General features: G+C 42.5%; 1 protein-coding gene across 3 annotated transcripts; it reads right to left on the bottom strand.

Moving 5' to 3' along the window:
• Window positions 1-37,061: 37,061 nt before the first annotated feature.
• On the bottom strand, window positions 37,062-69,567 carry C2H1orf185 (chromosome 2 C1orf185 homolog). Of its 3 annotated transcripts, none has more exons than XM_072649402.1 (6): window positions 69,353-69,567; window positions 61,813-63,753; window positions 42,791-42,896; window positions 41,895-42,024; window positions 39,345-39,381; window positions 37,062-38,153 (listed from the first exon to the last, which is right to left on the bottom strand). In XM_072649402.1, the coding sequence occupies exons 1-6, from the start codon at window positions 69,462-69,464 to the stop codon at window positions 37,237-37,239; spliced, it is 3,243 nt and encodes a 1,080-aa protein (XP_072505503.1). In that variant the 5' UTR covers window positions 69,465-69,567; the 3' UTR covers window positions 37,062-37,236. The 3 variants fall into 3 exon arrangements, with proteins under 3 accessions (XP_072505503.1, XP_072505504.1, XP_072505505.1); XM_072649403.1 differs by having other exon boundaries at window positions 39,345-39,378; XM_072649404.1 differs by lacking the exon at window positions 69,353-69,567 and adding an exon at window positions 69,157-69,274.
• Between the last annotated feature and the right edge of the window lie 2,522 nt (window positions 69,568-72,089).

The raw sequence follows: 72,089 nt of genomic DNA, 5'->3' as shown, positions 1-72,089 counted from the left end.
ACAGCTCAAGTTGGGGACCCACAAGCTTTCACTGCACTTAATGTGGGAGGGCATAGTGATCCAGAGCAAAATCTGATAACTGGCTCCCTGATCTGAGCCCTGCAAGTTCCTGACCTGGGTTTGTATCTGACCAGCATGTTTGTGAGCTTGCCCTGTTTGGAGTGTCAGTAGACTGCTGTTGAATTCATCTAATAATCAGCCAGCTGGAAAGTTCTGCTGTTTCAGAAGGACAGAAATGCAGTCTTCCCTTTGGCCTGGAATTCCTGCCCTGGTCATTTTTTCCTACCATATCATACTGTTGTCGCTGCATATATGTTGTTTGCATTCCATTCAACTCCCCATATTCTTTTTGGATGAACTGCGTCTAGTTATGTATAGCAATGTCTGTTACTCATGTGTTCAGGAACCATATCAATAAACACTTTTGCATAGCTAGAAATTCATGTATGTCCTAAACTTCTTTAAAAAGACCACCTTGGAAACATGACTGGTCCAGGGAATTAGGGTTTGAACAACCAATCAAACTTCCAGGCCTCCTAAGGCATAAAATCTCAGCCTGTAAGTAATTAGGTTCCTCAGTCTTAGCTAACTTCCACCTCCATACAAGTCAAAACAATTCTTCTGATTGTGTCCCCTTGGTGAATTGGGAGGAGTGCAGGGGCAAGGGGAGTGCCAAGGTGAACTGCAGTCAACTGAACCAACAGTGTATCACTGTTGAGTAGCCTTTCCATGATACTGTTGAGTAAACTTTTATTAGAGGTTATGTGGTCCACAAGTGTCTCATTTTATTTGAGGCCTGATCCTGGGCCACTAGATTGACGTGAGTAAGACCTGGCCCTGAATGTCATGTTTTGTACTGGTAAAGTTGATTTTTTTTAACTTAAGTGGAAAACTTTGCATTTTTCACTATTAAATTTCATGTTTTTCAGTTCAATCTGATGACCTCTTGAGCCTTTCAGGGTATTTTAGAATCCTTTCTCTCTACAAAAAACAGACACATATGCTTGGACACTCTAAACAGCATTTTTACTCAACATGGAGTCAATAAACAAGTAATCAATGCATGATAACAAGAGAACAATGCATAAAAACATCTAATAAGTAGCTGCAAGTTCTGTTGCTCTTCTAGTACCTGGAAGCCCCCCAGACACGGGCTCTATCTGAAGTTCTAAAAAATACACAATTTGAATCCTCCATTGAGTGACCAAAGAAGTACAAACAATACGTCATAACTCAAAATTCATTGTAGGATATTCATGCATCAAGTAGGACTGGTGAAGATGGTGGTGAAGAAGGCAGGTAAAGAAATACTGGAGCAATGGGGAACAAACTCATAGTCTGATTGGACTTGAGAACAAACAGTTTTTTTGGTCTGGGTTTTTCTGTACTGCTCAGTGATCTAGAACCTCCTTTGGCTCCAACTCACTCATGACTGGTAGAGCAGTATAGGCAGACCCAATAGTTTGCCCCAACAAAAAAAAAAAAAAGAAAAAAAAGAAAAAGAAAAAGCTGTCCACTATATGTTCTAATGTCTTCCTCCCTGACCTTCAGCATGGTACTCCCCTGCCAGAGCTGTATCATTCATTTCCTGTGACCACCTCCTCCCTTGCTCTCTAGACTGAAGCCCAGATGTTCAGAAGGACATAGGGAGAGAGGGGCAGCTATAAACTAAGGGATGCCACATTCCAGTTTGGTAATCCTATCAAAAAAGGAAATAAGATTAGTCTGGTATGACCTATTCTTGATGAAGCTAGGTTGGCTCTTTGTGGTCTACTTGTTTACTATGTCTTCTAGAATTTTCTCAGGAATTGAAGTAGTATAGTTTGCAGAATCCCTTTGTAAAACCAAGTAAGTATATGCCTTCTCCAGTTCTGCAGTTAGGGTTGTGTTGGTAAATATTGAATAAACACCCCCCCCCCCAAGGAATATTTTAAGTTTAATTGGAATTATTAAAATTTTCTTAATCACTTCCTTAAGTCTAAAAATCAACCAGACAATAAATCAAGCCCTAATCTATAGCAATTTCTGGGGTATAAATGCTCACATTGAAACTGGTTCTAGTACAACCCTATCACTGATAGTTGACCATGGCTGAGCAATGACATCTGCCAGTTCTTTCAGCACCAGAGGACACAGTTCATTGAGCTCAGGGGACTTGAGTTCCTCAAGGACGTCTGTCTACTTTTTCTTTGTAAGCCATAGAATTTCTGCCTTTTCTAATCCAAAGATTGTTTTTCTTCAAAGAGCAAAGCCAAATAAACTTTGGATAGTGCTGTCTCCTTCCCATCTACCATGGTAAACCTGTCCTTTATCTGATGCTCCTCTTTTCACCAAAATAATCAACTTCAGTTGTTTCTTTCCTAGCCAGGCCCAACTCAAAATAAAAGCTTCCTCTCTCCATTCTAGTGGGAGAAGACAACCCACAAAGATAACTAAAACACAGGGTGGGTCAGAGGGGAAGGTACGTACAAGAAGGCATGATTTTGACCAAGTAACCTCATTTTATAAGAACCTTTAAGGTACCATTTTGCTCTATCAAATCAAAGACTTTGTTCTTTTTTTTTTTTTTTTATTGCAAGCAATAAGCTTAGAAGGATCTTGGATCCACTGTGCCTTTCAGACAATTGTGTGACTATAAAGATGTGGTCTGCTGAGAAAGTTTGCTTTTCATCAAGGATGCCTTATATACATATGTAGATCATTCTCACAAAATTTTGTAGATATGGGAATGTAGGCATATAGGTCAGTAGTTCACCACTATTCTCTTGGTAAGATTTTTCTAGGTTGACAAGTTAACAAGTATTTATTAAGCACCAGTTATGGGCCAGGCATTATACTAAGTATTGGGAACCCAAAGAAGCCCAAAGATGGTCCCTACCTCAAGAAGCACATATTCTAATGGGAGAGATAACATGTAAATATATTTATGTGAGTTGATCTAGCTATCAATAAATCAATAGAGTGTCTAGATATATAGATACAGAGAAGGTAAACTGCAGGTAATCTCAGAGGGAAAGCACAGGGCTTTGATATCCTCTCCTCTTTCATATATCTTGGAGTTAGATCCCTCAGTGCCCACAAAATCGTGTCTCCTCCTCTGTGAATAAGTTGGCCTATTTCAGCTTTATTTCAGTCTATAATTGTGGCTTTCCTAATGAATGATAAAGCTGGGGTTGGAATTCAGGCATGCTAGGACTGGGTTCAGACCAAATAACATACAAATCTGTTGATAAGAATTCAGATCAACCACATTGGCCTGGCACCAAGTATCACAATGAAATCTAACAAATGGGTCCAAATGACTGAAAGTTTCTAACTAATCCAACTTTTGCCCCTGAATTAAGTAAGTCTCAAAGTGCTCAAATGAGACTGAGAGTCACTGAATCCATTTTTCCAGAGGAGGAAATTGAGGTCCAGAGATGGGAGAAGTCTTGCTTAAGGTCACAAGGTAACAGAACATCAAAAGGTCCTGGTGAAATTTCTTGTCATGGGACATTTGTTATTCTATAAATGCTGCTGAAGGCAGAAGTCATTGAGAAGGCCAGTAATCTGGAGACTTGCCCTAGAAAGCTCTTCAAGCTTGATGGCTTCATGGGAAGAGCCCAGGATGAATGGAGACTTTCCAGGTCTTACAGCCCTGTCTTGCAATTTGCCATGGCTTTCAGTGAATAAATGAGGGAAATAAAAGCATTTATTAAGTACTGTTTATATACCAAGCATAGCGCTAAGCACTGAGAATACTGCCTCAAAAATGTACTAGCTATGCAGTGCTGGCCAAGTCACATAGCCCCTCCAGGCTCAATTTCCCCATCTGTAATGGCACCCATCTCCTGGGGTTGTTACAAAGATCAAGTCTCTCTGTGTCTCTCTCTTCATACATATACACCTACATCCATGCTATATATCTAAGTATATCCCACCTTGTAAACCTTAAGACACTTTAAATGTTAGCCATTATCATTATAAGGTTAGATTCTGGAATCACACCTGCCTAGGGAATTTAGAGAAAAAAAAACAACCAAACTCTTTCCTCCATGATTTTGGAATTCACCAACATTGTCTGTGACCTCCCATCTCAAGTAAAATGGGTACAAACATGTCTGCCCCTGCCACGGGCTTCTTCAGGGCTTGGTTATTGTCATCTTGGGCTCCCTCTTCTCAGGTCTTCTGCAGCACATGCTGCTCTTACACACAGGTTCCCTTTCCCTCAGGACCAGGTCTGCCCTGCTATATACCAGGACAAGGCAAAAAAAAAAAAAAAAAAAAAAAAAAAAAAAGGTCTAAGAGCCCGAACGGGGTTGATTTTTTTTATAGATCACAGAGAGGAGGCTACTCCAGTCAGAGTCCCACCTCCTGAGTCTCAGTCGGCCAATCCTCTTGGAGACATCCCTAGTCACTAGAGCCTCACCAATCAAGAGTTTGGTGTCCTTTTAACAGAACATGAGCATACCCACACTTTCCATGAGGAGGTAACTCTTAGATGCCTCCAGACAAAGACCCATGCCTTGTAATTTAATCAAGATGATTGAAAACTCATCCAATTGATCAAAGGTTCCTGAGAGCATCCTTTCCCCCTAACCATCCCTCACTCCCACCCCTTAGAGATCCATTATAGGCCAGAAATTCCCCAACTCTAGGGTCAAACCCCCCATCAATCAAAGTAAGCCTATGGTCAGAGTTGTGTCAAGGGTCCAGCAAAGCAAATAGCTGCCTAGGATCTATGCCAAAAAGAACAAACTGCCCAATGACTCACAGCAACAGGGAGAGGAATCTATATTACTACAGTGGGATACAATTCAGCATGTAAATTGATCTCAGTTTCTTTATCTGTAGAAGGAGGGAATTGGACTAGATATGCTCCAGGGTTCCTTCCAGGCCCTTTTGGGACCTGACAATCTATAAGCCTACTGTCCCCTCCTTCTGACTACCATGGTGACAAATCTCTAGCCTTCAAGAGACTACTATCCCTACCCCCAAGCCCCCATTAAAAACCATAGGGCCATAGAATTATGGAGCTAGAAGGCATGTCAGATAATGTGAGCACCTCATTTTTAACATTTCTCCATCTGTTAAAAGTGGAGATAATAATACCCTCCATACCTTATAGGGCTGTTGTGAGGAACACCCTTTGTAAACCTTAAAGCATTTGAGAAATGATAGCTATTTTATGGATGAGTAAAATAAGGCCAAGAGACAGGAAGTGATTTGCCCAAGGTCATATACCCAATTAGTGATCCGACAGAGAATGGAACCCAGATCTCCTGATTCATAGTTCAGACTTTTTTTTTCTTTTTCAATCATTTCATGTTCCCTCCTTATATTTACAGTATAAATGGAGAGGAGTTTCTCACATGTTATAATTCACCCTGTACCTTGTATCACTCTAAACATGACCTTGTATGTACTTTCAGATAAAAGCTGGTTTTCTAGACCTTGACTGAATACAAAATTATGAAGTAAGATACATATAATTTTTCTCTAAATTGACATATTTTGGGGGTGGGAGAATCCTTTGAATAGAGTGCTAGATTTGGAGTCAGAAAGAAATGACTTCAGATTTTGTCTAAGTCACTTACTAGCTATGTGACCATGGGCAAATTTCTTACTGTCTACAAGCTTCAGTTTCCTTTTCTGTAAAATAGGGATGATCATAGCATCTTCCCCAAGGGTTGTTATGAGGCAGTTGCAAAGAGGCAGATTTAGGCATGGTATAAGTATGGCATGGATGTAAAAGGCATAGAAGGATTGTGATGTACATTATAGGAGGCAATTCTCATCTTGAGGAGATTATTGATCTGGTAGAATATTGTAGCAGAAATATAATACCCAGACTCCCTCCTGATAAAACCTCCAGAAGGCACCACCATTTTTTGAGGTAAATGTGTGTTAGAGTTCACTTGAACATTTGCTTTCAAGTCTCTACTGATCTGCAAAAAGAACAAGCTAGCTCAGAATCTAACAGTCCATTGGCAAAACTGCGTAGTATTGGAGAAGCTCCAGTTAAGCCCCTGAGAAGGAATCACTTTGGGGAAGAGGAGAGCACTTCTGTCTCTATCCCCTCTTGACCAGAGGATAACCTTGTGAATTTGGAAAGGTAGGAAGAGCAGGACTTCCCATCAGTCCCCTAGCAGTGTCTCCAGAACAGTAGTAGCTGATGGTAACGTCTGCAGTGAGACCTGAAGACAAAGCAGACACACAAATAAAGGCAGCTTCTGAACTCCATGGGGAGCCCAACATACCCATCCCTGAGGAAAACATAATAAGGACTCCCTAAAAAGAGAAAAGGACTTCTGTCTGATGAGGAGCTGTGAGCTACCCCTTTGCCCCATGTGCTCTAGGCCTGGGCACAGTTTCTCTTGGATTCTGTGCAGCCATTTTGAGGAGATGTTTTCAAACCGATTTTTCTTACTATACCACCTTAGCAAATACACTTAACTAAAAGCTAATTAGGCCTGCTATTTGACATTAATATCCACTGATAATGGAGGGAGCACACTAGTGGGGGCTCATGCCCTATAGTATCCCTTGAACCCTGAGGTGAAAAGGTATCTTCTGCTGGTGCAAGTGGCGACTGGAGGAGAGTCCCTAGAACTCTCACTAGTTCATAAAAGAAGGTTTAGAAGAGCCAAAGGGGACAGGACTTTTACTGGAGTATCAGCAATGGCATCCTGGAGAGTACACTTAGGCTAAGTATAAAAGGATGGGTAGGGTTGATGATGGAGGGGGTATGCCAGGTATAAGCAACAGTATTGAGCAAAGGCCATAGGGCTGAAAAAAGCACAAATGAGACATAGGAGATAGTGAATAATCCAATCTAGCAGGAGTTCAATATGTGCAAAAGAAAGTAGTGGGAGATAAGGCTGGAAAGATGAGATGTTTCCAGACCATCAAGAGTTCTTGGTGAGAGCTTTGCTTTACTTACTAGATAGTAGGGAGTCACCAAGAGGGACTGAGTGGAGTTTAAGACCACTTCTAGGCCTAAGGAAGATGTATCAGGCCATGGTGGGAAGGATGGATTGGAAAAGTAAAAAAGGAAGAGAACGGGATGCTATAGGGAGTAAGAAGAGAGGGGAAGATGTGTTAGGAGGAATTATAATGCATTATATTTTGCAGGTAGAAATGAGAGCCTGACCTAGAGTGGGGGGGGTAAGAGAACAAAGGGGAACACCCCCCCAAATGGGTAGAAGTGGAGGGAGCTTTTGAGAGGCAAAGGAAAGAGTGGAAAATAACACCAGAACATCAGAGCTGGAAAAGGTAAATAGCTGAACTAGGAATATGAGTTTAAAGATCATCAGCTCAGCTGGAAGGGATCTCTAAGGTGTGTGTGTGTGTGTGTGTGTGTGTGTGTGTGTGTGTGTGTGTGTGTGTGTGTGTGTGTGTGTGTGTGCGTGTGTTGGGACCTCCAGCTAGAAATATCCCATGGGAACTGTGGGTTTGAAACACAGGAGAAAAATCAGGGGTAGAGGTAGAGATTAAGAAACTGTCAGTATTGAGATCTTTGAAATTATGAGAATGAACAGGACTGGCCAAAGGGAGAGAACACAGAAGGGGAAGAGGAGAGGGCTAGGATAGAATCCTGGAGAATTAATCAACCAATCAATCAACAAACATTTATTAAGTGCTTACTAATGTGCCAGGTACTGTGCTAAGCCATGTAATTAGAGACTAGAAGGGGTTGGAAAGAGGAAGGGGAGTCAGAAGGAGTGGTGAGGCAGAGAGGAGGAGACATTCCAGGTTTAGGTATGTCCCAGGCTCTGAACCCAGAAGACATTTCATAAAATGCAAATTGTATCATAGTATACTGTAACTGGAAGATGGCATCCCAGGGAGAAGAGAGTATCTATAGGAGGAGGGGGTTAGCTGTGTTAATTACCATAACTGACATTATACATGTGTATGTACATATCTATATGTATGCCCACACACATACTCTACTTCTGATCCTCTAAATTTTCCATGGATGTTACTGGTCCATGCTGTGGTGGACAGGGGGCCTCTATGAACTGTATAGAGTTAATTCTGGCCCAGAGAAACTGTTTATCCCAGAAAACCAGTGCTTTCCTGCTTAGAGTTGAAATAATTAGTAAGCTAGCACTTTGATTTGGACCAGTCCTGTAGACCAAGCCTCTTCAGGTCTGATCTGAACAGGAAGATATTTATTACCCCTGTAATAAATAATAAATAAATAATAATAGGTACTCAGCCTAAAAATAACACACTCTGTTTACTTCCCTGTTGTTCTGTGGATGGTTTGACCAGCATTGACTAATCTAGAAACCATCAGTTTCTGGTGGCCCATCTATACATTCCCCCATACTCCACCTAGGGGAGGTTCCACTGGGTGAACTCCATCTACCCCAAGGGCCTGGCCCTACAGCAGGCCACTAATAGAAGTTCAAGGCCTTGCCTCACACCTGGTCATTATAGAATTGGTGACTCAACTCAGACCCAACCCTGGCCAGCCTCCCCAAGTGTGCATAGCATGGGAGAGGGTGAGTGGGCAGAATATAAGAGCCATCAGGAAGGTGACAAGATTTGGCTGCTGATTCAGTGGTAAGAGTAATGGAGAGGGACAGGGGACTCTAAGGTTTCAAGTCTGGGAAAGAGGCTGTGTTTTTTTCCAACATGGTCTGAACTAATCTTGATATAGAAAGTACAATAGCAAAGAAATTTGCAAGTGTGGAGGCCTGTGTAAATGCTTATTAAAAATAAGTGATAATAAAGTAATTTACATGAATGTAGTTTAGAAGAGGAACCGGATGCCTAGGTAATTCTGTTATGAAATTCAAATAGCTGGGAAGCATGATGAATATTAAACAATTCTTTTTTTATATTCTTTGTTTTAACGGTTTTTAAAAACATTTATTTATTTTAGTTGTCAACATTCATTTCCACAAGATTTTGAGTTTCAAATTTTCTCCCCATCTCTCTCCCCCCCAAGACACCATGCATCCTGATTACCCTTCCCCTAATCTGCCCTCCCTTCTTTCACACCCCTCCCTTTCCTTATCCCCATCTTCACTCTTTTCTTGTAGGGAAAGATAGATTTATATACCCCATTACCTATATTTCTTATTTCCCGTTGCATGCAAAAACAATTGTCAACACTCATTCCTTAAACTTTGAGTTCCAACTTCTCTCCCTTCCTCCCTCCCCACCCATCCCTACTGAGAAGGTAAGCAATTCAATATAGACTATACATGTATAATTATACAAAAGACTTCCATAAAAGTCACGTTGTGAAAGACTAGCTATATTTCCCTCCATCTTATCCTGCCCCCAATTTACTCTATTCTCTCTTTTGACCTTGATCCTCCCCAAAAGTGTTTACTTCTAATAACTCCCTCCTCCCATTTGCCCTACGTTCTATCATCCCCCCATACCCCACTTATCTCCTTCTCCCCTACTTTCCTGTAGTGTGTTATATTTTCATATCAAATTGAATGTGCATATTATTCTCTCCTTAAGCCAAATGTGATGAGAGTAAGCTTCACTTTTCCCCTCTCAGCTCCCCCCTTTTCCCCTCACTGAAAAAGTTTTTTCTTGCCTCGTTTGTGAGAGATAATTTTCCCCATTTCATTTCTCCCTTTCTCCTCCCGATACATTCCTCTCTCACCCCTTAATTTTATTTTCTTTAGATATAATCCCTTCTTATTCAACTCACCCAGTGCCCTCTGTCTATATGTATATAATCCCTCCAATTACCCAAATACTGAAAAAAGTCTCAAGAGTTACAAATATTATCTTTCCATGCAGGAATGTAAATAGTTCAACTTTAGTAAGTCCCTTATGATTTCTCTTTCCTGTTTGCCTTTTCATGCTTCTCCTGATTCTTGTGTTTGAAAGTCAAATTTTCTATCCAGTTCTGGTCTTTTCATCCAGAATGTTTGAAAGTTCTCTATTTCATTGAGTGACAATTTTTACCCCTGAAGTATTATACTCAGTTTTGCTGGGTAGGTGATTCTTGGTTTTAATCCTAGTTCCACTGACTTTTGGAATATCATATTTCAAGCCCTTCAGTCCCTTAATGTAGAAGCTGCTAGATCTTGTGTTATTCTGATTGTATTTCCACAATACTTGAATTGTTTCTTTCTGGCTGCTTGCAATATTTTCTCCTTGACCTGGGAACTCTGGAATTTCATTACAATATTCTTAGGAGTTTTTCTTTTCAGATCTCTTTCAGGATGGGATCAGTGGATTCTTTCAATATTTACCCTCTGGTTCTAGAAGATCAGGACAGTTTTCCTTGATAATTTCATGAAAGATGATGTCTAGGTTCTTTTTTTGATCATGGCTTTCAGGTAGTCCCATAATTTTAAAATTTTCTCTCCTGGATCTATTTTCCAGGTCAGTTGTTTTTCCAATGAGATATTTCACATTGTCTTCAATTTTTTCATTCTTTTGGTTTTGTTTTGTAATTTCTTGGTTTCTCATAAAGTCATTAGCTTCCATCTGCTCCATTCTAATTTTTAAAGAACTATTTTCTTCAGTGAGCTTTTGAACCTCCTTTTCCATTTGGTTAATTCTGCTTGTTAAAGCATTCTTCTCCTCTTTGGATTTTGGCCCTCTTTTGCCATTTGGATTAGTCTGTTTTTAAAGGTGTTATTTTCTTCAGCATTTTTTTGGATCTCTTTTAGCAAACTGTTGACTCACTTTTCATGAGTTTCTTGCATTGCTCTCAATTCTCTTCCAAATTTTTCCTCCACCTCTCTTACTGGATTTTCAAAAATTTTTTTGAACTCTTCCATGACCTGAGACCATTGCATATTTATTTTGGAGGTTTTGGATGCAGAAGCCTTGACTTTTATGTCTTCCTTTGATGGTATACCTTGTTCTTCCTCACCCAAAAGGATGGAGGAAAATACCTGTTCACCAAAAAAGTAACCTCCTCTAGTCTTATTTTTTTTTCCTTTTTTGGGCATTTTCCCAGACAGTTACTTGAATTTTGAGTCCTTTGGACAGCATACTCTAGGGACCTGTAAGTCCTCAGCTCCTCCAAGGTGGCACAATCAAGGGAGAAGAGTTTACTCCTCTCCTGGCCTGTGCTATGGTCTGTGAACAACCACAAGTTTTTCTGCCCAGAATCTGTGAGTAGGGGTTCCCTCTCCACAACTGCCTCCAGCTCCACCATGCCAGTGCTCCTCCTTCTCATCCCAGAAGAGCCATTCAAGGCTGAGATTCAGATCAGCTGCATGATTCCCCCAGGGTCTTAAGACCGGGGGCTCCCAAAATGGAGGCTGTGCCTAAGTGACTTCTGCCTGCCCTGGGCCTGAGGCTAGGGCCAGACCCTGCTCCCTTCTCACCCAGAGGAAAAAGCTTTCTCACCATTGATGTCGTCTTTGCCATTTGTGGGTTGAGTAAACTGGGAACCGCAGCCAGGCAGCCAAGGCTGGGCTACCCTCTGTTCTGAGCCCAGTACAATAGACCTTTCCTGTTGGCCTTCCAGGCTATCTTAGGCTGGAAATCTCTTTCTCTCTGTTGTTTTGTGGTCCCTGCTACTCTATACTTTGTTTAGAGTCATTTTTCATAAGTATTTTATGGGCTTTGGGTGTAGAGCTAGAGGAGGTCTGCCCTTCTACTCCACCATCTTGGTTTCACCCCTAAACAACTCTTTTAAAGGAGAATTGGATCTAATTCAGTGAAGACAAACTTTGCTTATTGAAACCTCCTATCTGAATTGGTCAACTCAGGACCAATAGAAGAGAACGTGGGCCCAAGAGTTGGGAGTCCTAGGTTCAAGTCTGGGTTTTGCTATTTTTTAGCTTCATGACCTTAGGTGAACTTTCCTCCTCTCTAAACCACAGCAGCATTCTCTGCAGAATGAGGATAATAATACCATCGCAGCCTAACTCATTGGTTTGTTTTTTTTTATGGATCTCACAGTCACTGTGGACAGAGAATTCTTCTTCTAGTGGCCATCCTGTGGATCCTTGGAAAGCATCATGGTTTGTCCTGCCTTGCCCAAGTCCTTGCTGACTTGGGAGAACCAACCAGAACTGGAGCTCCATCCTTGAATGAGCCTAGCACCTGTTAATATCTTTTGCAATATAGCAGAGTAAATTGTTTTCTGAATTTCTTAATGACAAAATTCTAATATGTGTGTGATATTTATGTATGCCTAGCATATGTAATATATATACAGATTATCCATAGGTATATGTGTAACATAGGTTTGCTCTGGCTCTGCTAGGAGAGCCAGGTCTGTCCCATTTTACCACCTCCTCCCTTTCTCTGGTTCCCTGAGGGTGTTGAGGGGAGTCTCTTCCCCTGCTTGAGTCTCTACCTAGTGTGCACCTGCCTGTTTGACTAGGGCTATCACCCAGTTCCACTTAACCATTAAACATTGGACTAACTTTTACGTAGGGATATTTACTTCGAAGATCATGCAAAAACAAACCTAGAAACAATCCTTTCAGCTCTTCATGGCATAATCCCGTCTACACTGAAGGTCTCTGGGGAGAAGGGAAAATTAGACCTATAGTTTAGCTCACTTTATATATAGCATTAATGCCACCAAGTTCAAGTCCATAGTCCCAAGCCTGGGTTTGCATCCTGGACCCTTGCTCTTCAGGCATCACTACTAGGCTGAATTCCTGGGGTCCTGGATCCTTGTGGCTTGAGTTCCTGGGTCAGGGACTCTACTCCTTGTACCTAGAACTGAAAAGAACAAATGAATTAAAACCAAAACTCCAAGCCCATGTCTCGGGGCCACTTGGTCTAAGTGAGACACGGTGTCATCTACTATGAGGGAAGGAATCCAAATGCTGGAAAAGGGTAGGCTTAAGTAGCTTTAGTAATATCAACAGTTCCATCTCTGGAGTCAATGCTGGATCCCAGCCTCACTGTAGGCCAACACAACATCTGTCCATGCACCAATTCTCTTGTCTCTTAGAAGCATGTATCCCCCAGCATCTCTCATGTGGGTGACTCCATTTTAGGCTATCTGGGTATGTACCAAACTACCATTACATAAGTATATAATCAAATTAAGTGAGCACTGATGTGCTTACTATGTGCCAAGCACTATGCTAAGTGCTGAAGATAAAAGAAAGGCAGAAATAGTCCCTGCCCACAAGGAGCTCTTAGTCTGGTGGGGGAAACACCATGCAAACAACTATGTACAAACAAGATCCAAAGAGGATAGATAGGAAGAAAGATGCTATCGTTAAGAGGCTCAGGAAAGGCTTTTTGCAGAAAATGAGATTTTATCTGAAACTTGAAGGAAACCAGGGGATCCAGGAGGCAGAGAGGAGACAGGAGAAGATATGTTATCTTTCTATTTATCTACCTTTCTATCATCTATCAATCTGTCTTTCTATGTCTTTTTATCTCTTCCTATGTCTGTCTGTCTATTTTTTGATCTCTTCCTCTCTTCTTTTTTTATCCTGTCTTTCTATCTATATATCCATCTCTCCACCTTTCTACCAATCTAACTACTTATATATCTGCATACCTATCTATCTGTATATCTAACATCTATCTGTCTTTCCTCATATCTCTTCCTGTTTGTCTTTCTATTTATATATCCATCTCTCCATCTTTCTATTACTCTAACTACTTATCTATCTGTATATCTATCTATCATCTACCTGTTTTCTATATATCTATGTATCCATCTCTCCAATTTTATCAATCTACTCATCTAGGTATATATATACATATATATCATCTATCTATCTGTCTGTCTGTCTATCTATCTATCTATCTATCTATCTATCTATCTATCTATCTATCTATCTATCTATCTTTCTATGCCAATCTAGTGCCTCTGCTTGACACAGACTACTTACTGTCTTGACCCCACAGGTCCAACAGAGGGGGCTCATGTTACAACAACTCGGCAGGACCTTGCATTTGGTACAGAGATCAAAGACTTAATTTGTTGGATGCAGTTTAATTTTCAACGTATTCAGTAAACAAGGGATATTCTTACAGAACTTAAAACAACAAGGACTCTTACTGGTTTTCTTTGTTTATTTGCATTCTATGCTTCTGATTGATCTGGACTCCAACCACTGGACCATGCTGGATTTCCCCATGCCTCTGGAGGAGGAGGATAACCATGGCTATGTCAATAGCAATAATTCTGGGAAAGGTTTAAGGAAGACACCAGGGGCTGTATCTGTAGGACTGTCATAGTAAAAAGAAAAAAGGACTTTTGGGTTGACTCATAGGACAGGAGTACAACCAGTAGACAGAAATTAGGGGAAGTCAGGCAAAGGCCCAGCCTAAGTGTAGAAAGACCAACACCTTTGTTCTGGACAGAATGCAGAAAAAAAGGCCATAATTTGGGGCTTTTGGTGGGGAGGGGATGTGGAGGGCATCATGGGTGAAAAGGAATAAGGGTGACTTATCCTGTTCAGTCTTTTCCACCCAGCTCAGTCCCATGTAATTTGCATGAGCAATAGAGGTGATGTGAGGTCGAAAGCAATCCACCCACCAGCAGCCCTCTTTTCAGTTTACTTACTAGAAACAATAATAATCAATAAACAAATGAACCAATTTATTAAGTGTTTTCTATATGCCAAGCACCGTCCTAGGTGCTGGGGAGTACGGAGACAAAAGTGAAATCATTATGGCCCTTCCTAGCTTACGTTCTATCAGGGAAGACAACATGGACAGACATGTCATATACATGCATGCATACATACATACATACATACATACATATATACATGTATATATAAATAAACAAATAAATATGAGATTTGGTGGTGGGGAAAGGGTACCAATAGCTGGAGAGGGATCAGGGAAGAGTTCCTAGGGAGGGTGGCATTCGAGCTATGTTTTGTTTTTTTTTTAAATTTTTTCCTTATTTATTTATTTAACTTTTAACATTCATTTTAACAAAATTTTGGGTTCCCAATTTTCTCCCCTTTTGTCCCCTCCCCCCACCCCAAAACACTGAGCATTCTGATTTCCCCTATCACCAATCCGCTGTCTCTTCTATCATCCCTCTCTGCCCTTGTCTCCATCTTCTCTTTTTGAGCTATGTTTTGAAGGAAACAAGGAATTCTGTGAGGCAGAGGAGAGGAAAGGAAGTATTCTAAGAATGGGAGACCAACAGCAAAGGAACAAGCTATAGAATATCGTGTGTGAAGAATATTAAGACCACTATGGTGAGATAACAGAGGGTAGTCAAGGCAAGGATATACGTGAGATAGTCAGAAAGGTAGATTGGTTTGGGTTGGATCTGTTGAAAAGTCAAATGGAGCAGTTTATATTTGATTTTGGAGGTAATAGGGAGTCCCTGCTGTTTGCTGAGTAGGGAAGTGACTTGGTTAGACTTGAGCTTTGTGCAAATCACTTTGTCAGTTGTGTGAGAGACATGAGGCAAGGACTCTAATTAGGAGACTGCTATTATAGTTCAAATGAGAGGTAGTCAGACCAGTGACCACGTGAATAGAGAGAATGGGACACATGTGAAAGATATTAAGGTAGAATTAATAAGACTTAATACCTGCTTGATTATGGGGGCTGAGTGATAGTGATAAGTCAAGAATGACATCCAGATTATAAATCTGGGTGCCTGGAGTTGTAACATTAAAAATAGCATAAGTGACTGTTTTGTTTTTTAACTACCATTTAGTGAGGCTAAGTTTCAGGCTCTTCTAAGTCCCCTGATTTTAAGTCACAAGTTTATTCCCCCTCCCCACTGTCACTCTATCGCCTGACTGTCTGCATATATCCTCCACCACTAAGAAACTTGGTATCATAATCACTTCATCATGTTTTTTCCTATTTTCACTCCCTCAAAATGGTATATTAACTAGGTAGAAACCAATGATCAACATGTACAAAAATATTTATAACAGCTCTTTTTGTGGTGGCCAAGAACTGGAAATCAAGGGAATATCCATCAATTGAGGAATGGTTGAACAAGTTGTGGTATGTGGTATGAATGTAATGAAATACTATTGCTCTATAAGAAATGACAAACGGGTGGACTTCAGAAAAACATGAAAGACTTATATGAACTGATGCTGAGTGAAATGGGCAAAACCAGGAGAACACTGTACACAGTAAGAGCCACAGTGTGCAGGGACTGTTTCTGATAGACTTAGCCCTTCACAGCAATGCAAAGACCTAAAACATTTACAAAGGACTCTTTGATGCAAAATGCCATCCACATCCAGAGGAAGAACTATAGAGCCAGAATGTGGAATGAAGCAGACTATTTTCTCTTTTGTTGTGTTTTGTTTTTTTCTCATGGTTTCTCTCATTCATTTTAATTTTTCCATGCAACATGACTAATGTAAAAATGTGTTTAATAAGAATGTAAGTGTAGAACGCATGTAAGAGTACATGCTGTCTTGGGGAAGGAGGGGGAGAAAATGTAAAACTTATGGAAGTGATTGTTGAAAACTGAAAACAAATAAATTAATTTAAAAATTAAAAAAAAAAAAAAGAAACCAGTGGTCAATGTCCTTGGTCCCAGTTGTTGTGCAACTGGCATGCATTGCTTAGTAAATGTTGTCTGGATGTAATTACTTGGTATCTTCACTGTAACAGAGTCCTAGGCAATGATTTTCTGGAACAAGAAATATTGTAGAACTAAAAGGAATGCTCTGAAAATAACTCATACTTGTGTAAGAGTTAAACAAATTGACAGCAAACAAAAAATTGTGAATACAAAAGAGAGACGTAAAATGTCTTGGAGCTTTCCTGAGCTAGATAGTTAGGTCTAAACTGACCCAAGTTTAATTCTGGTTGTGGGACATCCTAAGATCCTGGCAACTGTCATTTAGCCAGAACAATATATCTTGGACAAGAACAGCAGCTAGTAGCCCAAAACAACAAGGGCATGCAACATAGACATTACCGATCATAGGTTTTTAGAGTTCTAGCCCAGGGCTTCTTAGACTTTTCCACATTAGTCATGTTGTGAAAGAAGAATCAGAACAAAAGGGAAAACCATGAGAAAGAAAGATAAAAGAGAGAAAATAGTATGCTTTGATCTATATTCAGATTCCACAATTCTTTCTCTGGATGTGGACAGTATTTTCTATCATGAGCCTTTTGAAGTTATCTTAGATCCTTGCCTTGCTGAGAAGAGCTAAATTTATCAAAGCTGATCGTCACACAGTGTTGCTGGTATATATACAATGTTCTCCTGGTTCAGCTCACTTCACTCAGCATCAGTTCATGTAAGTCTTTCCAAGTTTTTCTGAAGCCCACCTGCTCGTCATTTCTTATGGAACAATAGTATTCCGTTACATTCATATACCACAACCTGCCCAATTGATGGCCATTCCCTCAGTTTTCAATTCTTTGCCACCACAAAAAAAGCTACTAAAATATTTTTGTATATGTAGGTCTTCTTCCATGTTTTATGATCTCCTGAGGATACAGACCTAGCAGTGGTATTGCTAGGCCAAAGGGTGTGCACAGTTTGACAGCCCTTTGAGCTGAGTCCCAAATTGCTCTCTAGAATGGCTGGATCAATTCACAACTCCAACTGGTGATCATTTTAAAGATGATACGGCCAAACAGATCCCTGGGATTCTCCATGAGGGACTTTCTGACAAGTTGACAATGAACCATTAGTAATTACTCTTTGAATTCAGTCATTCAACAAGTTAGATAACTACATCTTATTATAAGCTTATTTAATCCATCTTTCTTCATCTTTTCCACAAGAAGAGCATGAAATTCTTTATCGGGGCTTCACTAAAAATCTGAGCACACGCTGTCTGCACCATATCTTGACCTACTAGTTTAGTAATCCTGCCATAAAAGCAAATAAGGCTAGTGTGGCACGACCTATTTTTGATAAAGCCAAACTGATGCTCTGTAGTTACATCTTCCTTTTGAACACGTTAATTAACCATTTCTTTTATGATTCATTTGTAGAATTTCCCAAGGAATTCAATTCTAGATCAAAGCCTCATAACTTGTAGACTTCTTCCCCTCTTGGTTTTTTTGTTTTTTTTGTAGATCAGGACTACCTAGCGAAGAGCAGTATGGTGAAAGGACCAGAGCAGTAAAGGACCCCAACTCATCAGAGAAGACCACCTAAATTAAATCAACACAAATTCTGACACTTGGTGACCTTATGTATCAGTAATGAAAAGGAAAAGATGGAAAGAAAACATGGGAAATCAATGTTTGGGAAGAAAGATTGAGAGTTCTCAAAGACATTGGTTTTATACAGAAGACTTAGATCTCTATATTATCATCAACTAGAACTTAATAAAGGCTTATTTAAAAAAAGAATTAGTAGGTGCCGGACATAGTGAGCACCAAATAACATTAAAAAAACCAAAATAGATTAAATTTTGACAGACAGGAAAAGGCATTATTGATGTGGGAGTTATCCCTTAGTCAGCTGACTATCAATGAGACCATTGATTTACTGAAATAAGAGCAGAACCAGCAGAAAGAAGGAAAGAAAGATGAGAATGATGAGAATGACTGAAGTAACTTAACCTCAATCTAATTATGCCAGTAACTGAAAATTAAAAACAAGAAATAGGCAGCAGGAATGACATAGACATAAACATCGATTATATTTTTTTATCCAGGAGTTTAACTAATGTACCTTAATCACCACAAGAAGAAGACCAAAAAGCACCTTCGTCAAAAAACACTGACTAAGTGGGAAAAGTGGCTGCCAAAGGCAACACTGGCTTAGAATCTAAACTCATCTGTAAAATCTTACAGAGAAGTGGGAGGGAAAATTATGAACCAATAACTGTTAGTGTCTCATAAAACAGAGAAAAGCAGTAGAGGGGAAAACCAGTCTGACAATGGCTTGGCAACATCCAAGCAATGACATCCCAAGTGCACTCAAGGATGAAAATGGAAAGAAGACAATAAATGCAAAAATAAAATGGAAAGAATTCACAAAAAAAAATCATTTTAGGAAACTGTTTTCTGTATCAAGGATAGTGGAAACACCTGGATGTGTTTATAGAGGAGGCAGAAAATGACATCAACAGGACCAAAGATGGGGAAAGCAGTTGTATTGGACCAAGTGCCCTTCGAGTAAGAATCTGTACTGGAAGCCATACAATTGTGAGCGTGTGGAGGGACCAGTACGCAAGATATCTGAAAACCATCTTGGACTTTATTAATGCTGAAAAAAGGTGACTGAGAAAACATTAGTAAGCACTGACCTAGATGCTTCTTTTCCCATCTATAATTAAAATCCATATGAGGCATCTCTAGACAACTCAAGGGCACCCTCAGTAAGGGTATTGGTAATAATAGTAACCTTAGCTCACATTTATCTAACATTTTAAGGGTTGCGAAACACTTCACATATATTACTACATTTAATCTAAACAACAGACCTGTGAGATCCATGCTATGACCCCCATTTTACAGATAAGGAAACTGAAATTGACAGGGGCTAAGTGATGTGCCCACACAATTCAGTAGGTGTCTGAGACAGGGTTCAAACGCAGATTTTCTAGATGCCAGGGCCTTTATCCATTAGGCCAGCTAGCTGACTCTAAGAAAGTTTTTATAAGCCCACCTCAACAATGGCCCACATCTTCATTGTTTTACAATTAACTAAAAGAGGTAGATAGGTGGAGCAGCAGGCCTGGAATCAGGAAGACTCATTTTCATGAGTTCAAATCTGGCCTCAGATACTTCCTAGCTGCGTGACCCTACGCAAGTGGATTGGCCCTGTTTGCCTCAATGTTCTCATTTGTAAAATGAGTTGGAGAAGCAAATGTTGCAAACCACTCCAGTATCTTTGCCAAGAAGACCCCAAATGGGATCATGGAGAGTCAGATATGACTGAATAAGAAAGAGGCAGAGAATGTAGGATTTCGTTGTGTTTATTGTTTAATGATTTGAAAAAAAAATTTGACTAAGTACAACAAAATGCCATCTTAAGGACTCTTTTCCAATAAGCTGTTTCTTATCCATATATCAAAATTCTGCAAGATTCCTTGGAAGGCATAATAGCAGGAATAATCTTGTTCGATGACCCTCTCATGATGAACCTGAGCTGAGACATAAAATGAGGACCTTGCTAAAGTTAGTCCCTGCTGAGATGGAGGGGTGACAGGTGGATGGCTGGAGGGCTCCACTGGACTCTCTGAATGTCAGGAGAAATCAAGAAAAGTCTCTGGCATGCTGAGGCATATGGGGTAAATATATGGGAGGAGGGTCCCACTGAATGAACAAATATGGATGAGTTGGGATCTGTCACACTGGAAAGACCTAAGGAACTGAGGAAGTCAAAGAACTATTAGATTATATCTGAGGATATACAAGACACTGTGTATACAATGGTAAGAATGAAACAGATGCTAATCTTCCCTTCAAGATATTTACATTCTGGGGAAGGAGGTGGGGGCAAGCAGACGTGACATACAAAGGCAAGTCTAAGGTTATATGAAGAGGAGGAGAGATCACAATTAGGGAGAGGGGGATCAGGGAAAGCTTCATGGAGGAAGTGACATACCTGAGCTGAGCCTTGAAGGAAGAGAAGGATTTTGAGAGGTAGAGGTGAGGAGGGAGAGCCTCTTAGTCATGGGGAATGACTTGTGGGAAAGCAGTACCACAGCTAGGCTTTTCAGAGAACACTGATAAGACTTCTACAGTGTAGGAAAAAACTGACCTTAGTGAGTTAGCAAGAATATTTGGACTGGACCTGTGATTTTATTGATAAGGAGAACTGATACAGTTTGGGGTTTTTGGGAACTCTGATGATGAGGTTTGGGGTTGTTGGGAACACTGAAATGTCAGGGTACAGGGGGCTCTGCCAGGAAAGAATTCAAGCACTCAGACTTTCTTCCAGTCAAAGTGGCAAGGTTTGTTGTAACCAATGGCCAGACTCTTAGTGAATCTGCATGTTATTGGGGTGAGACTGATACTTGTATACAAAAAAAGGACAGTGTGAAGATCTGGATGAGATTAAGGAGTGGTCAATAGCTTGGGACGGTCTGAGGCTGGTCGAGAGCCACTGTGAAAGGGCTGTTGAGTATCTGAGTGTGCTGGAGTGTGTCACATGACTCGGGGAGAGACTCTGGATTGTTGAAATGTGTGGGAAAATTAAGGGTCCATTCTCATCAGCCTATCAGAACTTCCAGAGATAATGCAGTTGGCACCTTCAATACAATGGCTAACTTTTAGTCCCCTGGGATTCTGAGAGGTTAAGTAATTTGTCTGAGACATACTTAATACTTAGATAAAATAGAAAGCACTAGATGGCTTCGAAGGTGAATTGTACGTTGGGTTGCCCTACTCCTCAACATGAGCCTCCCTTGAAGAAGCATTGTGATGTCTTGAGGGCTCTGCTCACTGACCAACCCAAACTGCTATTTATTTCTTCCCAAACTGCCTTGCTAATCATGGTTCATTGTAAACGCAGAGACAAGAGGCAGGTCAGCTTCAGGAAACAGCTGACGTTTATGATCCCATCACCTCTAAGAACACTTCCAGCTCTGAAAGTCCATGTTTTGGTTATTTCTATAAGAGCCTAATTAATGTAACTATAGAAAGTCCAGATAGCTGAATTCAGTCATTCTGAGGAATAAACAAGCAACCGGCATCGGAGAACTGCAGATGCCTGGGTCATAGATGAAAGCTGATGATAATGCAGGAAATATGATTGATCGAAAGAGAATCAGTCATATCTTATAACACTGTGGACAAAACAACAGGCTAGGACAAAATAACAAATTCCAGCTGCCAGTTATTTTAACGGTGGAGCAACTCCAGGCAAGCCCCTGCAGGGCATCAGTTGAAGTTTGCTCTCTCTCCCACCCTGGGAAACTGGTGTGAGCTTGGGAGATCCTTTAAAGCATCCCAGCCAGTAGAGATCTGACTGGCACCTGAAGGTCACTAGTAATGTCACTAACGCAGAACACAGCAGCAGCTGTCAGTCATATATGTGTATCGGGAGCTGAAGAAATCCCAGCAGAAAACAAAGCAGACATATCAAGGAAAGGAATCTTCACTATTCGGCCACAGCACCATTTCTCAGAGCCCAAAAAGAACTACAAGTTCCCTAAGAAGAATTTCCTGGGGACCACACAAAGGGAGATAAGTACTTTCAGTAAGCACCACATGTGCTCTCTAAGCTTAAGTCACACAGGGACCTTGTGAGCAGAAGGGATGAGCACACCTTTCCCATTTAAGAGGATATTTATATAGCAGTTGTCCTTGTTATAGCTGCTTAGTAAACATTTTCCTTAAAAGGTAGTTAACTCTGGCCAATAATCAGTGGGGAGCACACTTGATGGGGGCTCATGACTGACAGTACTAAAATCCCTTATCCATCTCAAATACTTTCTGAGAAGTAGTAATCTGCTGCCCCCTGGGGTCTTGGACTGACAAATCAAGTGGGAGATAGAGAAGTAGTCCAGGAAAGGGTGCTACATCTATATTGCCTCAGCTGGCATAGTAGGAGGAATTCTAGACTTGGATTCAGATAGATAGATGAATAGATAAAGCATTTATGAAGCCCTTGCTATGTGCCAAGTATTGTGCTGAGTGCTAGAGAAGGCTCAGAAGTGAGATAAAGACCTGGATGCAAATAAGATATGACTGCCAGAGACCAGGGTGCTTCCAGAGTTGAGTTCAAGTTTCTGGTGGAGAAGTGGAGATGAAGGTGTTAGCGTGGGCTAGAGATGACCAGAAAGTGGGATACTTGGATCAAATACTGGTTCAGACACTTATACTGTACAAGACATTTAATCTTTCAAAAGCTCTGTTTCTTCATCTGTAAAAATGGACATAATTATATTCTCATTCTCCATCTTGCAGGGTGATTGTGAGGAAAAATTCCACTAAACCTGGATGCATATGAAAATAGAAGCTGTTTTATTATTAAAATGCTGGTAGATTCTAAGATTGCCTCCTAACTCTGTATCTTTCCATCCTCCAACTAAATAATGAGTGTTTTTTTGACTGGTTCCAGCCACCCTTCATTTCACTGCCTAGTTATCTTCTCTCCCTGGTTGTCTGGAATAGAAACCATCCCTTGGGGAAATTAACCCCTTTCGCTACCACCCCTCATCTCTTATCCCAGGGCCCCACTGTCCTAACTGGTCATTACCTCCTCTCACCCACCACATCCCAGTAAGTCTTTAGCCAAGCTTCAGCCTGGCCATCTTTCTGCTTGTCAATTTCCTTGCAGCCTCTCCCCGAATTTCCCTTCCAGTTCTGGAAAAATAATGCAAACCAATACCACCACTTCCACTCAAAAGGCTACCAATCTATTTCCTTAGGAACCCACTTGACATCTTTCTAACTTTCCCAACCCTAGCACCCTTCTCTGCCCATCACTCAACTCTCTCCCTTACTAGAATGCAAGTTCTTCTATTTCCAGAACACAGGACAGTACTTGAAACATATTACATTCTTAACGAATACTTTTTTTTAATTTGTTCATTCACTCATTTATTCATTCATTTTTTCCTCTCCTTAAGGGAAATCTTTGCAAACTTTTCAAAAGAGCACCACACTCACAATGAAAAAACAAGTCATTTTTAAAGAAGCATTCAGTTTGAAAAACCATCTAATCCCAGGATTCTTCTAATCAAAGAAACTGTCTATTTTCCTACGGGGGAGAAAATAAAGAGCCAAGATGAAGGGCCCTTTGATTTTCCAGGGACAACTCCAGACTCAGGCATCTTCCCGGCTGTCCTTCCATGTGTTTTTATAACCTTTGGGCTTATCAAGGCAGAGGGGTTTCTTTGAATAATTGAAACGTTCTTAGACACTCTTTCTAAGTGGCATAGAAATATCATCTGGCTGGATAAAGAGCTCTCACAGACAGCGCTTAACACAATGCCTAGCATAGAGTAGGCATTTGATAAATGTTTATTGAATGGAAATGAATTATCTGGGACATTTATTACCTTTGTTTTTCATTCATCAGTTTCATTGTAGAGGGGTACTTTTCAGTTTTAAAGTTTCTTTAAAGCCTTTCAGGGATAGACAGCTAAAAAGAACTTTGTCATCTTTAATAATGATAATAGTAACAGGTCCCACTGGGGACTTGTTAAGTACCTACTCTATGCCAGACACTGTGCTGGGCAATGGGAATCTAGACTCAAGAAAACAGGCCCTGCCCTCCAGGAACTTTCACTCTATTTAGTTATTGTCTATAGAAGTTGTATTGATGCCTTTTCGTATGGTACCTTAAGGTTGGCAAAATGCCGTACATACATTTGACTTAAACATCATCCCCTAAGGTAGGTATTATTGGAGAAGTCAAACTATAGGGCAGTGGATAGACTATTCAGCCTTGAGTCAGGAAGGCTCATCTTCATGAGGTCAAATCTGGCTTCAGATACTACCTGTGTGACTGTGGGCAAGTCACTAAACCCTGTTTGCCTCTGTTTCCTCACCTGTAAAATGAGTTGCAAAATGAAATGGTAAACCACTCTAGTATCTTTGACAAGAAAACCCCAAATGGGTTACAAAGACACAACTGAGCAACAAAAATGTGCAGCATTTTGCAAACCTTAAGGTGCCACATAAATGTAAGCTATTGGTGCTATAAAAGGAATCAGTATACACAAAAAAGAGGCCAAAAAAAAAAAAAAGGCTACCATGTGTAATTTCTGCTTCCAATATGTGATCAAGCAAGTCTTAATTTTTTACGCACAGTAGAAGGCAACTTTTATTTCCATAGGTCTTCTTTTGAGCTAAGCGCAGACAGTCTAACCTTGCCTTTTTTTTCTGTAGGGCTGGAGATAAGAAGGGTTTTTATATTTTTAAATACAATAAAACTTAAACCACCCTTAGCTTGGTGGGTCACATAAAAACAGGTGATAGGACTATTTGCAGAACCCCCCTTCCCTGCTTTGGAAAATATTCTTTATTTGAAAAAGAAACATCCCCTCAACTGTACACCATGATGCATCTTTCTTTGGTCACTTACCAAGGGGGAATGGCTCCTAGCCTTAAGTATTGGTAATAGCTTCTTATCTTGGATATCAGACTTCTATCATATGTATTTGTGGCAAGACTTTTTTTTAACTGACAGTCTTACTTCTCATCTTCCTTTTCTCCTTTCCAGAGAGCTATATCTTATAACAAAGAGAGGGAACCCTAGTTCCTCAGAATGAAGAAACACATCAACCAGTCTGTTGTTGCATGCGGGATGCCACATCCATAGTTCCCCACCTCTGAAATGAGGGGAAGGGATGTGTGTTCTCATAATAAAATGTTCTCTTACTAGATTCAGCCCACCATTTCTACTGTGGAGATGTTTCTGGAACCTGATCATGTCACCCAACATATCAGCTTGTTTCTTAGTTTTATATACACCTCAGATGTGAAAAGCATGCTATATATGCTTTTTGCCAAGTCATTGATCAACATTTTAAAGTTAGGACCAAATCTAGCTCTCTGGGGCATCCCACTAGAGGCCTCCCTCCAGGATAACACATCTATCATTCAACATTCTTAGGATCTAGTCAAATAACCATTCCAAGCCCATCTGGTCCACATCCCTCCATGTTGCCTGACTCCAGCCATGCTCCATTTCACTCCTTGGTCATATTCTTACCATCACTGCTTAGACCAGAGACCATTTGGGAGGGGTGAGAGTGGGGGGGGGGGGCGGTGGCAAGAAATTAACCCTTTCACTACCATCCTTCAACTCCTATCACAGGGCCCAACTGTCCTAACTGGTCATGGGGAGAGACTTTGTCAAATGCCTTCCCAAATTCAATCCCAATAATACTGTATAATAATAACTATACTAAAATAGAATTTCCAGAGCCCTTTAAGGTTTACAAAGCACCTTACAACTTTACAAATTACAACAATCCTGGGAGGTAAGTATTTTTATTAGGAAAATGAGGCAGGTTGTAGGTTCACATAGCAATGAAGTATCTGAGCAGGATGTGAACTTGGATCTTCCCAATTCCATGTCTATCACTTCACTACCTAACAGCTATTACAGTCTCTGAGATCTTAGGGGCTAGTAACCCTGTCTGACCCTCTCGGACTTTCAGCAACTACTTAATCAATAGAAGAGTAAGAAAGAGGACTGTTTTCTTGCTTTCTCCCCACATCCTATGAAATTTTTCAATGGCAGAACATTTTTGATGAGAGGAAGTACTTACATGGTGTGATAGGACAAAAACCCAATTCTCCAAAGGGGGGAAACTCACCCTGACTCTGTGTCTTGGTCCATCATTGTCTCTCAAGGCTGGAGGACACTGTGTCTCCATCTCTGTTCGCTGAAATTCTACCTGTTTTTCAAGGTTCAGTTCAGAGGCCCCCATCGCCAGGAAACTGATTTTCCCAGAATGCTTGGCACTCAACCAGCATTTGGTCAATCTTTCTCTTTGGTACTGATGTTCTATTCTGTACTGTCTGTGCTTAGGTCTGATTTCACCTAGGAGACAGTCATCATCTGGGGGAGGGAGAAAGTCATGGTTTATCTCTCCCATGGACTAGACCAGGCCTGCATTCATTAGGTGCTTAAGAAATGCCTTTCAAATGAGTAGAAGTCAGCTAGCTGTGTGATGAGCACCCTCACCAAACCTGAAGAGGCATTAAGACTCATAGGTCTAGACAGGGAAAGGAACTCAGAGCCCCCTGAGCCTAAGCCCCTAATTTTACAAATGAGGAAAATGAGGCCCAGAAAAGTAAAATAATTCCACAGGCTCAAAGATATAGAGCTGAAAGAGACCTAAGGGGCCAGTGACTCTAGCCCCCTCATTTTACCAGTGGGGAAACTGATGGTATTGTGTCTAGCTCCTGTCTGGTGCATGGACAAGCTAGATACTCAGTCCTCCTCCTCAGGAAGTCTCTGGTACAGTCTGGGTCAGGTCGCAGCCCAGTCCTCCTTTCAGAGGCTGACTTACTTTCTCCACAACCTCCTTGACAGTCTCAGACTCCCAAAGTAGGCCCTTCCTCCTGATCCAGCAACCAGCATCATGCATTTTCAACTCCACTGCGACTAATACAGCTTGATAGGATTCATATGAACATTTTTTTTGTTGGATTATGTTTCAGAATTTCCTGTTTGTTTAATTTTAACAAGTTAAAATGCCACTTTGGTTTTATTTTATTATTTTTTGGTGAGGAGATTTTTTTCTCATGGAAGAATAACACCGCTAAGAAAGAAGAGGCCTTTGGTGCGACCTAATAAAGAAACATCTCTGCCAAGGATAAGACAAAGAGCCTGTTGTATTGGAGCCCAGAGGAGCCAAAAAAGAGAAGAGAAAACTTCATAATGATGGCCTTTAGGGATTGGGAAACCCTGTGAAGTGAAATAGAATTCTAAAAATTCCGAAGCTACAAAAATAATCAGCCCCTGCATTAGGAAAGCATTTTCAGCCACATTGGAGAAAGGCAGCAGATGTTCAGGGCACGGGTGCCTACCTGAGGTGCCAGCAGCCAGCTGCCAAAGGCACTTCCCCTGAAGCTCATTTTGGAGCCTTTGGAGGGAGGAGGGGCAAATATCACATCAAAAGCCATTTTTCCTGATCAGCTTAAGCTGAGGTGGCGCCATCTTGAAGGAATGTGTTTTTTAGATTTTTTTTTTAGTGACTTTTTAAAACAACACACTGTTCTTCAGGCCCGTTTCAGTTTTCAGAGTTGTTTTTTTTTCTTAAACACTGTAATACTGTGCCTGAACTCAGCTGTTCTAGATAGACTGTGTTGTTGTCTCAGCTGGGAGGGTTTGGTTCTTTCCATGACCTTAAAGGTCAGGAGTGACCATTCATGGACTACCGTGGCTGGGGCCAGGAATCATGACATCAGAGGACTTGGCTCTGGAAAGGACTTTCAGGGCCATCTGGTCTAACCCCCTCCTCTGATAGAGGCGGAAACAGAGGCATCATGGGGTCTGGCAGGCAACAAGCTTTTATTAAGTGCCTACTATGTGCTAAGGCAAAAAAAAAAAAAAATCAGTCCCTGCTCTCAAGGGGCTCATGGTATAAACAGCTAGCCCAAAATAAGCTATGGACACGATAAATTGGAGTTAAGCAAGAGGGGGAAGACATTAGAAATAAGAGGTATCAGGAAACACTTTTAGGAAGAATGTAGGACTTTAACTGACACCACTAGGCACAATGTTCAGCTTAGAGCCAAGAGCACCTGGGTTCAATGCCTGTTTTAAACACTGATTATGTGTCAGGCAAGTCATCTAACTCTTCTTGGCTGAAGTTTATAAGATCATAGATTCAGAACTGGAAAGGACCTTAGAGGCCATTGAATTCATTCTCCCTCTTCAATGAATAGATGAGAAAACTGAGGCTGGGAGAAGTTAAGTGATTTGCTTGGGGTAACACTCATTTGGGGAAGGGACTGGCCCAAGGTCATCTAGTTGATAAGAAAAATGGGATCCAAACCCAGGTCCAAATCTGGTACCTTTCCCATTCAACTTTTTGCATGGTCCCACTGGATGGTTCTCCATTTCAGTGCACTCTTGTAGGACCTGGAGGCTTTGCTGGGATACTATTCCACCTGTGTGGTTGCCTTCTGACCAGACTGGTTTTCACTCTTATTTTTTCCCGAAGTACAACAACATTAACAACAACGACCGCAATGACTAATCTTTGTTTGATTCCTTGAGGTTAGCAAAATTCCCCACATGCATGATCTCATCCCCATCCCTTGGTACCCATGGGCGACTCTGAGAGAGTTGACAGCCATGGAGGCCATCTTATAGAAGTCATAGCAAGCAGCACAAGCATCCTAATGGTGGCAAACACCCAGGGGAGTTTCCCATTGCAATCAATCATTCAACCAACAAGTCTTTCTTTACTTCCCACACTGTGGCAGACAAGTACTAGTTGTAATAAGGATAAAGACAGTTTTAAGACTTGCAAAGATAAGGCAGGGCCAAGAGGAATAGTCTAATCTACTTGCTGGTGATGGAGAGTTCACTGGTCAAACCTATGTACTGCTATATTACTTACATTAGAATAGGGATGAGGAATGTTATACCTTCTGGAACAAATCGAATACTCCGCTTATACTGTATTGAGGATTTAGAGCTGGAAGAGGTCTTAGAGGCTATTGCATCTAACCTCCTCATTTTTAAGTTTTTATTTATTTTTTTCACCTTTATTTATTTATTTATTACATTATTTTATTTGTTTTCAGTGTTCTACAATCCCTTTCATATATCTTAGATTTTTTTCCCTTCCCTCTCCCTTCTTCCTCCCTGCCTCTCCACTCCTTCCCCACTCCCTCCCTGAGACACTATACAATCTTGTATAGGTTCTACACATACATTCCTATTAAATACATTTTCACCTTAGTCATGTTGCATAGAAGAATTAAAATGAATGGGAGAAACCATAAAACAAAACAAAACATAATACAAAAGAAAATGGTCTGCTTCATTCTGCAATCCAGTTCCATAGTTCTTTCTCTGGATGTGGAAGGCGTTTTGCCTCGAGTCCATTGGGAATTTTTTAGGTCCTTGCATTGCTGTGAAGGGCTAAGTCTACCAGAAAAATTCCTCGCACTGTGGTTGTTGCTGTGTACAAAGTTCTCCCAGTTCTCCTTTCATTCAGCATCATTTAATATGTCTTTCCAGGCCTCTCTGAAGTCTTCCTGTTCATCACTTCTTACAGCACTATAGTATTCCATTACATTCATATACCACAACTTACTCAGCCATTCCCCAATGGATGGGCATCCCCTCGATTTCCAGTTCTTGACCACCACAAAGAGAGCTGCTATAAATATTTTTGTACACGTGGGACCCTTTCCCATTTCTATGATCTCTTTGGGATACAGTCCCAAAAGCGATATTGCTGGGTCAAAGGGTATGCACATCTTTGTAGCCCTTTGGGCATAGTTCTGAATTGTCCTCCAGAATGGGTGGATCAGCTCACAGCCCCACCAACAATGAATTAGTGTTCCATCTCTCTCACATCTTCTGCAACATTTATCATCTTCCTCTTTTGTCATGTTAGCCAATCTGATAGGTGTGATTTGGTACCTCAGAGTTGTTTTGATTTACATCTCTCTAATCAATAGTGATTTAGAGCATTTTTTCATATAACTATAGATAGGTTTAATTTCTTCCTCTGAAAACTGCCTGTTCATATCCTTTGGCCATTTATCAATTGGGGAATGACTTGTATTCTTGTACATTTGACTCAGTTCTCTATATATTTTAGAAATGAGGCCTTTATCACAGACACTAGTTGCACAAATTCTTTCCCAGTTTTCTGCTTGCCTCCTAATCTTGGTTGCATTGGGTTTGTTTGTGTAAAAACTTTTCAATATAATGTAATCAAAATTATCCATTTTGCACTTCCTAACATTCTCTATCTCTTGTTTGGTCAAAAATTTCTCCATTCTCCATAAATCTGACAAATACATTATTCCTTGCTCTCCTAATTTGTTTATAGTATCAATCTTTATACATAGATCATGTATCCATTTGGACTCTATTCTTGTGTATGGTGTCAGGCATTGGTCTATGCCCATTTTCTGCCACACTGTTATCCAGTTTTCCCAGCAATTTTTGTCAAACGGTGAGTTCTTATCCCAGAAACTGGTAACCTCCTCATTACAGATAAAGAAACTGAGGTACAGAAAGAGGTAATTTACCTAGGATCATATAGTCAGTTTCTGAGAGAGGATTTGAACTCAAGTCTACCGCACTGTCATCTAGCCCATAAGTAATTAAGAAGCAATACTATTGCTAAGAAATTACAACAGAATTTTCAGTTTTTAGAAATGATATAATAAAAAGTCATAGGAAGGAAATAAGCGTTTGTTGAGTAGGCACTATACTGAGCATTTTACCAATTTCATGGCATTTTTATCCTCACAACAACCCTGGGAGGTATGTGCCATGATGATGCCCAATTTACAGTGGAGGAAACTGAGGTCGGGAGAGGTTTCAGTGACTTGCCCAGGGTCACGCTGCTGGCAGGTATGTAAGTCAGGACAGGGAGATGCAGAGGATGTTATTAGACATAATCCTTGATTTGGAGAGCTGACAGCTGTGCATAGGAGGCAGGTAATTCATGAAGCATCATCTTATGATGAAAACTCAAACATTAGAGTAGATGACCTAAGAGATGTGTAGTGGAAGGATTAAGGCTTTGGGGAAACCGTTGGTTTACCAGGTGAGTTAGGGCATAGTTGGAGGACAATTTTGGTGGAAGTGGATTGTCATTAATATCCCAACTTTTCAGACAGGGAAAGTGAGGCTCTGAGGTAACCTACCTAGGGCCTAAGAGCTAGTTGTTGGCAATCACGACTAATATCTAGGCTCTTCTGACAAAGAGACATAGGTCCTGGGAATGTAGACTTTAAGGGCCAGCATCCTGCGAGAGTCCATTCACCACATACAAATAGGCAAACATATATTTTGTATATCTACATCTATGTGTGTGTATGTATAGATGTATATGGAAGTATGTTACATATACACACATATTCCTAAAAGATAACAGTTTCTATCAGCCTTTTCCCCATTCTTCATAAAAAAACAACAACTAAGTTTTACCATTACACTGATTTTTAAAATAGGAAATTAATTGTTGTGTTTGGTTTGTGCTTTGTGAGGGGGCCAGAATTAATTGCAGGTGCAAAATTGCATGTGCAAATAACAGAGATTGGTTTTGGCCGGCTGGGTCTGTAATCATCCACTCCCCTGGCAAAGTCAGTGCCAAGGAGTTAATTGTATTCCCCAAGTGGACAATTACGGCTGTAATTCCCTAAGTACATACTTCGATTTCCTTGAAACAACCCAGGCACAAAAAGGCAAACAGACCTTTAGAAACCACACTAAAAATAAGGCACAGCTCCAGTCGACTCCAAACCCTGCACTGGCTCCCTATTTCCTAGCAAGCTAAGGCCAGACTCCAGAGTCTGGCATTCATGCTCTCTGCAATTTGACACCAGCCTTACTCTCAGCATTTCCTCATACCAGCCCCCTCTATAGATTCAACACTGGTTAGACTGGGCTCCTCTCTTTCCTCTCAGAAAACCCTGCATGCTCCCACTTCTGTGCCCAAATTTGCTCTCACAGTTTCCTGTGACTGGCATTTTGGTGGCCATAGTGGTTCCTCTATCCCTTAAGAAAGAGATGTGGCCAGTATGCTGCTCCCCCTTCCAACACTACTCCTAATCCTCAGCCTTCATCTAAGGTGTTATCTGAGGCAAAGACTGTGTGAGACAAGCTCTCAGCCTGCCAGGGGTTTATCATGGGCCCCCAGTGCCCTTACCCCTTCTCTCTTCTCCTCCTAGCTTTGGTCATGCTTGTTCCAACTTCATTCACTACTCTCCTGAGTTCTCTGCACTGCTGACCTCTGCTAACTCTTTGGGCTTTAATTCTAGCTGCAGAGCACGAGAGAAACAGAGTGGTGGGGCTGAGATGAATGAAGGTGAGAAGCAGGGTGTTTGAAGCAAGTGTTTGGTTTTGTGTTTTGCTTAGGAAGCCTGTGACTGACTCACAAAACTCAGGAGAGGAGCAAGCAGAAATGTGTTAGCTATAGGACTGAGAAGTACCATGAGACTGGGGTTTCTGCCTGGCATTATAGATGCATGATTACAGCCTCTGTTCAATACCAGGAAAAATCAAGCTCAGGATAGCTAGCTGTCTGGACCCCAGGGATTATCAGATGTTTCCACTAATGAAATAGACTCCCACACTAGATCTAATACCCCATATACCACGTGTGCTTTTTAACAGGGACTTCAGGAGGCAATGTCTTAACTTGAAGAAGTGATATGATTGGTGGGAATTATTTTTGGCACTCTAACAAGCTAACTGGAAGATGTTTGCAGGCATCTGTTAAAATCATAAGACAGAATACTTGTTGATGTTTATAAAGCACTTTATGACCTTCTATATATTTAAACTGGCTACCTCACTTGATCCTCATGAAAATTATGAGATAGGGAAGTCTAATATTTTGCAGGTGAGGGACTAGGTTGTAAACCCAGGGTCTTTGACCTTGAATCCAGTATTCCTACCACATCCTTGCCTTGAATTCAATAAAATCTCCTTTGATATCATATGGTAAACACTTCATTCGCACAGATGTCAAACTTCTGGAAATGTATTGCACTAGATTTCAAAGAAATCTACCTCACCTAGCAATATAAGCATACATAATACACAAGAAGTGCATAAAAGTACAATATTATGTAAGAGAATTTTCTGCCTTTAAAGCCCTTCACAGCCTGGTTTGAATCTTCCTTCCCAGTCTCCTTATACATTACTCCTCACCACACATTCTACAGTCAAGCCAGACTCCATCCCTCATCCATGTAATGGGGATAATGTTTGATGTTGCCCATGTCACAAATGAGAGATCAGGCAGGCATATGAAGCCTAGCTAGAAAGCAACTCATCTGAAAAAGATCCAAGAGTTTTTTGGGGGATCTGCAGGTTCCAACAAGTTGACAGCAAGATACAGGGATTCACTGGCAGAATGTACCTCCCTTCTGCTGCTTAAGACCTGTGCTACCTTGGCCTCTGAGGTCCCTTCCCACTCTAGACCTATGATCCTGCCATGACTTCTCCCCCTTGATATACCATTGGCACTTCAAATTCAACATGTCCCAAGCCAAATTCATGTTTGTGCCCCTGCCTACCTTGACTATTTTTACTGCTGGCATCCCCATCCTTCTAGCCATCCCACTTCTAACGTTGGACCTTTGATGGTCTCTTTTCCTTCCACACATCCAACAAGGCACCACATCATCCTCTTCCATCTTCATGATGGCTCTCACATCCAGTTTCCCTCCTCTTAGCTCCCACAGGAATCAAACTTGTCTGGGATCTCATCCCTTCTTCCCTAGGCTATTTGTTACACTAGCCATCTAGCTGATCTTGCTCCTACTGGATCCCTTCTCTCCCCGTACTGCCCCATAACTTCCCTGATCCATTGCTATGACCATGTCCATCCTTTGGGGGCTCCCCATTATTGACCAAACTAAGTATTAATCAAACATTAATAGTTTTTACAATATTTATATTGCAATATGAATGCCTTAATTAATTAAATTGGCTATTAAATAATAATTTAATTGGATATTATTAATTAAATTAATTAATAATTTAAATATTAATGTTCGATAATATAATAATTAATGATTACAGGCCGATCTTGGCATTCAAACCTGCCCTACACTTCCTCCATTGATTCAAAGCTACCTTTCTAGCTTTATTACCATTTCTCAGAGTTGGAAGGGACCTCAGAGGCCATCTGGGCCAACACATACAAAACTGAGAATTACCTCTAATGTTTCCAACAGGGCTTTTATTTAAAGACCTTTAATTAAGGGAAACCCAATTGCTTGGTAAGATGGCCTAATGTACTTTGGGCTATTTCTAATAAATCTGCCTATCTATAGCAGGTCAGGACATCCGCCTGTTCTCCCATTTCTGCCACCTGGGGTCATGATGAAACTCTCACCTGGATCCTTACAATAGCCTTCTAATTCATCTCCCTCACCCAAGTTCCTCCTTACGTGCCCCCTGGCCACGTTTCTCCTATATGTATGTTCCTCCAGGTGTGTTCCCTGGACACATCTACTTTTCCCATTAACAGTATCTGTATTTTGGGGCTAGGGGGCCCCAGGTTTAGGGGGGAGGAGCATTGTTCTAGTACTGCTTTTAAAAAATTAAACTATTTCATTAAATGCCTTCTCTTTGAATTGATCATGTTCTTTGGCTAACTAGTAAAAGTAAATACTTTGTCAAGGGCTTATGCACTGCGCTTTTGCAGGAATGAGGACCTACAGAGTACTTGAAGGTGGGAATAATTTTGGGGGGGATCCCTCATTCAAAAGGAAGGAGTGTTCAGGTTCTGGCACTAAAACTGGCAGAAGGAATTTAGAAAGCCTGACTAGGGATTATGAGGCCCTGGGCCAGGAACCAAATACCCTCAGGGCACAGGTGGTGTTTTCATCTCTGCTGCCAAAAAAGGCAAAGACTTAGGAAGAGCGAAGAGGGTGAGGTAGAGATTTGCAAAGTGAAATGCTGATTAAGGAGATGGTTTTGTATTTCTAGACTAAAGCTTAAAATATAAGAATTATAGGCTTTTGGCCAGGCAGGATGAAGGAAGCATGCAGTAGTGAGGACTTGTAAAACTCTATCACCCTGAAGTTTTGCAAATCTGATTTAGCAGTCTTTAAAAGAGTATGGTAAAGGCAAAAATTACCTCCATATATCTGCCAAGTCAAATGCCAGGAAGAGTAGCAACCGTAGCAGAGATTAGATTAGATAAAGCATTTATTCAGCATTTACAATGTACCAAACCAAAAGAAGACCAGTGGCAGAGACACCCAGTAATTTGTAAGAAATAAAATTAAAAAGAGGAGCCATAAAGAAAATACCCGGCCTTTCAAGTCTTTTTATGAACGCACACATTAAGATTTACAAACAAATGAATCAGAGTTCTTGACACGAGGAGGAATTTTGGACCTCCCAGTTATTAATTAGACTTGCTGAAGTCAGAATCAGGACTGAACTTTGACTCCGGACAGAGATACCTTTGAAAGGAATAGACAAAAATGAGCGTATGTATGGGAGTGGATGGAGAGCAACACAGTTCTTAAGAATTCAAGTAGATAGAAAAGGGAATAATGGTTGTGAGCCTTTGGGTGAAATCAACAGGAGAATCCAAGGTGATATTGTCATTGATGCATGGTTTTGTTTTTTTTTAATTCAGTTATTTCATTAAATGCCTTTGCTTGTGTCCATGGATTGCCCAGACGGAAGGAAGAAACGGATAAGTTCAGGAAGAGATAAAAAGTATGGCATAGGAGCATTATATTGAATCAGCAAGACCTAGGCACTGGGGGATACAGAGATAGAAACAGAATACCTCCTGCCTTCAAAGAGTTTACATGGGGCGTGGCATGGGGGGAACGGGGAGGACCACATGTGCTCATGGGAGTAAATAAAAAATATAGATGATTCATATCCCAAAACAAACACCAAATCACTGTTTTAGGCAAAGAGAGGAGATAAAGGATATTACAAGTGGTATGGAAAGGGAGGGAGATGGAGAAAATCCTTAGGAATAAGAGGTAGCCCTTGAACTGATTTTTGAAGAAAGCAAGTGGCTCTAGGAGGTGGAAGAGGAAAACCATTCCAGGAATAGAAGACAGCAGAGATGTGAGATTCTAGTGAAATAACGGCTAGAAAATGCTTTGCTGCCCTTAAAGCACCTTACGTCAACTGCTGTTTGTTCTGTATATATCTTGCTTTGTGTGTGTATATGTTATATATATATGTGTATTTTTACAGGTTGTTTCTTCCCCTCATTTAGACTGTAAGTTCCTTGTAGGCAGAGACTATCTTTTGTTTCTTTTTATATCCCTAACACTTAGCATAGGATCTGGCACATAGTAGGTGCTTATTAAATGTTTATTAGATAGAATTGATGATTGCCTTGAGTTTCAGGGACTAAATCATACCCGCTTAGGGCCATGCTCTGGACCAGCTGGGCTCTTCAGAGACTCCATGCACTCATATAACCACCTCTGTCAAGGACTTGGCTGGTCATAAAACCCCCTGGGGTTTGTAGTTCCTCCTAGTTTGGGAAGAGAGGAAACTAACACAAGACCAGCACTTGATTAGAAGAACAGAGGTCATCAGGTAAGTCATAGAGAGAAAGAGGAGAGTAGAAGAAAGAGATGGCATTGTCCTTTGGTAGCAACTGGTGACAGTCATATCTTCAGTCCCCTTTAAGATCAAGAGAGGTGACTTCTAAATGGTCAAGTTGGAAGGTGTGTGTTTCCCAATAGCAGGAGCACTGAGAGAGACAAACCAGTTAGTTACAAGGAGTTGGCAGGCCCACCTTTGCCTTACTTACTCTTTGTGTTTTAAAAAATTCTTTGGAAGAATACATTTGCTGGTTTAATATTATTTCTTATAAACACTTGTGATTGACACTATCCTTATGTCAGTGTCTGTTTGTGGCATGAGGAGCCACAAAGGGGAGAATGACTGTTTTTAGGGCTGACCTGGGAGTCATTAGAACATGAGCCATTTCATAACTTTCTTTCATGTGCAGAGGAATTATATTTTGGAAATCTGCCTTAGGAATAGGAGTCAGTGTTAAATACAGAATTCAGAGAAGAGATATAGGAATTCCTCTCATGAAAATAAAGCAGAAAAGTACCAAACTACAAGATGGTGCTGAGAGTTAAATATAATTTATTCACAAATAAGCTAAATCTGTGCTGAGATGCTTGTCCTATACCTTGTATGATCTTGTTGTAGATTTACAGACCAGGGTGAGGAGGCTCTGTCTAATTCTTTTTAGAAGGTCCGTTCTGAGCCACACACTAAAATATGCTCTTGATCTGGACCTATTTAGGCTCAGAAATGGGAACATCCATTGATGTTTTGCTTGATTGTGGTAGACAAGAGATGTCAGAAGCAGTTTTTGAGGCATTATTGCCTGATTGTGGTAGACAAGGGATATGAGTAGAAGCTCTGGAGGGGTCATCCCTTGATTGTAGTGGATGTGGGGTGCCAGAAGAAGCTTCTGAGGCATTAGCTCCTGATTCTGGTGGATATGGGGTACTAGTAGAATCTTTGTTGGGGTCGTCCCTTGATTGTGATGGATGTGGGATGCCGGAAGAAGCTTCTGAGGCATTAGCCTTTGATTGTGGTGGATGTAGGATGCCAGAAGAAGCTTCTGAGGCATTAGCTCCTAATTCTGGTGGATGTGGAGTACTAATAGAAGCTTTGTTGGGGTCAGCCCTTGATTGTGGTGGATATGGGATGCCAGAAGAAGCTTCTGAGGCATTAGCCTCTGATTGTGGTGGATGTGGGGTACTAGTAGAAGCTTTGGTGGTGTCATCCCCTAATTCTGGTGGATGTGGGATGTCAGAAGAAGCCTTGGGGAGGTTGGAGACCGATTTAGGCATCTGCATTTTCTGTTGATTTGTCTTTTCCAAGCCAAGATAATTTTGATCCTCATTGATTGCCACATCACACTGGAATTCTTGGAAGTTTTCGGCAGCATACATGGTCTCTAGGTACACCTGAACTCTGTCCACAAAGCTGTCCTTCTTGGAGTAGGAGCAAAGGGAGCCCTCTTCATCAGAAAACCAGTCCCTAGAAGCTTCTAAGCTTTGGCAATAAAAAGAGCCCAATGATGATGAAAAGGAGGACCTCTGGTCCACGTTTATGCTCTCCACACTGGAGCAGGGGTCTGAGACATCTGAAGTTATAGATGTCATCACAAAGTTCAATTTCCTTTGCTTCTGTTTTTGAAGAGCTATAAAAATGACATTGAAGATTGAGCATCAACACCCCATAATCAAGAACCAAACTCTAAATAATTATACTAGCAAGGGAACTGGGGAATCTTCCCAGGATAGAATCTCCGGGATAGTTCATTACTAAAACCCCAACAGGGTCTCACCTCACCATCCATCCTGCCTTAGGTACCCCTATTCTATCTAGGAAAGTGGGGGATTTTTCAGGCTTTCATGTTCATTAGAGAAGGTCAATGTTAAGCACAATTAAGCTAGTCTGTCATACCACCTTGACTCAGCAACAAAAAATTATAATAAAGCTGCTTATGCCTGGGATGGAAAGCTCTCCTCATCTTACCCCCTACCCCAAATACACAATAATCCCATAGCACCCAGTGTTTTTTTTTTTCTGATTATCAAGTCAATATGCATTTATTTAACAGCTCTGGGTTGTCAAATCAATAACTAAAAGGTTGTTTGATGAAAAAAAAAACAGAGTTCAGAACAGAGCCCATAGCTTTGTTATCACTCACTTTATCAGTTATGGTTCCTAACCACAACCCTGGACTGATGGAGGCAATGGTGGAGACCCCCTTTCACCAAAGTCAGGACATGAAGAGGAGATATAGAACTGGCTAAGCACCACAATACTCCTCCTCCTGCCCTCAGCTAGGCCCTCTCCCTGAACTCTTCTTCCTCTCACCCTGCTCTGTCTCACCACCACATCAATCAATCAATAATAAGCATTTATTAAGCACTTATACCATACAAGGGCCATTATTCTAGGCTGATTTGATCTTAGGTATACCATCCCCCTGCTCACAAATGGCTCCTCCAAATATTTGGAAGTGGGAGCTAATGCAATCAACCCCCACTCAGTTCAACTGCTTCCCAATGTCCTGGTGTTGTGGGGTATCTGAGAAGAATCTCTTCGTGCCCAGTGGATGGCGCTTGCCTTCACCCTCTTTATCTCTATCCCCTAAAGCCCTCTATTCTCCCTATTATACTCTCTCACTCTGATAACATTTATTATGCCCCGTACTGTAAGCAATACACTGTGTGAGGCACTGAGGAATAAATACCATGATAGGACAAGACATACCCCTAGCCTTCAAGGTGTTTACAATCTCACCCAAGTCATAAAATATGAACACAATATGATACAAGTTGGAATATGTTTCAAGTACATAGGAGCTTTTAAAAAAAAATACCTCCTTGAAGTTCTAATTCTTTATCTCTTGAGACCTGCTATGAAACAAAATATTATTTGTTACTTTCCAAACTGGAAAATAAACCAAACTTTTAAATGTATGTACACCATGATTTAATTTTATTTAGTTATGATGCCTTCATTTCTGTATGCAAGGATGAGACCACAATGATTATACTGCCCCACTTACAAGTAATGACTTACAAGTAATGAGTTTCCTGAGGACAGGATGCCATTCATTTAGTCAACAAGCCTTTATTAAGGGCCTGCTATGGACTGGGCTCTGTACTAAGTGCTGAGAATCAAGGAAAGGCCACAAAACCCAGTTCCTGCTCTCAAGGAGATCACATGCTAATGGGGGAGAGGCTATACAAAAAAACAAATGCAATAAACGGAAGGTGGTCAACAGAGGGAGAGAGCTAGCATGAAGGGGGATCCTGCAGAAGGTGGGACTTTAGCTGAGGCCTGAAGGAAGCTGGGGAAGCCAGGAGGCTTAGGAGATAAGGAGAGGAATTCCAGGGTTGGGGGTGTGCCGTTTAACTCATCAGACCAATGTGGGAAAGGTTGACCGAGTCAGTCTTCACACAAGACTTTTTATTAGGTAGGATGATGTACTTGCACACATGGGTATTTTTCAACCCCTAAATCATGCATCTACAGCTCCTTGTGACCAATCACATAACTCAGGGGTCTAGAAAGCGACCTTGGAAGAGTTTTCTCAGTCCCTTTTTTCTTTTCCAGGTCATTGTCACTGGCTCACATCTGTATACTGCCCAGAACTCAGTAGTGAGGCTTCAGTGAGAAACCAGGACACGCATCAAACATCAGTGAAGGAGGGGATGCCCCAAGGTCTCTTGGAAGGGAATTTAAGGTTGTGGCTGGCCCAACCCTTTATTTTACAGATGTGGAAACTGAGGCCCAAAGAGATGGAGGGACTTGCCCAGAGTCACACAGCTAGTTAAGTGTCTGGAGGTGATTTGAACTCAGGTCTTTCTGACTTAAAATCCAGTGCTCAGGACCAGTGAGGCTTCTCCAAAGGGAGTTGAGGGAGTAATCTCCTGTGACTCAATTTTCCCAGACGCCAATAAGTGATGTCAGTCTAACTACCTCAGATTTGCTTGGTATTACGTTTATGGAGGATGTAGCCTTTGTTTCCTTCTATTTTAGTAATGGAAGAACAAATGTTTTAAAAATAAAACAAAGCAATTGAAGTCGTTCTCTTAGGAGACATGAAATTATTTCATCAGGGGCAGCTAAATGACTTGGAGGATAGAGTACCAGCCCTGAAGTCAGGAGGACCTGAGTTCAAATTCAGCCTCAGATACTTACTAGCCATGGGACCCTAGGCAAGTCACTTAACCCCAATTGTTTCCAAAATAACTGAAACAAAACCCAAACCAAAAAAGAAATTATTTCATCACACTCTATGTTGCTAATGCCAAAGACTGGACGTCACTGGCCCAGTCCAAGGGCCTGTCAGATGAGGCGTCCTCTGCTCTCCTCCTATAGGCCCCTGATGGAGCCCAGGCCTTTCCTACAGACTTCTGGCAGAAAGTTCTTTCTCAGACTGAGCTGGAATCTACCTCATTGACACTTGTAAAACTTCCTACAGAGAGTCTCAGAATCCCACAACTAGAGTGGACCTTGGTGACTTCTAATCCAACCCATGCCTGAACAAGAAGCCCTTGACTGCCCTCCTGCCCATCTGTCACCTACTTTCTGCTTCAAATCTTCCCCAGATGGGGAGTTCATTATTTACCAGGCCTGGTCTGCAGAGAATAAATCTTCCTTCTGGGTGGGAAAAACCTTTAATTGGGGGAAGGCCTAACCCTAGGTTTTCTCTGTTCCAGGTTAAACATCTCAGTTTCCTTCTTTTCTTTTGTATGGCACAGTTTCTAGGCCTCTGACCGCCTTGGCTGCTCTTGTCTGGACATTTTCTAGCTTGTTAGTATCCCTCTGAGGAAAGAATAGCCAGAGTTGAGAGCAGAGAAGACCTGGAACTTTTTGGGGAATCATGGGCCTCTCCTGCGGCCTGAATGCCTCAGTGACTCCTGGGGACCTAGGCTCTGAGTTTTAATCTCACCTGCGTCCACTGCTGTTGGATTCCTATAATGTCTGACTCTACAAAACTACGTGATCAGGGGAGGAGTCTGTAGGAGAAAGAATCAGGCTCCTAAGGGGCCAGGGATCCAAACACAGCAGAAATCTAAGTCAATTAAAAAGCATTTATCAAGCGCCTACTCTGCACTAGGTACCAGGAGCTTCTATAATAATGTCACTCAGAAAGTCTCCTAAGTGAAGTTCTGGGGGGCAACTGATGTGCTCGGGACCCCAAAACACAAGGTCATCTAGAAAAGAGAACCTAATCCTTAGGGCTTTGGATGACTTTGGGAGCTAGACAGTACTTCTCTCAAATGTGAGAGTAATAGGTCCTATGTGATCTTGTATCACAATAATAAGGGAAGAAATAAGGGAGGCAATTATTTTATATGAATGTTATAACAAAGCAATTTCCATAGCTGTTTGATGAAATGAAACCCTTGGGCCCTACCTGTAATCCACTAGAATGAAAACATCGAGACAAAGAAACACTACGGAAGCATGAATCCACTGTGCTGCTGGATAATTTCTTCTGGCATTTTCCATCAATCACAGTAACTTTAGAAACCTGAAATAATTCCCTGGAAAATATTTTAGAGAGGATATCATTATATATGCAATAGATTATTAATTGATTTTTAAAAATGAAATTAGTTTTCTAATACACTGCACCTAAGGGCTCATATGAGTCTACAGCCAAAATGTATCCATCTGGAGCTTATCTGAGTATGTGGTGTGTGATGTTGGTCTCTATCTAATTTCTGCTAGACCTTTTTCCAGTATTTCCAGCAGTTTCTAATAGTTCTTGTCCCAGTGGCTGAGATCTTTGGGTTCATCAAACATTAGGTTACCGTGTTCATTTGTCTCTGTAATATTGTGTACCTAATCTTTTCCATTGATCAACTTCTCTGTTTCTTACCAAGTACCAAATTATTTTGATGATTATGGCTTTGTAGAATAGTTTGAGATAAGGCACCTTTAAAAAATTGGTTCTCTTGACATTCTTCATATTTTGTTCTTCCAGATGAAATTTGCTATTATTTTTTCCTGCTCTAAGAAGCAGTCTTTTGTTAATTTGATTGTTATGGCACTGAATAAGTAAATTAACTTAGGTAGTATTGTCACTTTTATTATATTGGCTCAGCCTATCCATGACCAACTAAATAGCTATTCACTAAACATTAAGCAATTCATTATTTTTCTAATTATTTAGATCTGTCTTTATACTTTAGCCTTTCTCAAGGCCCCAATCATGAAATACATCCATCCATAGTCATTTAATGCCATTTGAAACCCATGCACTGAATTTAGGGTAATAAAACACACAAACTGAAGCTTCCCCCATACCTCCGTTTGTAAAATAGGATTCCGACCACTATTGACAGCACAATGAAGGCCACAGCGACAATACCAACCCCAACCCCGAGAAGGGATGAAAGGTGGTTCAGAAAATCTAGATAGACAAAAAAACAGAAAAGTTTATTTTTTATGCATGTATGGGCACACACGCAGGTGAATTAGAATGACTACATGAGGTGAAGCCTATCTGTAGAGCAATATTTATTGAAGCTCTTTTTTTGTAGTGGTAAAGAATGAGAACCTAAGGGAGCGCCCATCAGTCGGAGGATGGCTGAACATATCATAGCCTGCAAATAGAATGGATTACTACTCTGCTCTAAGAAATGGTGAAAGTGGCGGTAGGTCAAATAGACATTTGTTGTTGTTTTAGAGAACAAATCCTTTTGTTAAAGGGATTTGCTCTGTGAAGTTTGGATTCAGCCAAAGGGCCACACTAATGGCCACACATGTGGCCTCGAGGCTGCAGGTTCCCCACCCTGGCTAGGCCAAATGAATGACAGAACAAGTTTATGTACAAAGATTAGGTTTTTATAGAGAATGAATTATAATGCATTTATTAAGTGTTTACTGTGACTACACACTACCTTTTCTACTTTGTGCTTCCTTTTCTGACTGAGCATCAGAGAGGGTGGACACGTCCAAAGGTGGACCCTGTGAGTGTGAGAGGTCAGGAGGTGCTGGGCCCGCTGAGTGAAGCTGACTGGCAGCCAAGGAGTTTCTTCACTGGAGAATAAATGGCCACCAACACGAAGAGGGTGTGTGTGTTTCATCCTGTGGGGTCCGTGCTGTTGCACTCCTTCACTTGCTCAGATTTATGCTGACTCTAACTTTTGGGTCCAGAGCCTTTCTACGTCTGCAGGGGGGTGAGATGGGGGGGGGGGGAGGAGGGGGAGGTGCCGCAGGGCAGCTGCTCAGGAGATGTCTTATTAAGCATTGTGTTCTCTGGTTATCGCGTTTTTTAAAGTCCTTCACCACCTGGCCCAGACTGTCCTTTCCTGCCTCATCAGATATTACTCACCCTCCCAGACTCAGAGATCAAAGCCAAAATGGCCCTTTCTTTTCCTTACATGGGACACGGTGTCTCCCAGTTCTATGCCTTTGCCCTGGAGGTGCCTGGCATGCCTCCCTCATCACCTTCATCTGATACTTCCTTCAAGATATGGCTCAAGCCCCTTTTTCTAGATGAAGCCTTTCTTAAGGCCCCTCGCTTCTAGTTTCTCTCCCCCTCCTCACTTATTTTAGAATTACTTACCATGTATTTATTCTTTTTTACTATTACATAGGCACTTGTCTCTCCTGTGAGACTATTAGCTCTCAGAATAGCGATTGTTTAATTCATCCTATTTGTAGCACACAACACAGCGCCTGGTCCATAGTAGGTCTTTAATAAATACTTGATTGCTAGATTGATGTACTACTGAGATGTGGTACTTCTATTTTTGGTTCTAGGTACTCCTATCTCCTTCTGCCCTGAACCAGTGCCAAAGCACTAAAGTCATATGCCTAGTACTTACTGAAATATAGCCACTTTAAAAGGAGGCGGGGTTAGCTAGTGCGTGGGGGCTCAGATCTGATTTGAAATGGGTAGATCATTCCCATTGAAAATGAGTCCCTGTACACATATAATAACCTATATTGAATTGCTTGTCTTCTCAATGAGAGGAATGAAGAGGGAGGAAGGGAGAGAATCTGGAACTGAAAGTTTTCAAACTGAATGTTAAAAATTGTTTTTTACATGTAATTGGCGAAAGATAAAATATTAAGAATTAAAAAAACAAAAACAGAAAAATATTGAAAAGAAAGAAAGGAAGAAAGAAAATGAGTCCCTGCCACTTATACAGAGAGGCAGAGGTAAGGGACAAGTCATAGACAGCTTTTAGTTACCCTAGAGAACCACAGAGATTACACAGCACTTTTGCTCATCTGGGTGTGCAGAAACCACCAGGGTGAGTGTGGACTCCCCAGTAAATAGCTATCAATGCCACCTGGTGGTTAAACTGTGAAAGCGCCTCAATTACTAGGGCCTCATTGAGATAATAACGCAGCATCAGAATCCTATGTGGTTAATCCCTCTATTCTGAGTTGGAGGTGCTAGGCAGTGAAGATACATACACACCATGCTGGATTTCTGGGGTGCATATGTCAGCCCTTCAATGGATCTATGATCTCATCAAAATTGGGACTTCTGTTAACAGTACAGATCACAGCCCATCCTCACCTTCTCATCCTGCTCATATACCCCTGAAAATCCTCCATAGGCACCCACCCAGATTGCCATGGGCCTTCCACAGCTTATAGATAGGGGCTGTACATCTCTTGTTCCTTGCTCCTGTTACATGCCTGGGCCACCTCCATTGCCCGGAATATCTGTCTTTGAGGATATACACCATATCACTGCTTCTTTGCATGCAATTAATTGTGCAGGTTTGGTTTTTTTGGAGATTGTGGAACTCCATGTGTGGTAGGCATATGGAATCCCTAAACGAACCCTGATGTGAAGGAAATGGGTTTTAGTTTTAGGAAAAAGCTTGGGATCACTGCAGTAGTGCATTTCCTTGATACAATTAAACTGATTTTCTTGGTCCTGCCTGGTTCCGGACCCAGCTAACTTCCCATGGACAATGTCAGCTTGCTGGGCAAGTCACTTCACCCTGTTTACCTCAGTTTCCTCATCTGTAAAATAAACTGGAGAAGGAAATGGCAAAACACTCCAGTATCTTTGTCAAGAAAACCCAAAATGGGGTCAAGGAGAGTCAGATACAATTGAAAAATGACCAAACAATTCAGTTTTGGGCTCAGCTAATTTTCCACCAACAATGTCAGCTCAGAGGGGCTGTCCTTACAATTGAATATGCAGGTCTAGACAATGGGCATTGTTCATCTGCTTCAACTTCCATTTATGGAGAGTTAGGCCAGATTCTTTGGATTGATTATGGTGTGTGTGTGTGGCGGTGGAGGGGAGGGAGCAGTCCTTGGGGCACGCATATGTTCATTCTCTGCTGCATATCCATCTAGAGGATTCTCAGCCCCCTTTTAGAAATGCTTGATGATGAGTGACAGCGAGTCCCTCAGCCCTAATTCAGAACCTGCCCAGATATTCAAGGACTATTTCCTGCTAACTTACTGTGGGCCGTGATGAAGAAAGCCTTTTGGCCATTGAACTGGAACTAAGTACATAGAAGGGCATGGACAGCCAAAAGCTTCTCTCTTTTCTCCTCAGCCCTTAGCATGATGCCTGGTGCAAACCAAGTCCTTAATAAATGTTTGTTAACTTGTTAAGCCTCTTCCCTGATGACTTTTGAGTGAGGAGAAGGCCATGATATAATTCTCTAGGTAAAGGAAGGAGGAAACAGGCACTGCCGGCTGCCTTATCTCCCCATCCAGGATCCTATGACATGATCCCAGGGAGCTGAAATAGCTAGCAGATAGGATTATGTAACCACTGTCAGTATGTTTGAAAAATCATGGCGAGGGGCCAGGAGCTGAATTTCCAAAACAGAGGAAGGCAGATTTTTGCAGCCTGGTCCAACGTGTGTGTTCCAGCAGCTACTTCAGGGCTCGGTAGAGAAGCATGGCCCTAGGTGGAGAGTGGGTAAAAGGAGCTCGCTGGAGGCAAACCACTGAGTCAGCAGAGGCCCTTGTGGCTGCCCCACCCCTGCACGCACAGCCCACCACTGCCTTCCCTGGTCCTTCTGGATCGGTCTCCTCCTTATGGCACACATGCCTGCCAGCCTGCAAATGCTTAGGCTTCCTTTTTTTGATTGACCTCCCTGGCAAAGATCACATATGAAAACCAACCAAAGCCAACCACAAACCCAACTAGGAGCCTCTGCTCCCCAAAGCTGCTCAAAGCTTGCTGCTGCTTCGGCTGCTGTTGCTGCTGCTAGAGGAACCTGGCCCAGAACAACCCAGACATTTGGTTCACTTTACCCGTTAACGATTTTCACCTAACCCCAACAGCCATATAAGGACAACGGAGAGGGCAAGACCTTTGGTCCCACCCGTGCAAGCTTCTGTGGCCACTCCAAGAGAGGCAACTTTGTAAGAGCCACTTGACTGAGGCCAGCTGGAGAGTGCTAGTTTGAGCAGATGGATCCAGACCCACATGAGCAGGAGGCCCGCTGGCTGCATCAGCTTGGGCTTTCCAGGGCTCACTCACCCAACCCACTGAGTTTACTTGAGAAAATTTGGAAGGTGGCTACTTAGTCCAAGCCAGACTGTATCAGAAATGTAAGTCCTGGGACTTTCTCACAGAGCTGGAGAAGGTGGAAATTCCTGCTCTTGTGGCTTTAACCAGTAGGTAGCACAACTGGTTGCTTCCTGGGGTGTCCACTCACTCCAGAGGTTTGCACATGCCCCACTGGTGTCCACCTTCTACCTCTCAGTTCTTCTTCTCTCTATGGGTCCTGGCCTTTGTTGACTAGGGCCTATGTAGCTCTGTGAATCTTTTTCATCAGACTTAGCTCTGAGCCCCCACGTATTGGAACATCCTACCTTTTATTGAAAAAGATGCTCTATTTTATTGAAGGCAACTCCCATGCCTTTGGTCTAATGAAGGTGATTCCTCACAGAAGCAGACACACAGACTACAATATCGCATGCAGCATTTTTGTACAATTTCAAATTGATAAGTCAGTACTTAACAACAAGGAGACAATGCATAATAATAAACCATGAACATCTACCAAATAGCTGCAAGTTCACCGTTCTAGATCCTGGAACTAAATCCCTCTCGTCATCCCACATAGGATTGATCGGAACCCAGGAGTTCCAGACAACATGCAGTTCAAGCACTCCCTTGACCAGGCAAAGGAGTGTAACAACAGTTCCCACTATGAGGTTGACTCATACTTTCCAAGGGATTGGTTGTTAGATGCAGGTGAAGAAACTCTGGACTCCAGGTGATGGTTCACTGATATCCTGAGTGCATGGAACGTAGGAGCCAGTGAGAACTGGACCTTGACAGAGTTGTGCTTCAGCTTTCTGGGCTGTCTGGTCTCATCTGGCCACAGCTTCCCCTTCACAGTGCAAGGCAGGTACAATCAGTACCCAGACACAGCAAGGAGCTGCCCCACCACTGGGTGTCTCTTTGTCCCTTTCACTTAGACCTTCAGTACCATGATGTGCACTATGCTTAATGTCCGTCCTATCATTTCCCCAGCCCAAAGCTCCTACTGCTCCTCAAAACAAAGCAGGAATAGCTAGAGAGTGAAGGGCCTTCCATCACTATTGGGCCATACTGCCCCAGGGCACAGCCATTTATTATGGAGAACTCACTGGTGGATTTGGAAGTGTTCCTACAGAACTGCAGCAGATGCTCCAGAATCTGCTTTGACAGATTTTGCAGCTCTGGCAGAAAGAATGCCTTGGGGGCATCTTTTGTGCCCCAGTCAACATTTCGCTGACAACCAAGCAGCCCCTCATTTGAGGAGGACTAGTCTACACCATTCAGGACAAGGTCATCAAGACCACAGTGACAGTGTCCTAGTGGGTCTTCATGTGGCAGAACCTTTGCACTGAGGCTGACGTCTGACCTACCCTGGGCGTCCAGGCCACTCCAAACATGGGAGTATTGAGAAAACCCATGTGCAATACCTAGACAAGATCTTGCAGGGAGGCAGGGTTTGGCCCCAAATGGCCTGTATGGAATGATCAAGGTGACAGAAGTAAGGGTTAAGACTGGGAGCTGCTATGGATCACAACATGTCATTCTGCCCATCTTGGGTTCATGGGGGCAGAAGGATGGCCACCTTTCTCCCTGCTCCCATCCTCCCAGGCCTGGTCTGGCTGGGCATCTCTTCATACCCATTCAGATGAAGCTTCCTTACCCCAGAGACCTCTGGGTTAAAACCCTCATGTGTACTTAAGATAACTTCATGGACCATACACTGGCCCAGAAGGAGGGAGGGCCCAGGTTAAGCACAGGAGCCACTAATGGGTATCTACTTAGTCCAGTCCCACTCCAGATCCAGGTGGATGACTGAGTGAAGCCAAGTTAATAAGATTTATTAAGCAGCTGTTTTGTGCCAGGCATTGTCCTAAGCACAAAGAAAGACAAACAACAGACTGTGCTCCCGAGGATCTCACAGTCTAACGAGGGAGGCAATATGCAAACAATTATGTGTGCAGACATACGGACAGCATGACTGGAGAGAGATGAAGAGGGAAAGGCTTCTTACAGAATGGGGGACTTCAGCTAAGATGAAAGGAAGTCAGGAGGAGGAGATGAGGGGAGGGAGGGAGAGACAGAGAGACAGACAGAGAGAGGGAAAGAGACAGACAGAGAGACAGAGACAGACAGAGAGACAGAGAGAGGGAAAGAGACAGACAGAGAGACAGACAGAAAGAGACAGAAAGACAGAGAGAGACAGAGAGAGATAGAGAGACAGAGAGAGAGAGAAAAACAGAGAAACAGAGAGAAAGAGATAGAGAGAGACAGAGAGAAACAAAGAGAGAGAAAGGGAGACAGACAGAGAGAGAGAGACAGAGAGAGAGAGGGAGAGGCATGAAGGACAGTCAGTTAAATCAAATGGTGGAGGAAGGACAAGGAGGTCAATGCCACTGGGTTCCACAGAAGTCAGATATAAAAAGACTGTAAGAGGAGGAAAGAGCCAGCTTATAAATGGCTTTAACAGCCAGACAGTAGGTTTCCTATTTGACACTGGAAATCAACCAGAGGCCCCCGGAGGTGATGGAATCAGGGGAAGATGTGATGTTGTCAGACTTTTGCTTTAGGAAGATGACTTGAACATGTGAATGGAGGATGGACTGAAGTGGGCAGAGACTTGGTTTGGGGAGACCCATCAGCAGCTTTTGCAACTGGCCAAGCGTGAGGTGACGAGCATCTGCAGCGAGTGGGGGCGGAGGAGAGGAGAGGGTGAATTCGAGAGATGCTATGAAGATACAAGCAACAAGACTTGGCACCTGATTGGATATGGAGGGTGGGTGGGGGTGAGAGAAAAAGGAGTCAGGGTAACCCCTAGACTGTGAGCCTGGGGGACTGAGAGGTTGGTGGTGCCCTCAACAGTAAGAAGAAACTTTGGAAGAGGGGCATCAGCAGGGGGTGGGGTAGATTTGGTAACTTTGAAGAGAGCAGTTTCAGTTGAATGTTGAGGTCAAAGGTTAGACTATAGACAGTAAAGAAGAGAGAGGAAAGAAGTCGAGGCCCCAGTTGTAGACAATTTTCTCAAGGAGTTTCGCTACAAGAGGGAAGACAGAGATGGGATGATGGCTAGTGAGAATGGACAGACCAAATGAGGATTCTCTGAGGATGTGGGAGATATAAGTGGGTTTATAGGCAATAGGGAAGTAGCCATTTTCCATGGCATGTGTTCAAGCAGGACTGGGTTTCGGAAAGTGTAATGCCACGGTCCTGGTGACTGGGCCCATGCAATGACTGGGAACAAATGGGAAAGCTGAGTTCCAAGGATGGAGTCGAGATGGATGCTGATGACTGTGGTGGAAAGGGCATTGCTGCCATGGTGAATTATAGAGTGAAAGAGTGAGCCAGGATGGGATGATAGATCTCCCTCCCAGGACCAGTAATCAGATTTGCAGTGGAGGTATACTGAATACGAGGACTCGTTACTCTACATGTTTCCTCTATGTGGGCCCTTCATCAGGTCTATCTGGCTTAGGGTTCAGACAGTGGGGCTCCATGTCTTTGGGGTATATCCTCATGCTACTCTCACTGGGCCAGCTCTTCATTGGTCCCAGCATCTCTGCTGGGCTCACCGGACATGGCTTCCTCCATGGCCTCTCATGAGGCAAGCTGCTCCAACAGCCTTGGTGATCTCATCATTTCCACTAGCATGCTCATCCCTTCAGAGTCAGCTACCATCTTGGCTTCTGGTCACCAGAAAACAGTGGCTAAAGTTTCTCCTTGATGCAGGCAAGCTGATAGTGCTTTTTTCACAGATACTGCCTCAACTAAGAGAAGCTAGGGAGATAATAAATAATAAACCCAGATAATGGATAATAATAACAGATAAAATAAATAATAGATACTAACAGATAACAGATAAAATAAATGCAAGGTTATTCTGGAAAAGTAAACAGTGTCAAATGCTACAGAGAGGTCAAGGAGGACCAAAGCTGAGAAGAGATGATTGGATTTGACAACTCAGAGTTCACTGGGTTAGAGGAAAATGGATGGAGGTATCTTTACAACTTGGGCTCACTAGGGAGAGCCATAGTGCACAGAGTGCCAGGCCTGGAGTTTAAATCTGACCTCAGACACTTACTGCGTGACCTTGGGCAAAGCACTTAACCCTGTTTGTCTCAGTTTCCTCATCTGTAAAATGAGCTGGAGAAGTAAATGGCAAACCACTCCAATATCTTTGCCAAGAAAACCCTAAATGGGGTAACAGTCTGAAATGACTGAAAAACAACAAACATCTTTACAATTACGTCTAGGGGAAGAATTCTTAATCAAATAAAAGAATATAGGCAATCATTAAAGATAAAATAGATAATTTTGATGAGGTATAAGGAGAGGTCCAAGCCAAAGCACAGGGACTCTGGGGCTCTGCTATTGACAGATGTATAAAAACAATGGGAGTTTAGACTAGGCTAGGACCTTGCCCTTCTTAGCCTGTCTTTTATTCTAGACCAAATTAATTCACATCTAAACCAGAGAGAATCTTGGGAGTGTGTCACATTGTCTAAATCCTAAACTATGATAGTTAATTGTAACAAAAGACTTAGATCTCTAAGTCTAGACATAGGATTTGAAAAGGAAAGATGTATTGAGTTGAACATGTTGACTGGACATCTAGTTTGAGATGTCTGAAAGGCAGTTGGAGATGTGAGATTGTAGGTTAGCTGAGAGATTGGGGCAGGCTAAATAGAATTGAGAATCATTAGCAGAGAGATGTCAATTAAATCCATGGGAGCTGATCATAAACTGAAATAGAAGAAGAGAAGAGGGCCCAAGTCAGAGCCCTGAGGAACAGCTACAGTTAAAAAGTGTAATCTGGAGGGGGATCTAGCAAAGGGGACAGAAAAGGATCTGTCAGATGGGCAGCACCAAAATGTCCATTATCCTCCCTATGACATCATGAAATGAAGCTCATCTATTTATTCCCCACCTGAAGTAAATCATGTATGCCGGGCCTCCCTAGAGGAGTGTCTCCTCTCCTCTGTGGTCATAGGCATAACACTGCAGATAAATGGCCAGTCTGGAGCATTTCACAGACAGGACTTTGGTCCTTCTCAAACTGTCTGCTCTGGGCTTTGTCACTATTCACAAAAGGTAGCAATACCTTCCAAACAGATTAATAATTAATTCAGTGATTAAAAGATAACTAAATTTTTTTACATTCTTTTTACCCCCTCAGCTCTTGAAAAGAATAAAATGCTTTAAACATAGTCTGGATTGAACAAAATAAAAGGCAAAGTGAGTTCTTTTCTGCTCCAGGAACTGCCTTCTAGTCCTTAGGGAAAGATGATCCTTTAACATAGGAAGGGATGATTAGAAATCATGAATCCTCTTGTTTACGGATGATCAATCATAACTGAAAGAAAGTTTCTGCTCCAAACACAGGCAGCTGTGGCTGACGAGGATGACGAAGGTACCTCCATTTCCTGTGTAACTCAGCACAAATTTCTTACTCAGGAAGCTGAAGACTTCGTTCAAACAGAAAAAAAAATAAACGGTTTGGTATGGAGAGTGATTGCCGCATTCAGGTTGCTCTTTGAAAGAGGATTATTTCTACTAGGATTTCTGGATGCTTATAAACATGGCTCTTCTTCCCTCTTGCTTTTCCTAGAACAAAGACATTTGATCTCCAAATTTCCTGTGTTTTCATTGGTTTTCTCCATGCCTGGAATACTGCCCCTCCTCATCTCAGGCTTTCCTGGCCTCCTTCAAGTCCAAGTTAAAATCTCACCTTCTGGAGGAAGCATTTCCCTCACCTCTTAATTCTAGTACCTTTCCTCTGTTGATTCTTTCCTGTTTATCCTTTATGTAGCTTATTTCTACATTGTTATTCACATGTCATCTCTCTCTTTAGATGCTGAGCTTCCTGAGATCAGGGACTGTATTTTATCTTTCTTTGTATCTCCAGTACTTAGCACAATGTCTGCAGTTAACAGGCACTTAATAAAGGTGTACTGGCTGATTGATATGGGAGTACTCAGAAAGTTGGTGAGAAAAGGCAAATACAATTTTTGATTACTTGAGGAAATAGTTCTTGCACTAATTCACTGTTGGTGGAATTGTGAACTGATCCAACCATTCCAGAGAGCAATTTGGAATTGTGGCCAAAGGACAATTAAACTATGTATATCCTTTGATCCAGCAATACCACTATTAGGTCTATATCTCAAAGAGACTTTTTAAAAAGGAAAAGCACCTATATGTTCAAAAATATTTATAGCAACTTTTTTTGGTAGAAATTTGGAAATTGAGGGGTTATGCATCAACTAGGGAATGGCTTAACAAGTTGTGGTACATTATTGTGATGGAATACTATTGTGCTAAGAGAAATGATGAGCAGGACACTTTCAGAAAAACCTGAAAAGACTTACATGAATTGATGCAAAGTGAAGTAAGCAGAACCAGGAAACCACTGTACACAGTCTTAGCAGTATTGTACAATGATCTACTATGAATGATTTAGCTATTCCCAGCAATAAAAAGACCCAAGACAATTTTGAGGAACCTATGATGAAAAATGCTATGCACCTCCAGAGAAAGAACTGATGGGATCTGAATGCAGATCAAAGTATACTGTTGTGGTTTTTTAAAACTTTATCTTTCTTGGTATTTCTTTCACAACATGACTAATATGGAAATATGTTTTGCATGGCTGCATATGTATAACCTTTATCAAATTTCTTGTCATCTCAATGATGAGGGAAGGGAGAAGGGTAGGAGAGAATTTGGAACTCAAAATTGTAAAAAAAAAAAAGTGAAGATTAAAAATTGTTTTTACATGTAATTGAGAAAAATATTAAAAGTCAGAAAAAAAGAACTATGGAAATAAAAAAAACCTGGTCTTTGTCCTCTAGGAGTTTATATCCTGGTGTAGAAAACTGCTCTGCAATCTATAGTTCTAGGGAATTGCTTGGGGAAATGATGGGTCAAGTAAATTGTCCAGGATCACAGAGGTAGTACAGGTTCCAGATGGGACTTGGGATCAAGTCCTGATCTCCTGTTTCCAAGGCTAGCTTCCTATTCACTACTCCCCTCTCTCAATAAAAAGCCAAGGCAAAGTAATTTCATTTGGGAGAGGGCAGTAACACTAGTAGGGATCAGGACATGTCTCTCTTCAGAAGGTGCCCTTGAACTGAGCTTTGAAGGAAGCCAGGGATTTTCTGAGGCTAATGAGGAGGGACTACAACCCAGGTGGCAGTGACAGCTTAGACAAAAGTGTGCAAACAGGATATGTGAGGTCACATACAAGAAGTAGTAAGTAGGTCAGTTTGGGGAGGACACAGAGTTTGCAAAGAAGAAATAAGGTGATATTAGTGAATATGGACTGCGGTCAGATTGTGAAAAGTGAAAAAGAGCTGGAAGCTTTAACAGACCACAAGCCTTTTATGAGTCATGGTGATATGGCAGCCATAAAAGCTAATGGATCTGAGGCTGCATTGAAAGATACAAAACTGGGATAATAACAACACCTACATTCAGGTTGTTGTGAAGATCAAATGAGATAATGTTCATAAAGCACTATTAACACAGTGCCTGGTATACAGTAGGTACTATATAAATGCTTATTCCTTTTCCCTTCCCCTAAGAGAGGCAGAGCCTCCAGGAATATAGATATGATAGCTCTATGAGCTCATCAGACCTCATCCTGAGTTCTGTGTTCAGTTTCGGGTGCCATGGTTTAAGAAAGACAATGATAAACAGAAGACAATCTAGGACAGGGAAGGGACTGAGGTTCAAGCTCTATAACAACAGAGCTTGTTGAGAGTGTGCAACTTGGAGAAGATAAAACACCAGGAGGGTGTGAACTTTCTTCAGTTACCAGAAGGGCCATCATATGGAGGAGAAATTTAACTAGTTCTACTTGGCCCCAAAGGACAGAATCAGGAGGAGGGTGCAAAGAGGCTCCATGTCAGGAAAGGTCTCCAAGCAGGGTGGCTTCCTTGGGAGATGGCCAGCTCCCCATCCTTGGAGATCTAAAGGCAGAGGCTGGATGGTCTCTGAGTCCTTGTTCAGCTCTGAATTGGGTTGGATGGCCATTACGCTCCCTTCCAGAAGTCTCCAAAATTCTGTGATTCTGTGATGGGCACAAGATTAGAGCTTTCATACGCAGATCTGCTGAATGCCCTGGCTTCAGTGATAGTCTACAAAAGCCTAGAGCAGGGCTAATAGCATCAGTAGAAGAAAATTCTTTCCTTGATATGCTTTCTGTTACCCGTCTTGTCTCCAAAAGGCAGCTGAAAAGTTGTTGGGATAATGAGCAGAAAGGGAGCGTAGGATTTATGGGAGGGTCTTAAGGGAAATATAATCCAACTTCCTCAATTTGTTAATTTTTATTATGACACTGATAGATATCAACTAAAATGAACACTTCTATATCCACAACAGAAAGACTGGGGCTATCTACTGTATACAGCTTCCTTTTCTTTTATATAATAAAGTTAACATGTAACTTTTAAATCTGTTCAGCTTGTCTATGATTCCTTCTGTTCTCCAGTGTACATTAATAAACAAACAAACAAATAGATAAAACGCACTTCATTGATCCTCTTTTCTTTCTTTTCTCTACTGGCCATACTCTCCTACTCTGACACCTCTACCGGCTGTCTCAACTTTTTAAAGCTCAAAAGGTTTTAATCCAGTCCATTCCCTTCCTCATACTTCACCTAAAGTAGGAAAGAGTGGACACTGCAAAGGCAGAAGAGACATCAGGACCATGTACCCATGCGCCCCAGGTCCATTCAAGTGGAAAGAGTAGGCCATTGGTGCTGGCTCTCCCAACCAGGAGGCTTACAGCAGCCTTTGCCTTCTTACTCAAACACAACCAGGCAAGAGAGAGGGATGGTTTACTTCTTCTGATTATGGCCTTTTGAATGCACATCTAGTTCTGGCTCAGTAGTCAATCAAAAGTCCTTTTTTTCACCATGTGGTAAGCAGTCAGGAAACAGTTATGAAATAATGGTACATGCTCTAAAATGGAGAGCAGGGCCTTCTATTATACATCATCACACATGGACAAAAGCAGGCTCCCTTAATCTCTTCATGTGGCTCTATACATTTGAAGGTGGAGCAAGTCCTCCATTACACAACTCTCTCTTTCTTTCCTTTCCTTTCTTCTTTTCTTCCTTCTTTCTCTTTCTTTCTCAAAGGCCTCCTTTCCCTCTCAGCATCTCCTCTCCCCCAATCTTTCTCATTTTATGATAGAGGAAAACAGATTCAGAGAAGGAAAATTACTTGGCCAAGGTCAAACAGAGAAATGGGCTTTGACCCCAGGTCCTCTGCCTCCAAAATTTAGAGCTTTTTCCATGGTATTGTGCTAGTGCCTAATGCCTTTAGGTGACACACACATTCTATTAGCATCTGAATTACTGAAAGGTCTCTGCTTTCCTTGCAGAAGGTGGGGGATACAAATATGACATATTACATAGTCCTTGAGACAGGAAATTTTGGTTAATTTTGTTGAACTGCTTCCTTCCTGATCTCCCTCCCCGCACCCCCACAGCTGCTGGAGCTTTCCCTCCAGAAAACTATCTCGTATTCATTTTGTAGATATTCTCAATATATGTATACACATACACGATGTCTTCTGAGTTAGAAATTAAGGTCTTTGAGGGCAAAGACTATTTAATTTCTTTCTCTCTGTACCCCAATAACTAGCACAGTGCCTGGCACATAGTACATCCTCACAATAAATGCTTGCTGCTCATTCTTTTTTTGGACTTTGTTCCAAGGGAGATCTCTCTGTGGAGGGCAGGGGAGATATGTATTCTGAAAGAAATGTGATGTAAAAAGAAAAGACATTGCTTTAAGTAAGATACATGAAAAAGAATAAATAAATAACAAAATAAAAAGGTGGATTTGGGATTTCCCTTCTTCTATTTCCTGCACTACTCAGTGGTGAGGACTTAGGAGAGAGATCAAGCTGTCATGAAGGTAAGATGCTGCCAAGCATCTGAAGCCAGGCAACTGGATTTTCTCCCTACTCCAGGATCTGTCTTAGAGTTTTCTTTTCACATAACCCTGCTTGGTGGGGGAAATTGAGTGGCTGATCAGAGGGTGATTGCAGGGATCTCTTTGGTGGCATTGAGGCAGAATTCTCTTACTTTGCCCATGCTTGGATCTGGGTCACAGTCCTGGGTGGTGGTCCTGAGGAGCACTGGCATGGCAGAGTTTTTGGCAGTGGTAGAGAGAGAATTTTCCTCACGGCTCCAAGGCAAAGAATGCTTGTAGTCACCCACAGACCAGAGCACAGGCCAGGAGAGGAGTAAACACCTCTCCTTTGATCATACAACCTTGGAAGAACTAAAGATTTATAGGTTCCCTAGAAATATCTCTGAAAATACCTGCACAAAACCCCTGAAGTTTGGGACGGTACACCCACTACCCTGGAAGTAGAGTCCTATCTTAACAAAGAGTTAAAAAGTCAAGTAATTGGCTGGGAAAATGAGCAAACAGTGGGGGAAAAAATCAGACTACAGAATCTTACTTTGGTGACAAGGAAGTTCAAAACATACAACCGGACGAAGACAACAAAGTCAAAGCTCCTGAGCTCAAAAAGGATTTTGAAAATCAAGTCAGAGAAGTAGATGAAAAATTGCAAAGAGAAATGAAAATGATGCAAGAAAATCATGAAAAACGAGACAACAGTTTCCTAAAGAAAAGCCAAAAAATGCTGCAGAAAATAACACCTTAAAAAACAGATTAACCCAAATGGCAAAAGAGATTCAAAAAGTCAATGAGGAGAAGAATGCCTTAAAAAACAGAATTGGCCAAATGGAAAAAGGAGGTCCAAAAGCTCAATGAAGAAAATGAGTGAGCTCACTCCTTAAAAACTATAATAGAGCAAATGGAAGCTAATGACTCTGTGAGACATAAAGAAATTATAAAACAAAACCAAAAGAGTGAAAAAATAGAAGACAATATGAAATATCTCATTGGAAAAACAACTGACCTAGAAAACAGATCAAGGAGAAATAATTTAAAAATTATTGGATTATCTGAAAGCGATGATCAATAAACAGAGCCTAGACATTCCATTGTCCTCCTTTCCTAAGCAAACAGACAGTGCAGTACAGCTTCTACTATTATTTTTTAGTGACCCTATGAGACTCTTTTACACTCAGGGCTATCTACTCCACTTGCTCTTGGGCCACTAAAAATTGTTTCTTGTTAATTATGATGAATGGCAATCAGTCAGGGATATATAAGAGAGGCTAGTAAGAGCTGGCATTGAGATCCTATTTTAAGGTTTGTGTGCTCTTACAATAAGTAATTATGACAGACGTATTTTCAGTTCATAAATGGGGGAATAAAATTCAGAGATGTTAGGTAACTTGCCTATTCTCACACAACAAACAAGGGTCCATTAGGTGGACACATCTCTCTGAACGCTAACCCCAGTTCTCTTTTCACTACAGGAAGCTACATCTATCTTAAATGAGGTTTTTTCCCCCTCAGGGAAATCTAAAGAAACCTTAGGTTAGACAAAACAAAAGACTTCCTAAATATTATTGGATTTCTAAACATGTGAATTAACTTAGGAATTATTTTGAAATTCAGTGAAATTGATAAGAATAAAACAATACTTGAAAAGCTCTTCAATACTTAAAGTGTCACACAACATCAGCTATTATTGTGATTATCACCAGTGCTAATCATTCTAAGTTAAGATCAGGAAGTTTTACTGTTCTCTGATACAAGACCCACTGACTCTGATGGATTTAAGGTTAAAGAATGTCAGGAGACACAGCCTGGTCTTAAGGAGTCATTTCTTCTGCAGAATCTTAGAGCTGGAAGGATCCTTAAAGATCATCCAATCTGAAACCTGCTTCAGCTGTGTAACCTTGGTCATTCAAACTCTCTGTGCCTCAGGAAGGGGACTGCTCTATAAAGTCACAGAGAGGTTGGGATCTGTCGAGTGGAGGAAGTCCCCACGCATTGAATCTCCCATGCGGAAAAAAATCATAGCTTCTTTGCATATTCTTGAAATTGTTTAGTGCAGCTGTGAGTCCCTTTCCCCCTCCTCCTCCCATCCTCCATCGATACATACGCACAGAGTATGTCCAGACATTCTCTGCCTGTTTCCATCAGACCATTTGAGAGCTCAAGGGACAGACTTCCTGCTCTGTATGATTTACCACTGAAAGTCCCCTAATTAGTCATTGATTTGGAAGAACTGATGACACAGGAGTGGCATAACAGGTTAAAAAAAGAGATGGTTGGTGGCTATTGTTCTCTTGGATGCAGACATCCAAGTGACAAGATGGGATTCCAGCAAGGAAGGGAGAGAATGCTCTTTATCCTGACAATAATGGCCTTGGGGGCTCACCTAGAGTGGCATTATACCAGGGCTCTGGGCTGCTTTTGCCTCTTTGTTATGCATTTCCTTCCCTGAGGAGGGGATCCAGTAGCAACTCTGAGATAGATGTGTCCAGGCAAGTGACTCATGAGTCCTGAAAGATCAGAAGGTCTGAAGACCTTCCAGTGCCCTCAGCTGGACAGTGTCCGTGACTGCCAGTGATTGCCAGAAGGGGGGCACTGGAGAGAGGGAGGGAAAGAGACAGACAGACAGAGGGGGGGGGGAGAGAGGGAGAGAGAGAGAGAGAGAGAGAGAGAGAGAGAGAGAGAGAGAGAGAGAGAGAGAGAGAGAGAGAGAGAGAGAGAGAGAGAGAGAGAGAGAGAGGCCAACAGAAAGCTTGGCTGTTTGATCAGACAATGCCAAAGATGGTGAAATGTCTAATTGGCATTCTGATGCGCCAGGGAGGCTTAGCCCCCCAGTCACTGTACAAGTAATAATAAGTTGAAGAATTCTTTTCTAGTTGTTCTATTAGCACATGCTCCCTATTAGGGATTTCTGTGTGGGTATAAAGGACCTGACCTACACCTGATTCTCTGTTGGGTGTTTAGTGGCTTTTTAAGTTCCTCCTTTGGGGGAATCCTAGACTAGAGCCAAAAATAATTTTGTCCTGCCCCTCCTCCAAGCCAGCTAAGGACTTGAAAAAACAATGACTGAGAATGGCAAGCTCCACCCCCTAAGGAGGTGACAGGCTTCCTCCAACTCCGAACTCAGTACAGGATTGTCCGGCTGGCACCAGTCTAGGGTGGAGCACATCATCAGCCCTTCAGGTCCAGCTGAGTCGGGGGGCCTCTCTGCTCTGATCTAGACAGGATGACTGCACAGCTGAAAATCTTTTTTGAAGCTCAGAGAGGCGAGATGTAGCTGCTGAGTGTGCGGAGGTGGCTGTAGCTCTCCCAGGTCTGGAACTCTATGTCAAGAACTGCTTTCACTCCCTTCTGTCCTGTTCTGTCCCTTTGGCCAGATCTCCATCTGCCTGGAGAGGAGAATATGGGCAGCGACTCCTGTGAGCTCCATACAGTTGGGAGAGGAGACAGTGACATCTGTCTCCAAGTGCTTCCACAGGAAGAAAGGCGACAAGCAGCACCTACTATGTGCCAGGCACTTTTACACATATGATCTCATTTGATCCTCACAACAACCTGGGAAGGAAGTAGGTGCTATGACTATCCCCATTTTAGTTGAAGAAGCTGAGGCAGACCCAAGAAGCCTGAGCAGAGCTACCTAAATTAGGATGGTGCAGGCATCATTCAAGGCCTCTGGCAGTGCCCACCCCCATCATGCAAGAGAAGACTCAAGCTGACTAATGACTGCTGAAGGCATTTTCCATTGACACCATTAGATGTGGTTTTGTGCAGTGACTATCGGTCCACTTATATTTATTAAGCATGTATTATGTGCCTGCACTGTGCTAAGTACTTTGGTGGCACTGGGCTTACAAAGAGAGACCCTCTAGGATCTCTTACATCCTATCAGGGGAGGCAACATGCAAATACATATGTCACAATCTATGGAGGATGGATGGAAAGGAAGTTTGGAGGGGAAGGCTTCAGCAGCTGGGGATTCTGGGAAAGGCCTCCTACAGACCCCACTGCTTCTCCCACAAATCCACTCTTTCAGTGGGGCATAGACTCAGCAAAGGGAATTGGAGACCATTGAGTCCAACCCATACTTGGGCAGGAATCTTCTGGGCAGCATTTCCTACCTGGGCTCACCAGGCCTCTGCTGGAAGCTGCAGGTGAGGGTGGGGATCTTGCCCATATCTCCTGGGTCACCCATTCTACTCCAGGGCTCTTAGCTCAGGCCCAAGGAGAGTTCTAGGCTCAGCTCCTTTCCCTCTCTACTCTGTCCCTGAGCAACCCCATTCAGCTTCCAGCCCCCGCTCTGTCTCTCTCTCTCTCCCTCTCCCCTTCTCTCTCCCTCTCTCTCCCTCCCTCTCCCTCTCTGTCTCTTTCTCTCTGTCTCTGTCTCTCTCTCTCTCCTTCTGTCTCTCTCCTCTCTCTCCCTCTTCTCTCTCTCTCTCTCTCTCTCTCTCTCTCTCTCTCTCTCTCTCTCTCTCCTTTCTCTCTCTCCCTCTCACTCCCTCTCCTTCTCTCCCTTTCTCCCTCCCTCTTTCTCTCCCTCTCTCTCTCTTCCTCTCCCTCCCTCTTTCTGTCTCTCCTCTCTCCCTCCCTCTCCCTGTCTCTTCTCTCTCTTCCTCTCTCTCTCTCCCTCTCTCTGTCTTTTTCTCTCTGTCTCTGTCTCTCCCTCTCTCTCTCCCCCGACTCTCTCTCTCTCCTCTCCCACCCACCAGGGAGCTCCTCCTACAGAATCTCCACCCGCCCCTCCCCCCCCCCCCAGCAGCTTTATCAGCTTGCTCCCCAGGCATGTACATCTCCAAACCTGTTCTAAAATAAGCTCCTCATTCCTACTTTCTCTCCCCTCTTCCTGACTTTCCCAAGATACCTGCTTATATGAGGCATTCAAACAAACAAACGCTACACAGGCTTTGGGGCTCACCTACAGGGACTTGGGTCATCCTGGCGTCCCCATGAGCATCACGTTTCTGTCTCTTACTTAAGTCATGCGAAGGAGCAAACCCAAGGAAATACAAGTCAGAAGATAAACTCTGACTGTCATGAAGAAGTTTCTGGTAGTGGATGGTCACACTCACGTCATGGTCATTGGATTCAACAAGTTTTTCGCTTCTCAACTTGAAATCACCTGGGAGAACAGTGGGAAATGTATGTTTGGTTTTCCACAAATTCAATATAAATCTCTTCATTTTCCCCATATTTCTAATAGGGTTGGTCTGTTGTGATTCCAGTGGAAAGGAAGAAGCCTTTGGTGAGATGACAGCTTTATGAGCTGCCAGAACTCCAGTCAGCTTGGCAAGTCTTGCTTGGCTCTTTCTGGGCAGTTGTGCCACGAATGTCTCAATAAATGCAGTCAATTTCTCTTGTGACAAAACTGAATTATTAAAATGTGGTCTGATGGTGAAAATATAAAGCTGACTGTGGGGCAAGTCAGGGGATGGAACTTGCACCTTGCTCCATAAATTTTTCGCCCCATCTTCCTCTGACCTTAACCACTGAGATGTCTTCCCCTCATCTTCCAGTGCATTGGCTCCTGAGCTCACCTCCGGTTTTCTCTTGGGAGTTCTTGGGTCTGTTGGACTTCCATCTTGGTCTATCACTCTGTCAATTTTCTTTTGAAATGTTTTTACCTTTCTTTCTTGAAGTTTTGAAGGCACCCTTTCATAGACAGACCAATTTTTCATCCTGTGTTCTCTATCTTTTGATGTCACTTTAAATAAGAATTTTAGTCTTTCTTGAATAAAGTCTAGAGCTGATACTTTAGTTTCTTGACCTTCCTTTCCTGAAACAACTTGAATGATATGTCTTGACTCTGTGCTATTCTTTCTTCTGGAAGGGTCTCTAGAGTCACCATTACTAATGTGCGCACTTTCTGTGACAGACAAAATGAGTCTGTTCCCAAATCCTTGGATCCGTTGGATGATCATTGATTTTGTTTTCATGGAGGTTAGTGGGGTTGGAAGACCCTTTCCCATTTTGGTGGAACGTCCAAAAAGTATTTTAAATCTTGATTGAACTTTCCAAGCACCGGTACCATTTGCTGAACTGTTTAAAGATCCACGACTTCCACACAAGGCTTTCAGAACAATTTCATCTTTCTCTGGCTCTCCTTCACCCCCCACACTTGGGGTTCTTTCTGAATCTGTTAATTTCCTAGGCTCCCTATGGACTATCTTCAGATTAGATAGTTTCCATATTCTGATATTCTGCCTCACTGAACTTGTCAGTTTTAAAGGACTGCTGCTGAGGGCATCCTTCTTTGGGGGCTTGGGATCATCCTCCAGGTTTCCTCTAATCCCCTGACTATTTCTTACAATGAATGCGAAAGCATTTAGGGGTGCTTTTAAAAATGCCGCTTTTAGCCATTTCCATTTTCTGGCCAACTTGTCGAGGTCTGCTGTGGCAAACTGGAGGGGGGTTTCTGCTGACAGACTTATTTTACTTGGAGCATTTTCCAATTCCTTTTGCAGCTCGGTCTTCATGTTCTGTTTCTCTATACGTCTTGTTTTTCTCACCAATGCTGACACCCTTGTTTTTGTTAAAGCTGGGCTGACGTTTTTCCTTCCCAACCGTCTTTGGGGTAGAGTTGCTTTTCTGATTCCATTGTTTGCTTGTTTTCCTTGAAAAAGAGGCAATTTTAAGACTATATTTCGAAATTGGAGTTTTTTGTTCTTGTAGGTACTTGCCCTCATTTCAGAGTTGAGGTCAAATTCCATTCCATTTCTAAGAACTACCAACTCTTCTTTCTCCCAAAGGAATTTGTAAGTTAGATGATCTTTCTGAAGGCCTTCCTGTTCAGAGGACTCAAGTGACAGCCATCCAGGAGGAGTTGTCTCCGTCATTGGTCGATTCTCTTTTACCTGACCTGCAAGACCAATAGTAAAATCACTTTATTTTAATGTGAAAAGTCACATGGCAGAATAGAAAAAAGCAATTGATTTGGAGTCAGAGGCTCTGCATTTCAGTGACTGTCTTATAAAAGCTAAGAAGAGCTGACATTTTGGCAGTGCTTTACTCTGAGCCTCAGTTGTCCAGTTTTAAAATATGGATGTTAAAAATCGGCATGTTGAGAATTTTGCAGAATGTAGCGTCCAGAGGATTATAGCCTAGAAGGCATCTGGTCCAAGATTCTCTTTTTGCAGATGAGGTACCTTGAGGCCCAGAGGGGTTAAGGGACAGAAGTGGTTTTTGAAGTTTAGCTGAAATGTGAGTTATCTATGCAGCACATTCAGATGTTTAGGTTAATATACAATTTATTCAGGTCACAAGACTTGGTAAATAAGACAGCTGAGCAGGTAGCTAGGTAGTCTAATGCTTAGAGTCAGGAAGACCTAAGGTCACATCCTACTTCAGATGCTTCTAAACTTTGAGTAAAATACCCACTCTGTGCAAGAGGCAATCTGTCTATAATTGTGTGACTCTGGGGAAGTTATTTAACAGTTTCCAGTCTTGGTTTCCTCATCTGTAAAATGGGGATAATAACAGTACTTACCTTCCAGGATTGTAAGGATCAAAAAAGAGAACATACATAAAGTGTTATGTAAATGCTAGCTATTATTAGTAGAAGTTAAAGGAATTTGCAACATGGAGAAGAATAAAATGGCATTCTCTATTCTCCACCTCCCCAATAAGCCTGTCTCCCCGCTGCCTGGCCACACACCATACTCAATCCTGCCCTATGTGTTGGCCTAGAGAGCCCTCTTCTCAACCAACGTATTATTCACAGAATAAAACACTCGGAGTTTCAGAGCTGGAAGGGACCTCAGAGGTCATAAGAATAATAACAGCTGACATTTCCATTGTGTTTTGATTTTGCAAAGCCCCCACCCTCCTGGCTGCCTTCCCCAGATGTGCTCCATCTTTTCAATGTTTTTTGTAAACCTTGGCACCCAGACCTGAATTTTGTGCCTCAGATGTGGTCTGAGCAGGGCAGAGTTCAGAGGGACCACTGCCTCCCTTCTTCTAGACACTGCGTTTCTCTTAAAGTGGTTTAAGATCTTGATTAGCTTTTGGGTCTGCCAAAAATCGTACTGTGGACTCAAATTGAACTGGCAGTCAATGCAAATGTCAGGCTCTTTTTTTACGGTTATGGGTGCACTTTTGGAAGCAGAGAGGTGGTTCAGTGAATAAGAGTATTGGGCTTGAGGGCAGAAAGACCTGAGTTCAAATTCTGCCTTTAAAAAAAACCGGTTAAGTATCTTTATATTTTATGGAGGTAATATTTCCATTATCTCACTGTACTCTAATTTTGTGACTTTGCACAGCCCTTCCTCACTCAAATCAAAGTCAACTGGAAGTCATGTCCTCATCTTGATGTTATGGTCCTCTTCGAGAATGAAGGACAAACACAACTCCAATTCTCCCAATAATTATAATCAAACAAATGCCTACTAACAAAACAAAATGTGACTTCTGATCCCCCTCCCCCAAAGTACCAATATAGGCATTGGGTAGCACCTTAATGGGAACCATTCTGTATCTGCAGTTACTCTTGTATGTTATTTGGGATTTTAGAAGCCACAGTATCCAGAGGCTTTGAAGGACAATTCATTAGGGAGTCCCAGAGCTCTTCACTTCCTACAATCCTAGCAGTGTGTCCCCAGGTAAGTCATTTTAACTTTCTCAGACTCCCATTTCCTCATCCATAAAATGAGGGAATTAGAGTTGTCAGCTGCTAAGGTGCCTTGCTTTTACCTAACTCTATGTGCTGGTTATTCAAGATGAGCACATCCGGAACAGATGCCTTTTTTTTTTTTTTAACTGAAGTTTAGGAAAGGCAGTGTGAAGGCTGAATATGCAGCCAGAGGATCCCAGTTCAAATTCTGCCTCGAGGACTTACAACCTCAGTGGCTTTGGGCACAGTTTCCCTCTTTGTAAAATGGGACAGAGGAAGGGAGTTGAACTGATTGGCCCTGGAGGCCCCTTCCAACTCTCAGTCAATGATCCCCTGGTTTCTAAGTCATGCCTGAAATTATACTTGCAGTCTTGGAGTCAGTGACCAGGGAAAGGTTCTAATAGTTGGCCCTGATAAGACTTCTCCCCTGCCAGAAGAGATCTAGGATTTGAGACTACACTCAGGGATTTATGACCTAGAGGTGACATGAACTATCTACAAATTCAATCAAATTCCATTTTTATCTTAATAATATAATTTTTTAAAAGTATGCAGACATGATAGGAACAAAGGCAGGTAAGGAGGGAAAGGATGTAAAGCATGGCATTGTGCTATGGACACAGTGTCAGGAATAAAATTTCGTGGGACCTTAGGCTCCCACAGAAAGCTAAGATTCTAAAAACCAGAAATCTTTTTGGTATCAACTTGAGGAAAGGAAAAGGATCAAAGAAGGTCTAGGGTTGGACTTTCTGCTCAGAGGGAACAACAGGCAGATTGAGACTGGATGTCCAACAGCGAAAGCTGTACCACAATGGAAGGGGCCGCCCTGGGAGGTGGTGGGTGGGCTTCTCTTCTTGGGAGGTCTTGGAGCGGAGCCTAGATCACCGGCCACTTGTTGGGTGTGCCGAAGTGGGAATTCTTGCTCATGTCTTGGGGATCCTCATACAAATACCAAACAAAAAACAGTCCCTGCCTTCGTGGACTTTACACCTTACTAGGCAGTATATGACACGTACACAGGTGAATTTATACATGATAATTTAAGGAGCTGAGATGATGGTTAGAGTTCTGGTCATCTTCCTAAGTTCAAATCTGACCTCAGACATTCACTAGCTGTGTGACCCTGGGCAAGTCACTTTACCCTATTTGCCTCAGTTCCCTCATCTGTCAAATGAACTGGAGAAGGAAATGGCAAACCATTCCAGTATCTCTGCCAAGAAATGGGATCACAAAGAGTCAGACACAACTGAGCAATAACGTAGGAGATGGCACATAAGCTTAGGCTTAAAGGAAGCCAGGGTCGAGCTGGCTGCTTCAAACATTCTTCATGTCACTCTGCATTACACATTCCATCTCCTGGCCAAGGCCCTGATGGGTGAGCGCCTTACTTGTGGCCCACTGTATCAGACTGGTTGCTCTAGCCAAGGTTCACTGTGTCCACACCCATACTCTGGCCCACCAGCTTGGCAGTCATGTTGCCCACTTCCCAGATTTCTATCTCTGGCACCATAATCAACTCACTGTTAGTGGAAAGGTGTGTGTCCATCTCTTCCCCCATGGCTCCACTCCCTACCATTCCCGTAACTTTCCAAGCCCAAAGAAGCAGCCCCTCCCTGGCTTCCTTTCAGATCCAGCCTCAGTGCTTCTTTCTGAAGGAGGCCTTTCTGGACATACTCTACAGCTCCTTTCCATCTACTCTCTACCTCCCAGCATATCCCTACACTAGAACTGGAGGCTTCCTGAGGGCAATGCTTGTGCTTGCTTTTCCTCTATATCCCTAGAGCCCACTGGCACATAATGAGCACTAAACAAACCAGATAGTAGGTGCTGAGGATGCAAAGACAAAAAAAAATGAAACAATTTCTCTCTTAAGGGACTTCTATTTGATTTAGAGACAGCTGGGTGACTCAGTGGGGAAAAAACAAACACTAGACCTGGAGGTACATCATCGCGAGTAGAAGTTTAACTTCAGACGCTTGAGTAGTTGTGTTTGGGCAAGTTACTTAACTGCTGCCTCAGTTTCCTTATCTGTAAAATGGGGATAATAACAGCATCTATCTACTAGGGTTGTTGTAAGGATCAAAAGAGCTATTTATAAATAATATTCTCAAACTTTAAAACATTATATACATATTAGCTATTGTTATTTAAATATAATTTTAAATATCAATTTCATTTAAATGTCATAACTACATCATTTATCTCAAAAAACCCCAGGGGCTTGGGAATAACAGAATTTGCTAGCAGCTGAGCCATCAGTACAACCACTAGTAACCTGTGAGACCCAGCCCAGCAGCAGACCAAGACCCTTTAAGGTCATTAACTTTCTACCACAAATTCTTCTTCCTTTCAAGAATGTCCTTATGCTTTTAGTGACTGACTCCTAATCCCAGTGTCCCATTCAGTTCCTCATTGGAACTCAGTCCATGGGGCCAATCTGTCTCCAAATCTTGTTTTGACCATGACAATATTTCTCCCCTGCACCTTCTTGTTTCCAATGACATTGTTACAACTGCGGTGGGTAGATGCTGTTGTATCAGTGGTTTTAAGTTGAAGTTCACTCTTCCTGGGCACTAAGAGGGTAGAGGTGAGACTGCGACCCCTGGCTCAGGGAAGGGGTGATATTTTAGTTCTTGCTAGATCTTTCTCTATCTTCTTTAATCTTAGTACCTCCCCTCAGAGACCCCACCTAATTTATCCTGGGTCCATTTTGTTTGGATATTGTTATAGGCATGTTGTTACCCCCATTAGTCCGTGAGCTCCTTGAGAGCACAGTCCGTCTTTTGTCTTAGCTCAGAACAGGGCCTACACATAGTAGGTGCTTAATAAATGCATTCTGATTGACGGTAAATGAACAATTGTGAAAGCTAATTGACATTAACTGACTAAATGCTACTGGAGTGCTAATCATTGGGTCAATGAAATAGGAAAGATCCTAACTGGAGTTGATACTGGGCAGAAAATGCTGGAATGGGGGTTCAAACATTGTCCCTGAGGTATGCCCTGGAGATCATGGAGTCTCGCTCTGGGACCCTGGTCTGCTTGAGTACCTTGGAGTTGGAAGAACGGAGCCAGCTTTAAATTTCTGGTGGAACAGAAAGAGGAGCAGGGTCTGCAGTCGGAGGACCCTGCTTCCAACCCTGTTAGTTGGGTGCCTGAGCTCTCACTGGACTTCTGATACCCAGGTCAAGGTCTCTGATTACCCACTCTAATAGAATCTTTCCCTTCTCCAGGATCACACAGTTCCTGTTTTGTCCTCCCTCCCAAGGCATGGATCGAGCCACTTCCCAACTACGTCACTGACACTAGGCTTCTTTCACTGTTTCCTCTACCCCCACTCCCAGAAAAGGAAACTGAGACACAGAGCTTGGTAATTAAGAGCCAGACAGAGTCTCATCTAGACCCGTAGGCTGGCAGGACTCTCTTCCAGGCGTGCCTTCATCAACTTGTACACCTGTTCCCATTTCACCGTTACCCTCGACTACTGGGATGGGAAGAGCCTGGGTCAGGAGGCACAGGCCTTGGGTTCTAATCACTCTGCGACCACAGTACCCATACAGAGTGAGAAACTGAGGACCTGTGAGGGATCTTCTCATCTGACAGAGAAGGAAAGTGAGGCCCAGGGCCATGTCACGACTACTTGCCCAAGGTCACCGGGGTGGCCGGGATACTAAGTCTCTGTGTCCAGAGCCCCGTGTCCCTTCTCCCTGGAGATCATCAGTGTCTTCGGGCTTCAGTTCCCCTCTCGGTGCAATGCTCAGGGCCCCAAGTTCCTTCAGCTCGCCCGAAGTTTCAGGGCGGGCAGGGGTTTGGCCAGCCCAGTGGCCCCAGGTTTGAGCAGGGACCCCACCTGCCGCGGCCGCTGCCTCAGGCTCGGGCTCCGCCGGACCAGGTCTCGAAGTGGGCGCCGCCGCCGCCAGACTCAAGACCAGGAGGAGGAGGCGCAGGGCGGGCCTTGGCATCCCCCCAGCTCCCCCGAGGCTTCCAGGGCCCGACCAGACCTAGACCAGACTGGACCCGCGCACTGATGGGCGGGGGGCGGCCGAGAGAGGGAAGGAGGGGCCCTAACGGCTGCACGAGCCACAGGGAGGGCAGGCCGATGGGGAGGGGGAGGGGGACCAGTCGTGGCACACCTGGACCGCCACCTGGCCGGCTGTCCGTCCCTCAGCTGGCCAAGCTCCTGGCTGAGCGCGTCACTCTCCTGCTCAATCAATTCCAGGGGCTCCCTATCATCACCTTTGGCGTTCAAGGACCTTCAGAGCCCGCTCCCCGCTCCCAGTAATCTCACATCTTACCACCTACCCTCTCCCGGTAGTTTTTTACCCGGGGACGCCCGCTTCCCGGCTTTTCCTCCAAAGAGACTTTCCATCTCCCGACTTCGGGCACTTTCATTGTCCGTCAGACTTGGAATTGTCTCTGTTCACCAGTGCCTCCTAACTCCGCGCCACGTCCTCTTGGGTCCGGTGACACTGGCCCCTGGCTGTCCCACAACAAGACCCTCCAACTTGGGCCAATCTCTCTGGCCATCCCCCACGCCTGGAACGCTTCCCCCCTCTCCGCCAACCCTGAATGGCCCTGCTTTCCCTCTGTTAATGATTTCGACATGTCTTGTCTATTTGTGTCTATCTGCCTGTGTCTGTTTGTCTGTATGCTGCCCACCTCCCCCCTTAGACTAAGCTCCTTGAGGGCAGGGACCGACTGGTCTGTTGTAAAACCCGGAGCTTAGCACGGTGGTGCCCGGCACAGAATAGGTGATTAATAAATGTTTATTGCTGGATTCACTGATTTCTCTGGCTTCCTTGGAGTCCCGGTTAAAATGCCCCCTTCTACAGGAAGCCTCCCCCAGTACCTCTTAGTAATTCCAGCGCCTCCCCTCAGTTACTACTGTCCTAGCCATCCCACAGATAGCTTGCTTTGTATACGTTTGTTTGCCGGTTGTCTCCCCATGTGAGCTCCTCAAGGGCAGGGACGGTCTTGGGCATCTCTTGGTATCTCCCGTGCTTAGCACTGGGCCTGAAAGTCAATCAATAAACATAGGGGGTTTGGGAGATTGCTAAGGCCAAGGCCTGGTTTCAGCTTCTCTTGCCCTCTCCCTCTCCTAATTAAATCCTCCTTGGGGGATTTAACAGAGAATTCGGTCTCCCCTCTGTTTGCTGAAATCTCTCAAGCCCAAATTGGCTTGATTATTTAGAGACAGTGCCCAGAGTGTGACTGAGTTTCCTCTCAGTCAATCTGAACACTTTTCATGTAAAGTTCCTCCACTTGATCAAAGACTTCTCTAAAGCCTGTGAATGATTGATTCAGTAAAGAAGTGTTCTCACCTAAATCAAGGTATCCTGGCGTAGCCTGAGTGGTGTGGTATGACCTGTCGGTTCACCCAATCAAATTCCATTCTTATGTATTCTTGTATTTAGAATCAGAATTTGTGAACTGGCTAGGACCACAGAATTCATACAGGCCCATCCCCTCATTTTGTAAATAAGAACACAGCCCAGAATGTCACTTGCAAGGGACACACAACCAGCTCTAGAACATGGATCTCCTGACTCGATATCCAGTGTCCTAGTGCTAATTAACTTGTCATGTGTATGTATGTTGTCTCCCCAGCCAGAGTTTTACATTTTTAAGAGGGTCTGTTTCATTACTTTCTTTAAATTCTCTGCAGTCATGATCTAAAAGAGAATGGGCATGAATCTCCTTAAGCACAGGTTTTACCACTTTACTTCCCTATTTAATAAACTCCCATGTCTCGCTTTTGCCTCTTGGATCCAAAAGAATCCCCCCCAAAGCCCTTTCCAACTGTGTTCCATCTTATGTTTCTAGCCTTGTACATGACTCCCCTTCCCATCCTCCAGCTACAGTATAACCATGTCCTTCCCTTACACTGCTCATCCCTTCCTCATGCCTGGATGCCTCCCCTCCTTAGCAGCGCTTCACAGAATCCTTCTCTTCCTCAAAGACCCAAATTCAGCATCACCTTCTTTGTAAAGCCTTTCTTCTCCCAGATTGCTAGTTCCCACCTTTCCTAAACTGCCAAATATTTATTCTGAATGAATTCTGTAGCTCCCAGGGAGTAGTTTTTTTTCTTCTTGTTTTTCTTTGTATTCCCAGTGCTTAGCACAGTGCCTGGCGCATAGTAGGTCCTTAATAAATACTTGTTGACTGACTATATGTATGTGCAATCTCGCTGGATAGAATTTAAACATTTTGAAATAAGGGACTCTTTCATTTTTATCTTTGTATTCCTAACACTTATTACAGTGCCTGACACATAGTAGGCACTTAATATGTACTTAAATATTTGTTGATTAATCCTTACCACATGTTTCCTTACTTGTTCCATCCTATTAGAAACATACTACATCCCCTCAGAAGTATCCTAAAATAAACTAACTTCAGTTTGCTGTCAAACAGTTTCAATGACAGACACTGCACTAAGAAGATATAATTCATGCACAAAATAAACTCTATCCAACAGGAAACCTGAAGTCTCCAAAAGGATGTCAACTGTAACAACCCCAGCCCAAAAAAATATCCCAGCTATTCAGGGATGGGGTAGTAAGGCAAAAGGGCTGGCATTATTTTCC

Source organism: Notamacropus eugenii, chromosome 2 (assembly GCF_028372415.1).
Source record: "Notamacropus eugenii isolate mMacEug1 chromosome 2, mMacEug1.pri_v2, whole genome shotgun sequence".
NCBI classification, from domain to species: Eukaryota; Metazoa; Chordata; class Mammalia; order Diprotodontia; family Macropodidae; genus Notamacropus; species Notamacropus eugenii.
The sequence above is the reverse complement of the archived record's forward strand: the minus strand, read 5'-3'. Positions and strand labels throughout refer to the sequence as shown.

What these genes read in the sequence shown, in the direction of transcription:
- C2H1orf185 (XM_072649402.1), bottom strand. Translation starts at nt 69,464, where the DNA reads ATGCCAAGGCCCGCCCTGCGCCTCCTCCTCCTGGTCTTGAGTCTGGCG. An exon ending in GATGACCCAAGTCCCTGTAG is followed by an intron (nt 42,897 to 61,812) that starts GTGAGCCCCAAA and finishes TTGTCTATCTAG; the next exon opens with ATTTTCTGAACCACCTTTCA. An exon ending in AGAATTAGAACTTCAAGGAG is followed by an intron (nt 38,154 to 39,344) that starts GTATTTTTTTTT and finishes TCATTTTTATAG; the next exon opens with CTCTTCAAAAACAGAAGCAA.